This window comes from Gossypium hirsutum, chromosome A02 (genome assembly GCF_007990345.1).
Source record: "Gossypium hirsutum isolate 1008001.06 chromosome A02, Gossypium_hirsutum_v2.1, whole genome shotgun sequence".
NCBI classification, from domain to species: Eukaryota; Viridiplantae; Streptophyta; class Magnoliopsida; order Malvales; family Malvaceae; genus Gossypium; species Gossypium hirsutum.
In genome coordinates, this window is record NC_053425.1 from 92,219,204 (window position 1) to 92,291,292 (window position 72,089).

The 72,089-nt window shown below is 34.4% G+C and overlaps 1 protein-coding gene and 1 long non-coding RNA gene across 2 annotated transcripts; one reads left to right on the plus strand and one right to left on the minus strand.

The window, feature by feature from the left end:
- The first annotated feature begins 35,060 nt into the window (after nt 1-35,060).
- On the plus strand, nt 35,061-35,560 carry LOC121210902 (uncharacterized). The gene is made up of 2 exons (XR_005906179.1): nt 35,061-35,122; nt 35,341-35,560. It is a non-coding gene; the product is annotated as an uncharacterized lncRNA (long non-coding RNA).
- A 1,488-nt stretch (nt 35,561-37,048) lies between these two features.
- On the minus strand, nt 37,049-39,745 carry LOC107951864 (bidirectional sugar transporter SWEET1). Its single transcript, XM_016887025.2, has 6 exons — nt 39,436-39,745; nt 39,296-39,332; nt 38,667-38,762; nt 37,805-38,084; nt 37,596-37,715; nt 37,049-37,481 (listed from the first exon to the last, which is right to left on the minus strand). Exons 1-6 carry the CDS (start codon nt 39,467-39,469, stop codon nt 37,296-37,298), a joined length of 753 nt encoding a protein of 250 aa, XP_016742514.1. The 5' UTR covers nt 39,470-39,745; the 3' UTR covers nt 37,049-37,295.
- Between the last annotated feature and the right edge of the window lie 32,344 nt (nt 39,746-72,089).

Here is a 72,089-nt window from a genome sequence, read left to right on the forward strand (position 1 = left end):
AGCAAAAACACCATGGACGAATATCAAGTTCATCCATGGCTATTATAAACCCTATATTTGGTTGTAAAATGGATGAAAGATGATGATATTTGGCTTTTGTTTTATTAATATTAACCTTTATTAACTATTTACTTAATTAACCTTTAAAAACATTAGTAATTACACAAATTGCCACTCCATTATCATCCAATATCTCACAAATGGGCTATTTAACACATAAGGACCTTCACTTTTAAGTTCTATAGCTATTTGACACCTTTAGCTTATAAAACACACCTTTTACGCTTTACGCAATTTAGTCCTTTTCCTGAATTAACCACCTAACAATAAAATTTCTTTAGAAAAATTTCACACAAAATATTCAAATAATAATAAAATAAATTTTTCAATATCAAATTGTGGTCCCGAAACCACTATTCTGATTAACCCTAAAAACTAGTTGTTACAGCATATATAACATCCCTAACCCGTATCTGTCACCGAACTAGGGTTAAAGGCGTTGCCAGACAAATCAGAACATTTTACGAACAATTCATATACATCATTATCAATCATAGTCAAACAATACCATAGAGCCCCATATTTACGCCATCAAGATCTTAAGCATGCATTAGAAAGGGTCGGAACCAAACCGAGCTCATACAAAATTTTTCAAATCTTAAACATTTTACAAAGCTGTACAGGTCACACACCTATGTGAGCAGGCCATGTACCTCACACGGGATTAGACACGCCTGTGTGTCTAAGCTGTGTCAAAACAGGGAATACATACTGACTTGTCCACACAGTGACAAGACATGCCCGTGTGTCTTGCTCGTGTTCGAAACTGACTTGACCACACCGCCTAACATATGCCCTTGAGCAACACGGCTAAGACACACGGTCGTGTCCCTGCCCATGTGGGTAAAAATAGGCCATTTGCAAAGCCAAATTGCCAGCATTAAGGGTCATCCCTACAAGCATCAAATAGGCATCTAAGCCATCATATTTTCAACCAATTTCAAATCCAAAATCATACATCATTCATATCATATATTCATCAACGATTTCATTCATAATTCACAAATCAAAACCTAACATTCATAGAGCCAAAGACATATAAAAACATATAATTTGTAACATCAATTTACCTCATTCATTCTCATGCCAAATTCTTACCAAATCCATAATCAAACATATACCAAAAACTTACCAATTTGACCATTTCTTTTGGCCAACCAAAAACACCTCATAATAGCAACATTACATCACATATCATATACCAAATTCAAACCATAAGTTTAACCATAATCTAGCCATATCACATGGCATGATATACACATTACAAAACATATTCTAAAACTTCTAGCCTACATATGCCACACTCCAATAATTACACTTTCAAAAGGTACCAAATATAATTCGATAGTGTGGTGATGATCCTCGACCATTCCCGATCTTCCGGTAGCTTCGATATCTATAAAACATTTGAAAGACACACAAAGTAAGCTTTCAAAATCTTAGTAAGCCATATACAAATAAACTTAACAATATAAACATATAAGAATCATAATATACCTATACTACTTAGCCAAATGTTATCATAAACCACATAGCTCAAATACATTTCACATATTTCCCAATCATTTGCACATATAGCTTATTTTCTCATACTTTTATCACATATAATCATTTGATCACAAAGATTCATATATTTACCTTTCAACATCAAATATGACATACAATTTCAAACGTACCTGAATCGGATACATATTTCATATAATCATTCGTTTCTCAGAGTGCCTGTTGAACCGTTTAGAGTGATAAGGATACGCAGATAGCTCGAAAAGCACATACAATGCCAACATCCCAAACATGGTCTTACATGTAATCAAATATCGATGTCACTGTCCCGGACAGAGTCTTACATTAAATCAAATACGATGCCAATGTCCCAGACATGGTCTTACACGTAAATCATAAGTTGGTGCCAACGTCCCGATGTAGTCTTACACGAGAACACATATCGGATCCTATGTCATGACATATGTATCCTAGCTATTCCTAAGGTTCGTAAGGGGCTTTTCAGACGTCAGAAATTTGTCAATACTTTCTTGAATGTCTCATATTTCTCAACTCATATAGCCATTCATCATAGTTCAATAGCATATAATCAATAGTAATTCAATTCAAAACACATCTATTTATATATATAGACTTACCTCGTATGAATTCGAATAGACGAAATCGGCTACTCGATGACCTTTGACTTTCCCCGATCTAATTTCAATTTCTTTGGTTCTTGATCTAAATAAATTCATATTTAACTTATTCAAACTCACATTCATTCAAATCAATCCGAAAACACATATTTAGGGCATTTTACAAATTAGCCCTCACATTTTCACATTTTAACACTATTTCACAAAATTTCTCTTCATACATGCCTAGCCGAATATTCATAGTGTTCTTATATGGCCCCACATTTCATTTATTTCACATTTTAGTCCCTCAAAAATCTCATTTTTACAATTTAGCCTAAATTACTCAAATTCATCAAAAATTCAAATACTAAACATGTTAACCCAACATCAAACTTCCATATACTATCATCAAACTTCATAAAACTCATAGTTTCATCAATGGCTCAAGTAAAAATCATCAAAAATTTCATAAATTCAAATATGGGCTTCATAGAACTCTAAGTAACGATCACAAAAACGTAAAAATTATCAAAAACTGAACAAAATACATACGTAAATCACCAAATCTCTTAGCCAAACCCTAAGCTTGAGTTTTCTTTCTTTTTCCTTTGATTTATTCAGCCAAATGATGAATAAATGAGGCCAATATCATGTTTTGTTTAATTAATAAACATTAATACACAATTTACTATTATAACCGTATAATATACATTTAAAATTCCACCAACTAATGTCCATTAATGTCATTCAATACATTCCATGGTCAAATAACCACATAAAGACCTCACAATTAAAGAGACATAGAATTAGACACTTTAACAAATAGAATGAAAATTTTGCATTTTACGCGATTAGGTCCTTTTATCAAATTAAACACACAAACGATTAAATTTTCATATGAAACTTTCACACATGTCAATTCACATATTATAAGCATGGAAAATAATATTAAAATATTTTTTACTCGAATTTGTGGTCCTGAAACTACTATTTCGACTAGGGTCTAAACTGGACTGGTACAACTCTCTCCCGTTAGGGATTTTCATCCCCGAAAATCTTACCGTTGAACAGATTCGAATATTGTCGTCTTATAACATCTTCAAGCTCCCACGTAGCCTCTTCATCCTTGTGTCTATGCCATATTACTTTTACTAATGTAATTTTCTTATTTCTCAATTCTTTAATCTCACGAGCTAAGATATGGATCATTTCTTCTTCGTAAGTCATATCAGATTGAATCTCAATCTCAGACAGAGAAATCACATGTGATGGATCAGATCTATACCGTCAAAGCATCGATACGTGGAATACATTATGAATCTTTTCTAGCTCAAGTGGCAACAACAATCTATAAGCAATTGGCCTGATACACTCAATAATCTCATATGGCCCGATAAACCTCGGACTCAATTTGCCTTTTCTGCCAAATTGAAATACTTTCTTCCACGGGGATACTTTCAGAAACACTTTGTCACCGATCTCAAGTTCAATATCTTTTTGTTTCAAATCTGCATAAGATTTCTGACGACCGGAAGTTGTTTTCAAATTTTCTCGGATCACTTTTACTTTCTGTTCAATCTCTTTTATAAAATCGAACCCGTGTATCTTATTCTCACTGAGCTCAGTCCAATACAAAGGCATACGGCATTTGCGACCATATAAGGCTTGGTACAGTGCCATTTTAATGCTCGATTGAAAACTGTTATTATAAGTGAATTCAATCAAAGGAAAATATTGTTCCCACGTATCTTCAAACTCAAGAATGCAACATCTCAACATATCTTCAATAATATGAATAATCCGCTTGAATTGACCATTCGTTTGTGGGTGAAAAGCAGTACTAAAGTGCAATTTCATACCCAAAACATCTTGCAATTTCTTCTAAAATCGTGATGTGAATCTCGGATATCTATCTAATACAATAGACAATGGCACACCGTACAATCTCACAATATCGAAAATGTATAACTCAGCTAATTTATCAAGTGAGTAATCAGAACATACTGGAATAAAATAAGCTAATTTCTTCAATCTATCAACCACAACCCATTTAGCATCTTTCTTTCGCGGAGATAGAGGCAAAGCTGAAACAAAATCCATTGTTACTTTATCCTATTTCCACTCAGGAATCATAATCGACTGAAGTAACCCAGACAGAACCTGATGTTCAGCTTTAACTTGCTAACAGATCAAACATTTCACAACAAATTTAAAGATGTCACACTTCATACCAGGCCACCAATAAAGTTGTTCCAGATCGTTATACATTTTTGTACTACCCGGATGCACTGATAAACAACTATTGTGAGCTTCATTCAAAATTATCTGAATCAATTCTAAATTTCTCGAAACATAAATCCGATCTCAAAATCTTAGGTAATCATCTTTATTAACTCTGAATTCTGAATTAGAATCTAAGTCACACCGGGCTCGGTTTGCTAAAATCTTATTATCAACCTTCTGAGCTTCATAAATCTGTTGTAAGAACAAAGGTCTCACTTTCAATTAAGCTAAAATCGAACCATCATCAGATAAACTAAATGAGCATTCATCGTACGTAAAGCAACCAATGATTTTGGCTCAAAGCATCAGCAACAACATTGGCCTTTCCCGAATGGTAATCAATAATAAGCTCATAGTCTTTTAGCATTCTAGCCATCTTCTCTGACACAGATTCAAATCTCTTTGAGTCATTAGATATTTCAAGCTTTTATGATCAGAATAAACGTGACATTTCTCACTGAACAGATAGTGGTGCTAAACTTTCAAAGCAAACACAATAGCTGCTAACTCCAGATCGTGCGTCTTATAGTTCTTTTAGTGCGACTTTAACTATCTTGAAGCATAAGCAATGACTTTGCCTTCCTGCATCAAAACACATCCTAGATCGTTCAACGAAGCATCACTGCAGATCACAAATTCTTTACCCGATTCAGGTTGTACTAACACTAGAGCTGTAGTCAATAAGGCTTTCAACTGATCAAAGCTTTTCTGACACTTTTCAGACCATTCAAATTTCACATCTTTCTGAAGCAGTTTCGTTAATGAAGTTGCAATCATCGAAAAGCCTTTTACAAACCGTCAGTAATAACCAGCAAGTCCTAGAAAACTGCAAACTTCAAAAACATTTCTCGGAGGCTTCTAATCTAAAACAGCTAAAATTTTGCTTGGGTCAACTCGGATACCTGATGCTGACACTATATGGCCCAGACAACCGACTTCTCGTAACTAGAATTCACATTTGCTAAACTTCACATACAGTTGCTTATTTGCAAAGTCTGTAGCACTATTCTTAAATGCTCGGCATGCTCGGATTCATCACGCAAAAAAATCAATGTCATCAATGAATACGACAACAAATTGATCTAAATATGGTCTAAAAATTATGTCTATCAAATCCATAAAGATAGCAGGTGCATTCGTTAATCCGAAAGGCATAACTAAGAACTCATAGTGTCCGTACCTTATTTAGAAAGCAGTTTTTAGAATGTCTGAATCTTTTACTCTCAACTGACAATAGCCCGATCTCAAATCTACCTTCAAAAACACTGTACCTCATTTTGACTGATCAAACAAAACATCAATTTGAGGAAGAGGGTATTTATTCTTAATAGTCACTTTGTTCAACTGACGATAATCAATGCACATTTTCATCGTACCGTCTTTCTTTTTCACAAACAGAATAGGTGCACCCCAAGGCGAGAAACTTGGTCTTGCAAATCCTTTATTGGTAAACTCTTGCAACTGAGACTTTAATTCTTTTAGTTCGGTCAGAGCCGTTCTATATAGAGCTATCGAAATTGGAGTAGCTCCCAGTACTAACTCAATACCAAATTTAACTTCTCGAATAGAAGGTAATCCTAGAAGTTCTTCAGGAAACACATCAAGGAATTCACAGACAACAGGCACCAGGAAACACATCAGGGAATTCACAGACAACAGGCACTGATTCAACCTTTTTTTCTGTTACTTTCGAATCAATCACATAAGCAAAGTAAGCTTCACTACATTTTCTCACAATACTTAGAGCTTTCATTGAAGATATCACAGCCGACAACCCATTTAAGTCATTAGATTCAATTCGGACTATCTCATCATTCTTGTATCTCAAATCAATAGTTTTCCGTTTGCAATTCACAATAGCATCATGCAAAGTTAACCAATCCATACCTAGAATTATATCAAACTCATCAAAAGGTAATAACATCAGATCGGCCGACAAACAAATGTCTCTAAACATTAACGGACAATTCTTGCAAACTTTGTCAACCAAAACACTTTTACCTAGGGGGTTCGATACTCTAATCACAAATTCAATAGACTCTACAAGCAAAGTCTTACTGTTCACAAATTTCATGCATATATAAGAATGCGTCGATCCTGGATCTATCAAAGCAATCACAGAAGTACCGTAAAGAGTAAAAGTACCCGTAATCACATCTGGAGACGAAGCTTCTTCATGAGCTCGAATGGCGTAGGCTCTGGTAGGTTCGCAAGCCTCCAATCAAACAGTATTGTTTTTGGCTCCCCTCTAACTGCCACTCACATTTCCAGTATTTTTGGGTGGTCTACCTCGAGTTGAGGTGTTACTCGGTCTCGAATTTTGTGCTATCTCTTGTTCAACAGACTCAAAACAATCTCGGATAAAGTGTCTAAAGATCCATATTTGAAACAAGCCTGATTATACAATCTACAATTGTCAGGATGTCTTTTACCACAGTGTTTACTCTCGGGTCGATCAAATCTAGCATTTCCAAAACTAGCAACAGAAGTAGCTGGAGCTCTAAAGCTCGATTGCGATCTAGCATGATCTCTACTTGGATGTCCCACATTAGTCTTTAAACAGCTATAATCATCTAGGAATTTCTTTGATTCAAACTGAAATGGTTTACTTGCAGATCTCTTTCTCACATCGCTAGCTTTAGAATCGGCTTTTCTTTTCTCTTTCCCGAGTTCTTCAGCTTTACATGCCTGCTCAACAAGCACAACAAACTCTTTTATCTTTAAAATCCCGAATAGCAAACGAATGTCTTCATTCAAACCATCTTAGAATCTTTTACACATTATTGCTTCGGCCGAGACATATTCTCATGCATACTAGCTCAATCTTACAAATTCTCGCTTGTATTCTGTAACAGACATACGGCCTTGTTTCAATTTAAAAAACTCTTTACGTTTCTGGTCGATAAATCTCTGACTGATGTATTTCTTCAAGAATTCAGCTTGGAAGAAATCCCAGGTGACTCACTCTCTCGAAACCACCGATATTAATGTTTTTCACCAATGATAAGTTGTATCTCTCAGAAGTGAAATGGCACACTTTAGGCATTCATCCAGAGTCAATGACAATTCATCGAATACACTTATCGTATTCTCTAGCCAAAGCTCAGCTTTCTCAGCATCATCATTCGTCATAGCACAGAACTCTTCAACCCCATATTTTCTAATCTTATCAGCCGGTGGCTTGCTTAACTGAATCGGATTCGCTTGTGGCATAGCAGGGACTTGCAGAGGATTAGGTGGGGTTGGAGGTTGTTGAACAGTCATATTAGTTGAAAGGATTGTCTAGCCTTTCCATCATGGCTACTTGTAGCCAGTCTTGAATCAGATGGCATTGTCGCTTGCGCGAGAACAGGCGCATTACTCTCAACATCGTCAGCTACGGCTCGTTTGGGATCCATTTACTATACAAAAACACATTTTTATTGTCAAGATTCATCACACTATAATAGTTCATAAATATGGCATCTATAGCTAGACTCACATACGCTATGTTAGTCCTAGAGTCGACTAAATCGTAGCTCTGATACCAACTAAATGTAACACCCCCAACCCATATCAGTTGTCGAACTAGGGTTAAAGGTGTTACCGGACAAATCAAAACATTTTACGAATAATTCATATGCATCATTATCAATCATAGTCAAACAATACCATAGAGTCCCTTATTTAGGTCATCGAGACCTTAAGTGTAACACCCTTCGCCCGTATCCCTCGTCGGAACAGGGTTCGATGTGCTACCAGATTTAAACTCAACCATTTATATAAAACCAGGCCGTAAAAATTTTTGATCAATTTTAAACTTTTCATACACACGTATATTATCCTTTAATCGGGCTTACAAGGCCCCAAACCATTCATGAGGCATTATTAAATATTTACCAATATCTTAGTCTTGTATCATTTACTTACTCAACAATGAATCACAATTCAAATTCTAAATATACATGCTATAAACCACATCACAGAACATAATAACATACAAGCATATGAATAATCAAACTACCTTAATAACAAGCCAAAGTCTTTGGCTTAATCATAATATTACATACTCAACTTTACAACGCTATACATGCCATAGACTCGAAACACTAAGATTTACTTATGCAGATAACGAAGACTCGACAATGTGATAATATCTCTGACGGCCTTCAACCCGAGCTAACCTGGCAATCCTAAGGAATATGGGAAAGAAAAGGGGAGTAAGCTTTACGCTTAGTAAGTTCATAAGAAAATAATAAGCAACTCATTAACAAGTTTTATCAATGTTTACAACGTAATCACAAATTCACTACAAGTTGTCTTCCTGAGAAACAGTTACTAAATTATTTATAACTGGAGCTACTAAACTCCAAATCAATTTCCGTTAATTTTCCCTGAAAATAGACTCATATATATTCTATCCATAAAATTTTCAGAATTTTTGGTTTGGCCAAACAATACCAGATTTTTCTTAAAGTTTCCCCTGCTTCACTGTTTGACTAATCTGACCACTCTTCACTACAAATCAAATTTATCATTGTACAGAATTCAAAATATGTTTTTGTTGATTTCATTTGAAACTAGACTCATTAAGGAGTCTAAGAATATAAATTTTATCTTATAACCATTTTTTTACAAATTATAATGATTTTCTAAAAATAGAACAGGGGACCTCAAAGTCATTTGACTCTGTCTCACGCCAATTCAAATATCTCATTATCAGCAATTCTTTTTCTTACAGGTTTCTTTTATACGAAACTAGACTCATTAAGCTTTAATTACATAATCTATTCAGCTTCTAACTCAACTCCCACAATTTATGGTGATTTTCCAAAAATCACGTTACTGCTGCTGTCCCAAGCAGATTTATTACAAATTTACTCTTTCACACATTCTTTGCATTCATATTATTTAAACATGTATATCACCAATCAATTTCATCACATATCTATAATTTCACTGAAGCATAATCTCAATCCAATACATCATGCTCAATGATTTGCACACAACCGTTCAAATTAGAAATTATAAGATGGTTCCGCACATAGCCCACCCTTATCGATAATTTACTATGGTTTTACCCTTACTCACATATATGACATAGGCATTTAAATACTTCAGTGTCAACTTTAATTCAACCGAATTTAACCATTGTACCATTTCATAACCACAGTTACTTTCATCATTCATATCTAAATGGTATTTCACATAATTCATATAACCTTTCACCATGACCGAATACACACATACACATATGACATCTTCACCTATGCTTCTCATTTCACATTCATGATTCAATTCCAATCGATCTAACATGTATAAGTATATATCACATACCCTGCTAGGCTTGAAGCCCGATATCATTTCACTGGCATTATAGCCTGCTAGGCCCAAAGCCCGATATTATCTCACCGGCATTATAGCCTGCTAGGCCTAAAGCCCGATAATATTATTCACCAGCTTAAACCTTGCTAGGCCGAGGCCCGAATATCACATTTCGATAAACAATTCACCTGTTCTTTCGTACTTTCATAACTTATACTTCAATTACGTATAACTGAAACACATATCTATGAACAAAGATTTTCATCCTTTCAACCACATAGGGTTTAATTTCCACATTGGAACACATATCTTAGTACATCATTTAATAGTATCAAAGTCGACTAGATATGCTAGTCACATACGGCTCATAACTTTAATTTAATATTCATTCAACACAAAGAACATATGTATATATATACAATCAAACATCTTCTTAATTATGATTATTCAACTCTTAAGCATATAACATGATCAAACACAAACACTTAAGAACTTACCTTGGATTTTATCGAATAACTACGGATTGACTAATCGACTAGTTTCGCTTTCCCTTTATCCAAAATTGGCTCCTTATGCTCTTGAGCTTGATTAACTAATTCAACTTATCACATCTCTATTATTTAAAACCACATTCGGCAATTTATAAAATACTATAATTATCATATCTCATTCATCCAAAATCACATTTGGCATTAAAAGAAAAAAACATTGATAAGTCTCAAAACACAAACAACACTTATCAAAGTCATTTAATTTACACACTTCACATGGCACTACTACATTCATTAACCTTACTTTCATACAACCACTCTTAAACCATAATATAACATCAAGTGCACATGCTGTTCATATAGCCGAATATCACTTAACTAATTAATTAAAAAAATCTTTTAATACTTAATTCCACAAGTCCATTCGGCATTAGCTCATCCAACTCATATTTTTCATTGACAACCTCTATAACTACAATTTATTCACATCCTTATTCATGCTACATTCGGCCATTATAAATAAATAAAAATATCTAAATAATTACACAATGATCACTTTAGTCGATTATAAATTCTCAATTAAATCACATATATCATTTACATGCTCAAACTCATCCTTTACCTCATTTCTCTCATTAATTCATATTCATCAATCTTTCTAACTGCTTAAACGATTATAGCACAAGGACATTTTCAATTCAATCAAAGATGATCCCACATTTACAATTTACAAATGGTAATTTCATTCTATTTATCTCAATTTACTAACAAACCCAACCTTGCATGGATTTAAGCACATTCGGCCATTATTTAACAACAATTCATTCACATCATAATTCATGTTCATATTCGGTCATCTATACCCATACTAACCATATAACTATTAAATTCCAAATTTAAACACAAGTATAACATTTTAACACAATGGTCGAACACTTCATGAAGTTACCAAGACTCATCATTTGCTATTTCACACACACTCACATCCAATCCTTTTTATTAAACACTCAAAATCAACCATCTTCATGCCTCATCACAAAAACATCAAAACACCAACCAAGAAATACAACATCCATAGCCGAATATCATCTCCATCAAATAGCAAAATTTGAACCATGGGCTAGGTAGAATTCAAACTAACAACTTAAAATATACATGAATTTCAAAGAATAATATCAAACATACCTCAATCTAGTTACAAGCATGGTCGAACTTCTTAGAAACTTTTCCTTTTCTCTTTTACTTGTTTTTCGGCTAAGGAAGAACAAAGATGAACAAACTTTGTTCTTTTTCACCCTTTTTTGTTTTATTAATTCTTATTTCATATTATAAAACATTTAATAATTATATTTCTTATATATATAAAATGCATATATTACAAATCATCATTATCATGGCCGGCCACTAACTTTAAATTGGACAATTTGACATGCAAGTCCTCCCTTTTAATAAGCCATGCATTATTCGGTCACCTCATTTCTTCCTAACACATTCTTCAAGTTTATCACATAAGTCCTTTTTCATAATTTCACATTCAAATGACAAAATTTAGACATGATACTTTCACACATGATACTTCACATATAATAAACATAGAAAAGAGCATTTAAATAATTTTGTGACTCAGTTTTGTGGTCCCGAAACCACTTCCCAACTAGGGACAAATTAAAGCTGTCACATTAAGCATGCATTAGAAAGGGGTCGAGACCAAACCAAGCTCATACAATTTTTTTCAAAACTTAAACATTTTACAAAGTTGTACAGGTCACATGCCTGTGTGAACAGGCCGTGCACCTCACACGGCATTAGACACGCCCATGTGTTTAAGCCGTGTCAAAAAAGTGCATACATACTAACTTGTCCACATGGCCACAAGGCACGCCCGTGTGCCAGGCCGTGTGAAAATTAGGGAGGCTACTGACTTGGGTCACATGACTAGTCACACGCCCGTGTGTCTTGCCCGTGTTCGAAGCTGACTTCGCCACACAGCCTAGCACACGCCCGTGTGTACGACTATGTGGTCTGCCCAGGCTCATTTTGAAATGGCTCTCGAGCAACACGGCTAAGACACACGCTTGTGTCCCTGCCCGTGTGGGTAAAAATAGACTATTTGCAAAGCCAAATTGCCACCCATTAAGGGTCCTCCCTACAAGCATCAAATAGGCATCTAAAGCATCATATTTTCAACCAATTTCAAACCCAAAATCTTACATCATTCATATCATATATTCATCTTTCATTCATAATTCACTAATCAAAACATAACATTCATAAGCCAAAGACATGCAAAAACATATAATTTGTAACATCAATTTACCTCATTCATTCTCATGCCAAATTCTTACCAAATCCACAAACAAACATATACCAAAAACTTACCAAATTGACTATTTCTTTTGGCCAACCAAAAACACCTCATAATAGCAACATAACATCACATATCATATACCAAATTCAAACCATAAGTTTAACCATAATCTAGCCATATCACATGGCATGATATACACATTACAAAACATATTCTAATACTTCTAGCCTACACATGACATACTCCAATAATTAACTTTCAAAAGGAACCAAAATATAGTTCGATAGTGTGGTGATGATCCTCGACGATTCCTGATCTTTCGGTAGCTTCGATATCTATAAAATAATTGAAAGACACACAAAGTAAGTTTTCAAAAGCTTAGTAAGCCATAAACAAATAAACTTAACAATATAAACATATAAGCATCATAATATACATATACTACTTAGCCAAATGTTATCATAAACCACATAGCTCAAATACATTTCACATATTCCCCAATCATTTGCACATATAGCTTATTTTCTTATACTTTTGTCACATATAATCATTTGATCACAAGGATTCATATACTTACCTTTCAACATCAAATATGACATACAATTTCAAATGTACCTGAATCAGATACATATTTCATATAATCATTCATTTCTCGGAGTGCCTGTTGAACCGTTCGGAATCATAAGGATAAGCGGATAGCTTGGAAAGCTCATACAATGTCAATATCCCAGACGTGGTCTTACATGTAATCAAATATTGATGCCACTGTCCCAGACAGGGTCTTACACGAAATCAAATACGATGTCGATGTCCTAGACATGGTCTTACACGTAAATCATAAGTCGATGCCAACGTCCCAGACGTGGTCTTACACAAGAACACATATCGGATCCTATGTCATCACATATGTATCCTAACTATTCCTAAGGTTCGTACGGGGCTTTTCAGACGTCAGAACTTTGTCGATACTTTCTCAGATGTCTCATATTTCTCAACTCATATAATCATTCATCATAGTTCAATAGCATATAATCAATAGTAATTCAATTCAAAACACATCTATTTGTATATAGACTTATCTCGTACGGATTCGAATAGACGAAATCGGCTACTCGATGACTTTCGACTTTCCCGATCTAGTTCTATTTTCTTTGGTTCTTGATCTAAATAAATTCAAATTTAACTTATTCAAACTCACATTCATTCAAATCAATCCAAAAACACATATTTAGGGCATTTTACAAATGAGCCCTCACATTTTCACCTTTTAACTCTTTAGTCCCTATTTCACAAAATCACAAAATACACAAAATTTCTCTGCACACATGCTTAGCCGAATATTCATAGTGTTCTTATATGGCCCCACATTTTATTTATTTCACATTTTAGTCTCTCAAAAATCTCATTTTTACAATTTAGCCCAAATTACTCAAATTAATCAAAAATTCAAATACAAAATATGTTAACCCAACATCAAACTTCATAAAACTCATAGTTTCATCAATGGCTCAACTCAAAATCATCAACAATTTCAGAAATTCAAATATGGGCTCGATAGAACTCTAAGCAACGATCACAAAAATGTAGAAATTATCATAAACTGACCAAAATACGTACCTAAATCGCCAAATCTCTTAGCCAAACCCTAAGCTTGAGTTTTATTTTTTTTCCTTTGATTTATTCGGCTAAATGATGAATAAATGAAGCAAATATTATGTTTTTTTAATTAATAAACATTAATGCACAATCTACTATTACAAGCTTATAATATACATTTAAAATTCCACCAACTAATGTCTATTAATGTCATTCAATACATTCCATGGTCAAATAACCACATAAGGACCTCACAATTAAAGAGACATAGCAATTAGGCACTTTAACAAATAGAATGCAAATTTTGCATTTTACACAATTAGGTCTTTTTATCAAATTAAGAACACAAACGATTAAATTTTCATACGGAACTTTCACACATGTCAATTCACATATTATAAGCACAGAAAATAATATTAAAATATTTTTTGACTCAGATTTTTTGTCCTGAAACCACTATTTCAACTAGGGTCTAAACCGGACTGTTACAACATAACTGTGATTGAATCAATGGGTAGGTCAACCAATGGAAAAAATCAGAAAAGCAAGGTGTCAACCACTCCAAAAAATCCATGAAGTACCCAATGAAGCACAGTGAGTCTAAATTTAGTATCTTTACTCCTTTTTCCCTGAAATTATAAAGTCTTTACCATGCACAGTTGCTCAGAATCTCACTAAGTTCATTCTAGATTTACGACTATGTTGCCTTGTTTGAAGGAATCAAGGGTTATTGGGACCTTGGGAAGGAACAAGCCAGACTCTACTAGACTTACGCGTTGGGCGTTGAAGCTCTTTCATGTGTATAGAGGGGCACCCTTAGAGGTTACGCCTCTTGGGTTGAATAAGTGTATATACACGGGCCTAAGAAGGCAAATTATAGTAAAAATCTTAGTACTTGTATATTGGGGAATACATTTGAAGTTAAATATGGATCAAGTTGTTTACTAAGGAATTAGTGTAAAGTTGTTTGGAAATTCATGTGTTTAAATTTAATATTTTCTGTAAATAAATCCAGTTAGAAAGGTTGATAGGTAATACGGTTTGATTGTGACATTTGGTACTCAGACTTGATGATTGGATCGAGAATGGGTGTTACATTAAAAAAGCTGGATTCATATCAAAATGAGTTTGAATGATGATTAGTTTAGCAATACTGAGTTTCAGCCAATTTGCATCAAAAGTGGTTTGTCCAACTAGTATGGTCATTCTGTAATTGACTGAAGTCTATCTCGAAAACAAAAACGAAATATAAACTAGAATAAAAACAATCGTATCTATAATTTTTAGTTTTCCTATTTATCTTATTAATAGCAGAAAATAAAATTTATATTTAATGCCGAAACATCCCTAGCAATAGCTCCAACAACTTGACCACCGCCAAACGTGTGAATGTTTGGACAGGAAATATTGCAGCAAAAGATATGAAAACAAGATAGCGATGTTCGCAAGTATACAAGTCAAATTGTAATATAGTAAATGCTATAATGGAACATAGAGAAATATTCTGAGGATCGTGCCCAAAGGAGAACTAATTAAATCCTAAATCTACTCCTACAATAATAAGTCTAAATTGTAATAATTAAAATCTATATTACAACAACCAATAACAGAGACAAAGATCATAAACTAAATTAAACTAGATTAAATAACATAGAATAAATAAACTAAATTAGATTAACTCGTTACAGTGGTTGTAGTTAACATTAGAATATGGGTTTAAATGGAATTAACTATTTAATAACTAGTATTACCTCTCAACCTCTATAATCAACTAACTAATAGGTACTCACTTATCTCCCGACCTCACTTTTCCTACCGGGATAAATCACGATTTACTCGACAAACTTATCTCCCAGCCTCGTTTAACCTAGGTTACTTCCTAAGATCGTCAATTTTAGGGTTTAAGCATACATGATTTAAAACTAGTTAATATCTTCGGGAAACCCATATTCTTCTATTAACTATTCTCACGTCCACTCATTAATCTTCCTAAAGACTTAGCCTCTTATGGATCTAGATGTCAGTACTCTTAGATTTAACTTAAACATGTAAAAGAACACAAGTAAATTAAATAAGAGAAAGATAAGAAATTGCTCAATAAATTGAATCGGATGTGATTGAAGTGGCATAATATCATAAAACGGATCTTGATGTTTGCTAACAAACAATAAAAGAAAATATTGAATACTTTAATTGAACAGACTTAGGTTCAAATCGAACCTAGTTGAAAAGAACAAAAGTATTTCAAAACGAAAAGGAGAATAAACTTAAAACTAAAATTTACTAATTATAGCTCCTAAAAGCTTCCCCCACATGTTGGGAACAGCCTTACTATTTATACTAATGTTTAAAAACCCTAAATAGGTCAATAGGAAGCCCTAATTTTGGAAATAATTGATTGTGCAAACTATTTTAGCCTTTACAATACTTGTGTCCACGTTCAGCCTTGTCTCACGACACAACCAAGGTGTGTCATAACACGACATTGATTTCCCAAGCTAGGAGTTCTGACTTCTCATGTTGCATCTTGGGAATCTTGTGCTACACTTGGGTGTCATTTCTAAGGCTGTCGGGCTACCAAACAAACATCTTGAACATTCAATTAAATCGATTAAAACTACCTAAAGCCAAAATTAGCCTAATAGGTCAACTAACATTAAGTATTGCATAAAAATTATTATTTTGCAAATAATTAAACCTAAACTATGAAAGTTGAAAATGTGATAATTAATTATAAAATGACTAGAAAACAAGCCTCCTAATTGTCGAATTGTACTAAAATTCCCACCACGTTAGGTGGTCAGTCAATCGTACCCAAAGGATTGCTATATTGGAGAAAATTATTAGTAAATTAATTACTTGAAAATAATTACTAATCTAATCAATTTACAAATTAGTGGTGCTAGTTAAGAAATAAGATAGCAATAAAACTAATTAAATTAAACTAACCTAAACTAGCCTAATGGAATTTCCTATTCCTAGTGTCAACGATATTCTACTAGGGTCGTCAATCGTAGTATACTAAATTCTTTGGAAGACTTGAAAAAATATTCAATTTTTAGATAAATAATTACTTAATTAATTAATTAGTTAAGCAACTAAATCAAGCGAAATATAGATAAAACATAAATTTCTTCTACTACTCATACAAACAATCAATTAATCAAATTAACAATAAAGATATGAATAAATAGAATAGGGAATAGAATGATCATGAATTTAATCGATGTAACAGTGCAGTTCAAGAACAATCTCCACTTGCAATTGTCTCAACTTCAGAATAGAAATCTTTCAATTAAGAAAACATAAAAGAAAAATAAAAGAAAATTGAAATCAATGGCATGAAAAATTGCCTGTAACCCTATTTATTGTGGTTGAAAAGTGAATTAGATAGGAAAAATTAAATGACTAAGATGCCCCTCTAATTAGTATAGCAATTAGGGCTTTAAGCCCAAAAAACCCTAAACTGCCTATGTAAAACCTAGCTGCCACATTCAGGAAATCGTTGCGATGTTGCGATGTGGAGTTCTTACTCGTCATGACGTCACATACTATTTGTGGCATTTTTTCATTTCGAAGTTTGGTGTTGCGACTTCCGTAGCTCGATGTCGCGACATTCACTCTAATGCCATTCCTAGGACTATTTTCAGCTCGATCTTTGATGTCACGATTTCTATGCTTTGTTGTCACGACTTTGCCGCATTTTAAGTTTGGGATTGCATCTTTAGCTCCTAAATCACCCTACATAAACACATAACCTTATTTAAGTATCAAATTATTATAAAAAAAACTATTAAAAAGTATAAAATACTACTTCAACTAAGAAATCATAAATAAACACTAAAATGACTTGATTTATCTATTAAATAGGCTCAAATTACATGAAAATGGATGTAAATACTAGTGTAAGTCATGTCAAATCATCTTACAGCTCTCCAATTGTTTATAAAATGTGTTGGTCACGCTTGCCCGCATATAGCAACGAGCTATCTCATCATACCCCTCCCAGCATTTTCTAGCCTCAGCTTGAGTAGTCAAAGGGCATTTATTATCAATGACTATATTAAATTTCTCACAGCTTAAGACAACCATCAAGTTCCTTTTTCATCCATTATAGTTGTTTTCATTTAGTTTGTTCTTAGTGAGTATATTTAATAAGGGAGTATATTAAATATTAATTTTATTTAACATATTGATATGTGTATCAATGTTTTAATTCTATTGGTATCTTTTAGGATGTATAAAAATATGTTATAAAATAAATATAAAAAATTTTAAATTATTAATCGTATGTGTAATTTTTTTTAAAACGTATGAATATCTATCAAAGTATTTAAAAAGTTTGGCTATAAAATAATTTATACACTTTTTTAATTGTATATATTCATACATTAAAAAATTACATCTACGGTTAGTAAAATTAAAATTATTTATATTTATTTGTTTTATAAAATATTTTTTTTTATACATCTTAAAATATACCAATTGAATTAAAAGATTGATACACATATCAATTCCTAAAAGGTACCAATAGAATTTAAACATTGATACACATATCGATTTTTTAGAGGAAATTAATTTTTAATATTTTTTAAAGTTTATATAATTTAGAAAAATTGTTTTTGAATGAATCTAGATAACAATGTGTCTAGATTCATTATGAACTTAACTATTAAGTGGCTATTATTTATTTATTATTTTTTAACATTATTTAATATTTTTAAAATTTTTAATAATATTTTAAAAAATTATAAACTTTTAAAAATATATTTTTTTAATTTTTTAAAAAAATTAAGCTTTGAAACAAATGAACCTAGATAACCATATGTCCATGTTCATTTCAGTAAAAACTAAATATTCTTTTTTTTTTTTTTTGCTAATGTGGTAGCTGGTATGGCATGGAGCGCCATGTTAGTGCCGCTAACAGTCATGTCAATGTTGTAACGATCAATGTTAGTAAAAGGGCCTATTTAGCCAGTTTTGTTAGTTTAGGGGTTCAATTGGGTGCGAAAAGGTCGCAAGGGCTTATTTGATTTTCGCAAAAAAGTTCGAGAGCCTTTTAAACCATTAAGCCTAATAATTATATATTTGATTCCATAAATTAATTGATTAATAATTATGTATGAAATTAAATAAGAATGGTTGTGATTTGTATGTGATTTGGAATATTTGTTTAAGTCGTATTATATTAATTTGTGATGAGTTAGTGAGAATAAAATTTTGAATTTTAAAGCTATGAAATAAGTTCAAATGGTGTATATATATACTAATATAAAATACGAAATTAAATTTAAAGGTTGAAATTGAGTCCAAGAATAATAAATTAAGTGTTTGAATGTTATAAAAAATTTTAAATCTTTTTATGTAACATCTTTGCTTAAATCTATTATCAGATTGAGTAAGAAATATTATAAATTTAACTTTTTTTTCTTTTTTTTTTAAGTGACTAAATTAATAAAAAGAATTGGAATAATTAAACTAAAAACAACTTCCTAATTAAGGTGACTAACAAAATAGTTTAGTAATTTTTTTACCATTATCATGTTGATGGAGAAAAGATTTGACAGAATGAATCGGTATAATCTAAGTGCGAAAAACTGACAGTTGCTCTAGACAAATAAGAGTGCATTATTTTAATTAGTTGGCTTCTTACCGCATTTGATAAGCCAAAGACAAGAAAAATGAATAACGCCACCAAAAATTTTCAATTTTAATACTGAAAAGGCATCCATTATACGGGAGAAGAATTTTATTATCTTGATCCTTACCATGGTTTGATACTTTTATTATATTCAAATTGGAAACATATTCAATTGCTTAAGATTAATTTTTTGTGTCATATTCTAATATTTAGGAAGAATAAATTGATAAAGAGAAAGTTAAGTGGTTAGAGTTAAAAAGGAAATTTGGATTAGAATTTCCAAATTTATAAAATTTGAGTAAAAGATAGTTAAGAAAGATGAGCATAGTTTTAAGGAAAGAAGATATCTAGATATCTTTCAATCTTATTTTATTTATAAAATGTTTTAGTATTTGATATATTTCGGAAACAATTTTGAAAAATTGATAAATATTTTTTTAATTAATTATTTTTTTAATATTTTATTATACTCTTAAAAGATATTAGTATACTCCGTGACTCAACTAAAAACTTTACCGACAATATATCAAATAATTTCTCTTACACAATATTACCTTTATGAAGTTAAAATAAACATTTTAATATTTATAATGTTACTACAAACTTTAATTAATTAATTGATAAATTTTATTATTATATTTAAATGTTTAACAAATAAATATTAAAAAACTATATTTTGTAATTTTAACTAAAGCATTACAATTTTAATATATATATACAAAACAGGTTTTTAGCGGCGTTTGAATAGAAAACGCCACTAAAAATCGAATAGATTGAGTATTAGCGGCGTTTTTAAGTAAGCGCCGCTAAAGATCTGAGCATTAGCGGCGTTTTTAAGAAAGCACCGCTAAAGATCGAGCATTAGCGGTGCTTTTTAAAAACGCCACAAAAAAGATTAAGCAGAACTATGCCGTTTTACTTCAGTGGCATTAGCGGCACTTTGTGGAAAATGCCGCAATAGCTTGTGTAACGCCCCGCACCCGAGACCATTGCCGGAGTCGAACACGAGGTATTAACGAACTTAATTCATTTATTTACACAGTTCATTTTAAAATTTCCAGACAAGCTGGCTAACTGCGTCACTGTCACCATAAAAATCATATCTCGAGCTCCAAAACTCGAAAACTGATTCCGTAAATTTTCCCTGAAACTAGACTCATATATCCATCTACATATTTTTTTATAGAAGTTTTGGTCAGGCCAATTAGTACAGTTTATTAGTTAAAGTCTCCCCTGTTTCAGGGTTCGACTACTCTGACCTTCATGCATTACGACTTAGATATCTCCCTGTACAGGGCTTCAATACATATGCCGTTTATTTCTAATGAAACTAGACTCAAAAAGGAATCTTTACATATAAAGCATGACTTCTAATTATTTCTGGTTAATTTATGGTAAATTTCCAAAGTCAGAACAGGGGATCCAGTAACCGTTCTGGCCCTGTTTCACGAAAACTTAAACATCTCATAAAATACGGCTCATATGGTCGTTTCGCTTATTCCATATGAAAATAGACTCATCAAGGTTCGATTACATAATTTATTAATTATTTAATTACATTTCTACTATTTTTAGTGAATTTTCAAACTCACATCACTGCTGCTGTCAGCATCTATTTTAAGGTAAATTTCACCTATTTCATAGTTTCCATGATTCAACTAGCCATTTGACATACATAGCACCAAATATGATCGTGATTAACCATTCCAATGGCTAATCATTGCCAAGCATTTCCACACCTCTCAATAACCATATATATACAAAATGATTTTAATACTATGCTCAAAATATTTAAGCCATTTTCGCATGGCTATCCGAATATATACACATTACCAAAGGTACTTGATTAACAACAAAGGTTAGTCCTATACATGCCATTATCAACGTTTAACTAAAAGAGTACCAAAAGGGCTTAGATAGTGTGGACGACTTCGACTTCGACAATCCCGAGTCCGATAGCTGACGAACAAAAATCTATAAAACAGAGAATTAAAGAAACGGAATAAGCATTTAATGCTTAGTAAGTTTTGAGTAACGAAATTATTTACGACTAAAGTATAGCATTCATATGACTAAATGAATAATTTCATATATGCACATTCTCAAAATCATAATTTCTTCACGCTTCAACCAATATATTCATACACAGGGTATCAAACCTAACTAGAGGCCGGAAGCTCGTTAATCAATTGAGCGAGTACTATTTGAAAGGAATCAACCTTTCCGATGCATATACGAAACATACCTTATCGTTTGTATTTTATGAGCGTATTAATTGAAATTATTACAGCAAGATCGCTCGCTTCCAAACCCAAGTATCTTCGGGATTTAGCCGGATATAGCAACTCGCACAAATGCCTTCGGGTCTTAGCCCGGATATAGTCACTAGCATGAATGCCTTCGGGACTTAGCCCGGATATAGTCACTAGCACAAATGCCTTCGGCACTTAGCCCGGGTATAGCAACTACTCGCACAAATGCCTTCGGGACTTAGCCCGGATATAGTAACTTGCACAAATGCCTTCGGGACTTAGCCCGGATATAGTAACTTGCACAAATGCCTTCGGGACTTAGCCCGGATATCATCCGAATAATCAAGCACATATACCAATAAATCATGACACATCCATATTTCATTATCATAACTAGAATTCAAACACAAGACGCTTATCAACCATTACCATTTTCAGCTCAATAGCCACATACAAAGAGCAGGATTTTGATTTGCTTTATAACATGATCTCTATACACATTCGGCTACCCGTCATAGGTATAAACTAATCACCTCAATATACAATTCAAGTAGAATCATTATATCACCGTTTATTTGTTATGCTTATATGTCATGACTTAATCAAATCATAAACTAAGTTTCATTACTCGAAAACTTACCTCGGATGTTGTCAAACGATTTCAACGGCTATTCGATCACTTTTTCCTTTCCCTTATCCAACTTTGATCCTCTAAGCTCTTGAGCTAAATCAAACAATTTACTTCCCAATCAAACACAATCACACGGCATCCATATACATTTTAGAACCATTCTTAACATATTTACTACTCATTTACAAACAAAATACTCATCACATTTATAAAACTACAAGCCGAATATGCCTATGTGTGACCATCCCAATTTAATCGATTTCTTGTTTTATGCACTACCACATATTCACACATATATATATTATGCCATTTACTCATAAACCCCATTATGCCGAATATTCATTAACCAATAGTCACACACACTACTTATGTACAAAAATTTATCCACCCTAGCCTATAGTTCATTCGGCCATTCATCACTCAACCAAACAAAATTTCATAGCAAACTCCTATGACCAAGCACACACATATACTTACATCCCAATACTCATAACATTCAAAATCACATTTTTAAGTAAATTATCTTAAACAATGCCGAATCCTTAAGTGATTAAACATCAAATTTTTACTCAATTCCCAAACATATAAACAACATCTATTCATGACATCAAGCATCTTCATTTCGGCTATTACACATATATACACTAGCAATCAAATACTAACATTTGCACTTCACCTTAATAGCTAGCTTAGCAAACCTTAATTTAACATATTATTGTTCATAACACAATTAAAGCATCCTCTCCATTCCATCAATTCAAAACACATACATTGCCCAATAATATCCAAAATCATATTCGGCCTTAGTACTCAACTTGTTAGCCGATTTTTCTCCATCTAGCAACTAATGCACATATGTGCTCATTTATTAGACTCTACTTCACCTAACTACCAATTTTTTTCTTTTCATCCAAATAACATGAACAACAACCATTTCTTGAACATTTTCTCTTAACCGATTACTCATGTTACCAACAAGATTCAAAATTTGGACATGGGCTAAGCAAGGAGCTTAATGACTAACTCAAAAAAAAATGCTAGAAATCCAAGAATCATCCTTGAACTTACCTTGATTTAGCTAACCACCATAGCTGAATTTTTCCAAGCTTGTTCTCTCCTAGTCACGGCAATGAGGAGCAAAGATGAAAACTTTGGTTTCTCCTCCCATTTACCACATGTTTTATTTTCTTAATTCCTTATTTTATTTTGTAAACTAATAATGCTAATAGAAAATACATATTATCATCAATGACCCATACCATGGCCGGCCACTACTTATTATAAATGGAAATTTGACATGCAAACCCATCATTTTTATAACATGCATTAATAGGTCCTTATAGATTAACCTATCACCTTTTAAAAGTGTCACACATAAGTCCTATTAATTAAATTCACATGCAATCGACTAAATCGAAGCTTAAAACTTTCAAACATTCATATTCACATATTTTAAACAATAAATATAATATTCAAATACTTCGGTGACTCGATTTAGCAGTTCCGAAATCACTTTCCGACTAGGGTCAATTTAGGGCTGTCACAGCTTGAGTTTTAATGGCGTTTTTTTAAAAACGCCACTATAGATCTAAACTATTTTAAGGTTTATGGATTATGGTTTAAGGGTTGGGATTTAAGGTTGATGGTCTATGTTTTATTTTTCTCCATCTAACAACTAATGCACATATGTGCTCATTTGTTAGACTCTACTTCACCTAACTACCAATTTTTTTCTTTTCATCCAAATAACATGAACAACAACCATTTCTTGAACATTTTCTCTTAACCGATTACTCATGTTACCAACAAGATTCAAAATTTGGACATGGGCTAAGCAAGGAGCTTAATGACTAACTCAAAAAAAAAATGCTAGAAATCCAAGAATCATCCTTGAACTTACCTTGATTTAGCTAACCACCATAGCTGAATTTTTCCAAGCTTGTTCTCTCCTAGTCACGGCAATGAGGAGCAAAGATGAAAACTTTGGTTTCTCCTCCCATTTACCACATGTTTTATTATTCTTAATTCCTTATTTTATTTTGTAAACTAATAATGCTAATAGAAAATACATATTATCATCAATGACCCATACCATGGCCGGCCACTACTTATTATAAATGGAAATTTGACATGCAAACCCATCATTTTTATAACATGCATTAATAGGTCCTTATAGATTAACCTATCACCTTTTAAAAGTGTCACACATAAGTCCTATTAATTAAATTCACATGCAATCGACTAAATCGAAGCTTAAAACTTTCACACATTCATATTCACATATTTTAGACAATAAATATAATATTCAAATACTTCAGTGACTTGGTTTAGCGGTCCCGAAACTACTTTCAAACTAGGTTCAATTTAGGGCTGTCACAACTCTCCCCCACTTAAGAAATTTTCGTCCCCGAAAATCTTACCGGTAAATAGGTTTGGGTATCGTTCTTTCATAGAGTTCTCGGTTTCCCAAGTAGCTTCTTCGATCCCGTGTTTGAGCCATAACACCTTTACTAATGGAACCCTCTTGTTTCGCAACTCTTTCACTTCACGAGCTAGGATGCGAATCGGTTCTTCTTCATAACTCATATCGGCTTGAATTTCAACCTCGGAGGGATTTATTATGTGCGAAGGATCAGATCTGTAACGTCGAAGCATTGAGACTTGAAAAACGTTGTGAATCTTCTCGAGGTCAGGGGGTAAAATCAATCTATATGCCACTGGGCCAACTCGTTCGGATATTTTATATGGCCCTATGAACCTCGGACTCAGTTTGCCTTTACGGCCAAATCTGAGTATCTTTTTCCAAGGTGAAACTTTAAGAAACACTTTGTCTCCCACCTGATACTCAATATCTCTTCGTTTTAAATCCGCGTACGACTTCTGACGATCTGATGCTGCCTTCAGACTTTCACGAATTATTTTTACTTTCTGCTCAGCATCTTTAATCAAATCAACTCCGAAAATTTTACTTTCACCGAGCTCGGTCCAAAACAATGGTGTACGGCATTTACGACCGTACAAAGCCTCGTAAGGCGCCATCTTAGTACTTGATTGAAAACTATTGTTGTAAGCGAATTCAATCAAAGGTAAATACCGCTCCCATGAACCACTAAACTCAAGGATGCAACATCTCAACATATCCTCAAGTATCTGAATTATCCGCTCGGATTGACCATCAGTTTGTGGATGAAAAGCGGTGCTAAAATGCAACTTGGTACCCAAAGCTTCTTGCAATTTCTTCCAAAATCGCGAGGTGAACCTCAGATCTCTATCCGACACAATAGAAATAGGTACCCCGTGTAATCTTACAATCTGAGAAACATACAATTCAGCTAGTTTATCCAATGAAAAATCCGTACGTACGGGGATAAAGTGAGCCGACTTAGTCAGTCTATCAATAACAACCCAAATCGCATCTTTCTTACTTGCCGACAATGGCAACCCAGATACAAAATCCATCATGACTCGATCCCATTTCCATTCAGGTATCATGATCGGTTGAAGTAAACCCGTAGGCACTTGATGTTCCGCTTTCACTTGTTGACATATTAAACACCTCGAAACAAAATCGAAAATGTCTCGTTTCATACCATGCCACCAAAACTGACGTCTCAGATCGTTGTACATTTTCGTACTCCCCGGGTGAATTGACATTCAGCTACAATGAGCTTCGTTCAGAATCATCGAAATAAGTTCTGAATTTCTTGGAACAGACAAACGACTTCTGAACCTCAAACAATCGCCATCATCAATTTGGAACTCTAATTCCATATTCGAAACGCATTCAGCCCGTTTTGCAACCAATTCATCATCGACTTTCTGAGCTTCACGAATTTGGTGAATCAACAATGGTTTGGCCTTTAATTCTGCTACTAACACATTGTCGGATAGAACAGACAGGTGTACATTCATCGCTCGTCAAGCAAACAGTGATTTATGACTTAAAGCATCCACAACCACATTAGCCTTTCCCGGGTGATAGTCAATGACAAGCTCATAATCTTTTAACAACTCGAGCCAACGTCTTTGTCGCAGATTCAAGTCTCTTTGAGTCATCAAATATTTGAGACTTTTGTGATCCGAATATACATGACACTTCTCACCAAATAAGTAATGTCGCCATATTTTCAAAGCGAATACGATGGCAGCTAGTTCGAGATCATGGGTTGGATAATTTTTCTCATGTGGCTTCAATTGTCTCGACGCATAAGCTACAACTCGACCTTCTTGCATCAATACACAACCCAACCCAAGTAAGGATGCGTCACTGTAAATGACAAACTCTTTGCCTGATTCAGGCTGCACTAGCATTGGAGCTTCAGTCAAGTAAGTTTTTAGTTGATCGAAACTTTTCTGACATTTTTCTGACCATTTGAACTTAACATCTTTCTGAAGTAGCTTCGTCATTGGTGTGGCTATCATCGAGAAACCCTTTACAAACCGTCTGTAGTAACCGGCAAGTCCCAAAAAGCTCCGAACCTCAGTAATATTTCTCGGGGGCTTCCAGTTAAGTATGGCTAAAATTTTGCTCGGATCAACTCGAATACCCGATGCAGATACCACATGTCCCAAAAAGCTAACTTCTCTCAACCAGAACTCACATTTACTGAACTTAGCATATAACTGCTTATCCCGTAAAACCTGCAACACTAACCCTAGGTGTTCAGCATGATCGGTTGAATTTCTCGAATAGACCAAAATATCATCAATAAACACAACTACAAACCGATCCAAAAACGGTCTGAAGATCCGATTCATCAAATCCATAAATACCGCTGGGGCATTAGTGAGCCCAAACGGCATCACTAAGAACTCGTAGTGACCGTATCTCGTTCTGAAAGCAGTTTTGGGTATATCCGAATCTCAAATTCGCAACTGATAATAACCCGATCTCAAATCTATCTTTGAAAACACTGAGGCTCCCTTTAGTTGATCAAACAAATCATCAATACGCGGTAACGGATATTTATTCTTTATTGTCACTTTATTCAGCTGACGATAGTCGATGCACAACCTCATGGTTCCGTCCTTCTTTTTCACAAACAATACTGGTGCACCCCAAGGTGAAAAACTAGGTCGAGCAAAACCTCTATCCGTCAACTCTTGCAACTGAGTTTTCAGTTCTTTTAATTCCGTTGGTGCCATACGATACGGAGCTATCGAAATCGGTGTAGTCCCAGGTACAAGTTCGATGCCAAACTCTACCTCCCGAACAGGTGGTAACCCCGGTAATTCTTCGGGAAAAACATCCGGATATTCACAAACCACTGGTACCGATTCAAGTTTCTTTCCTGATTTTTCATTATCAAGCACGTATGCAAGATACGCTTCACACCCCTTTCTCACATATTTTTGAGCTAACGTCGAGAATATTATTGTTGGCAATCCATTCAAAACAGTAGACTCAACTCGGATTATCTCATTATTTGCACACCTCAAATCAATAGTCTTGCTTTTGCAATTCACAACCGCATCATGCACGGTCAACCAATCCAAACCGAGAATAACATCAAATTCATCAAACGGTAAAAGCATCAAGTCCGCCGGAAAACGGGAACCTCGAATTACTAGGGGACATTTCTTACACACCTTATCAACAAGCACACAATGACCCAAGGGATTCGACACTCTAATAACGAACTCAGTAGACTCAACAGGTAATGTCTTACTGGATGCTAAAGTCTCACATATATAAGAATGAGTAGAACCAGGGTCAATCAATGCAATCACATTAGTATCAAAGAGAGTGAATGTACCGGTAATAACATCAGGCGAAGAAGCATCCTCGCGTGCACGTATAGCATAAGCTCTGGCAGGAGCACGAGCCTCAGATCTGGTGGTAACATCTCTAGATCCTCTCTGACCGCCACTAGCATTCCCTGCATTTTTAGATAGTCTACCTCGAGCAGTAGTAGCACCCGGTTTCCCACTCTGATTTACATTCTGTTCAGAAAATCTCGGGCAATCTTTAATAAAGTGGTCAACTGATCCGCACTTGTAACAGGAGCGGCCATGGAATCTACAACTCCCCGAATGCCATTTACCACAATACTGGCACTCTGTTCTGCCTCGACGATCATTTCCAACACTGGCGACCGAAGTAACTCGTGTACTCACAGGGGGTCGATCACGGTCTCGTCTAGAAAAGCCCGACGTGTCTCTAGATCGGCCTAAATCATCTCTAAATTTCTTCGATGACTGTTGAAAGGGCTTTCCCGAAGATCTCTTACGAAACTCCTTTGCTCCCATATCAGCTTTTCTTTTCTCCTTACTGAGCTCTTCGGCTTTGCAAGCTCGCTCGACAAGTACCACAAATTCTCTGATTTCTAAAATGCCAACATACAGCTTTATATCATCGTTCAGTCCATCTTCGAAACGTTTACACATCACAGCTTCTGAAGAAATGCATTCTCGCGCGTACCGGCTAAGCATTACAAACTTTCGTTCATAATCAGTAACCGACATGGAACCTTGTTTAAGTTCAAGAAATTCTTTTCGTTTTTGATCAATGAATCTCTGGCTGATATACTTTTTTCGAAACTCGGTTTGGAAAAACTCCCAAGTTACTTGCTCTCTGGGCACAACAGAAATCAACGTATTCCACCAATAGTAGGCAGAATCACGTAGCAAGGAGATCGTACACTTTAGGCATTCATCGGGTGTGCAAGATAGTTCATCAAGTACCCGAATAGTGTTGTCCAACCAAAATTCAGCTTGCTCGGCATCGCCGCTGTCTGTAGCTTTAAATTCAGTAGCATTTAAAGTAGCCCCGTGTTTTCGGATTCTATCAACTGAGGGCTTATTTAACCTTATCTGGTCAGTTACCGGAGGTATCACAGGTGCAGGGGTTGTATTAGTCGAAAATGGGGGTTGTGGAACAGCCGTATTAGTTCGAATGTATAGGTTGAACCAATCATTCATTACGCTATAAAAAGCCTGTCTAGCTTCGTCATTCTGATTACTAGCAATAAGTTGAGAGTCCACCGGCGCTGTCCCTTGTGCGGGAGCAGGCGCTACACTCTCAAGATCATCAGCTACCACTCGGTTGGGATCGGGATCCATTACTATAAACAAACACATTTTTAACTGTCAGAAATCACCACACTATCAAATAGACACACAATGGCATGTATAGCTAGACCCGAACGTATTACTGTAGTCCTAGAATCGACTAAACCGTAGCTCTGATACCAATAAAATTGTAAAGCCCCGCACCCGAGACCGTTTTCGGAGTCGAACACGAGGTGTTAACGAACTTAATTCATTTATTTACACAGTTCATTTTAAAATTTCCAGACAAGCTGGCTAACTGCGTCACTGTCACCTTAAAAATCATATCTCGAGTTCCAAAACTCGAACACTGATTCCATAAATTTTCCCTAAAACTAGACTCATATATCCATCTACAGATTTTTTTATAGAAGTTTTGGTTGGGCCAATTAGTACAGTTTATTAGTTAAGTCTCCCCTGTTTTAGGGTTCGACTACTCTGACCTTCATGCATTACGACTTAGATATCTCCCTGTACAGGGCTTCAATACATATGCCGTTTGTTTCTAATGAAACTAGACTCAAAAAGGAATCTGTACATATAAAGCATGACTTCTAATTATTTCTGGTTAATTTATGGTAAATTTCCAAATTCAGAACAGGGGATCCAGTAACCGTTCTGGCCCTGTTTCACGAAAACTTAAACATCTCATAAAATACGGCTCATATGGTCGTTTTGCTTCTTCCATATGAAAATAGACTCATCAAGGTTCGATTACATAATTTATTAATTATTTAATTACATTTCTACTATTTTTAGTGAATTTTCAAACTCACATCACTGCTGCTGTCAGCATCTATTTTAAGGTAAATTTCACCTATTTCATAGTTTCCATGATTCAACTAGCCATTTGACATACATAGCACCAAATATGATCGTGATTAACCATTCCAATGGCTAATCATTGCCAAGCATTTCCACACCTCTCAATAACCATATATATACAAAATGATTTTAATACTATGCTCAAAATATTTAAGCCATTTTCGCATGGCTATCCGAATATATACACATTACCAAAGGTACTTGATTAACAACAAAGGTTAGTCCTATACATGCCATTATCAACGTTTAACTAAAAGAGTACCAAAAGGGCTTAGATAGTGTGGACGACTTCGACTTCGACAATCCCGAGTTCGATAGCTGACGAACAAAAATCTATAAAACAGAGAATTAAAGAAACGGAATAAGCATTTAATGCTTAGTAAGTTTTGAGTAACGAAATTATTTACGACTAAAGTATAGCATTCATATGGCTAAATGAATAATTTCATATATGCACATTCTCAAAATCATAATTTCTTCACGCTTCAACCAATATATTCATACACAGGGTATCAAACCTAACTAGAGGCCGGAAGCTCGTTAATCAATTGAGCGAGTACTATTTGAAAGGAATCAACCTTTCCGATGCATATACGAAACATACCTTATCGTTTGTATTTTATGAGCGTATTAATTGAAATTATTACAGCAAGATCGCTCGCTTCCAAACCCAAGTATCTTCGGGATTTAGCCGGATATAGCAACTCGCACAAATGCCTTCGGGTCTTAGCCCGGATATAGTCACTAGCATGAATGCCTTCGGGACTTAGCCCGGATATAGTCACTAGCACAAATGCCTTCGGCACTTAGCCCGGGTATAGCAACTACTCGCACAAATGCCTTCGGGACTTAGCCGGAATATAGTAACTTGCACAAATGCCTTCGGGACTTAGCCCGGATATCATCCGAATAATCAAGCACATATACCAATAAATCATGACACATCCATATTTCATTATCATAACTAGAATTCAAACACAAGACGCTTATCAACCATTACCATTTTCGGCTCAATAGCTACATACAAAGAGCATGATTTTGATTTGCTTTATAACATGATCTCTATACACATTCGGCTACCCGTCATAGGTATAAACTAATCACCTCAATATACAATTCAAGTAGAATCATTATATCACCGTTTATTTGTTATGCTTATATGTCATGACTTAATCAAATCATAAACTAAGTTTCATTACTCGAAAACTTACCTCGGATGTTGTCAAACGATTTCAACGGCTATTCGATCACTTTTTCCTTTCCCTTATCCAACTTTGATCCTCTAAGCTCTTGAGCTAAATCAAACAATTTACTTCCCAATCAAACACAATCACACGGTATCCATATACATTTTAGAACCATTCTTAACATATTTACTACTCATTTACAAACAAAATACTCATATCACATTTATAAAACTACAAGCCGAATATACCTATGTGTGACCATCCCAATTTAATCGATTTCTTGTTTTATGCACTACCACATATTCACACATATATATATTATGCCATTTACTCATAAACCCCATTATGCCGAATATTCATTAACCAATAGTCACACACACTACTTATGTACAAAAATTTATCCACCCTAGCCTATAGATCATTCGGCCATTCATCACTCAACCAAACAAAATTTCATAGCAAACTCCTATGACCAAGCACACACATATACTTACATCCCAATACTCATAACATTCAAAATCACATTTTTAAGTAAATTATCTTAAACAATGCCGAATCCTTAAGTGATTAAACATCAAATTTTTACTCAATTCCCAAACATATAAACAACATCTATTCATGACATCAACCATCTTTATTTCGGCTATTACACATATATACACTAGCAATCAAATACTAACATTTGCACTTCACCTTAATAGCTAGCTTAGCAAACCTTAATTTAACATATAATTGTTCATAACACAATTAAAGCATCCTCTCCATTCCATCAATTCAAAACACATACATTGCCCAATAATATCCAAAATCATATTCGGCCTTAGTACTCAACTTGCTAGCCAATTTTTCTCCATCTAGCAACTAATGCACATATGTGCTCATTTGTTAGACTCTACTTCACCTAACTACCAATTTTTTCTTTTCATCCAAATAACATGAACAACAACCATTTCTTGAACATTTTCTCTTAACCGATTACTCATGTTACCAACAAGATTCAAAATTTGGACATGGGCTAAGCAAGGAGCTTAATGACTAACTCAAAAAAAATGCTAGAAATCCAAGAATCATCCTTGAACTTACCTTGATTTAGCTAACCACCATAGCTGAATTTTTCCAAGCTTGTTCTCTCCTAGTCACGGCAATGAGGAGCAAAGATGAAAACTTTGGTTTCTCCTCCCATTTACCACATGTTTTATTATTCTTAATTCCTTATTTTATTTTGTAAACTAATAATGCTAATAGAAAATACATATTATCATCAATGACCCATACCATGGCCGGCCACTACTTATTATAAATGGAAATTTGACATGCAAACCCATCATTTTTATAACATGCATTAATAGGTCCTTATAGATTAACCTATCACCTTTTAGAAGTGTCACACATAAGTCCTATTAATTAAATTCACATGCAATCGACTAAATCGAAGCTTAAAACTTTCACACATTCATATTCACATATTTTAGACAATAAATATCAAATTCATATACTTCGGTGACTCGGTTTAGCGGTCCCGAAACCACTTTCCGACTAGGGTCAATTTAGGGCTGTCACAGCTTGAGTTTTAGCGGCGCTTTTTTAAAAACGCCACTATAGATCTAAACTATTTTAAGGTTTATGGATTATGGTTTAAGGGTTGGGATTTAAGGTTGATGGTCTATGTTTTATGATTTAGGGGTTTGGAGACTATAGTTAATGGGTTTAGGGTTTAAATTAATTAGTGTTTTTTAATTTATATATTAAATAATCTCTTATATAATTATAAAAGAGATAATTTTAATTTTAATATTTTAAAATTTTAAAATTATAACAAATTATTTATTGAAAAATAAATAAAAAAAGTAACAGATTAATATGGATAGATAATTATCTATTTTGGATAAGACCAAATTATAACAAATTAAATAAAGTCTTATTTTTATTTTGAATTCGATTTTATTTTGATCATATCTAAAACCGACTTTATAAACAATATAAATTAACTACACTATTCACTTAGCCATGGGAAAGTTAATTTCATTTTAGTTACTTGATCATGAAAAGTTACACTTTGATAACTAAACTATTTAATTAGAAGTTTTCATTTAATTAAGTTACGAAGTTGTTAAAATCAATGTTATGACTTTCTTTAAACACTAACCCCTAACCTCTTAAATCAATAACCCTTTAACCCCCAGACCCTAAATCTCTAATCATAAACTCTTAAAACTATAAACACTAATTAATTACTTTTTAAACACCAGACCCTAAATCTCAAATCATAAACCCTTAATACTAAAAATGATAAACCTTAATCCCAACACCCTAAACCCTAAATCTCAAATCATAAACCCTTAAAACTCTAACACGTAAACCCCAACACCCAAACCCCAAGCCCTAAAACTAACTTTTAAACCCATAAAATGTAGATCATAAATCCCAAACCTTAAACTATAACCCATAAATCATAAACCCTAAAATCTAAAAATAAATTTCATATGGATATTAAGTATATATATAATGATTTAATGTAAGAGCAAAAAACAAAACACAAAAAAAAAAAGAAATCTTTAAGTGAAATGGAAAAATTATTGCAAAATGTTGTCGTTTTCAAGCTTTCTTTTATATGTTAATTTAAAAATTATAAAAATCTTTAAAAAAATTAAAAAATTAAAAAATTAAAAAATTAAAAATTAAAAATTAAAAAATTGAAGTTTTGGGCATGATTGGAGTTATTAGATGATTACTTTAAGAGAGATTTCCCGTTTTACTAGCATTACTTAATTAGAATCTATTTCGACTTCATAGTTTATGGAGTCTTTAGCCATAGCAAACTTAGATTAGAGAATTAAATCTTAGCTGCTTTTAAGGTTCTAAGACAAATGTTTCACTAAAAATTGAAGACATCCAGCTAACTACACTTGCTACATATATGAACTAGTATAGTAAAAAGCTGCAGTGATAGTGTGGGAATATTTGCAGGTGAGAAGCTGCCCATTGTGATATTGAGAGCTGAGCTTGACCATTTGGCTTCCCGAGCAGTTTTAAAACAGTTAAATGACATCTTAAGTGCAAGGTAAGAAGCCCCTATGCCTTGTATTATACTGTCTGCTTGTTATCTAGAATAAATTAGATTTCTTTGATTTGTATTGTTAATATAGATACTACCTCATCGTTATTTTTTGGTCCAGTCATGTGGAAGTTTTTTAATGTTATTTGTTCATTCAAGTTTCTCAAAATATTTGGTGTGGTTTTTCTCATTCTGTATTGGTCCTTTTATAGTCCTTTTTAGTTGGTTTAGAAATATATTTGGTTTGATTACAGATTTAAAGCTTATCACTCTTATCAATCACTTACCAACTCCTTGATCACCATGTTTGCCAAAGGTAAAGTCATTGATTATATACATAAATTCTGATTACATGATTAATTACATGATCAATGACTTTTGTCAAAACAAATTCTGATTCTTGCTTTATGGTGGCATTATTAAAAATTCATCTTTCCATATCATAATTTAAAGAGATCAGATAATGTGCTTTGACATATGTGGCTTTGAGGGTCGTATAAGTGATTTCCTTACTGGCCTAACTTTGGCTTACAGGTGCATATTTGGCTTTCTATTCTAGTGTTTTGGATTCTCTGGCGGTTGAATTAAAAGCATCAAAGGACTTCTCTAAGTTATATGCAGGCATTGCAATACTTTGGCTTCATCAATGAATATTGTTTTAGAAATAGTAATACTTTGTGAGTGTGTCTGTGTGTGTTTTCTTATGTATTAAATTACATATTGAATCAATGTTTATGTATTAAATTTAAATTCATTAATTTTTATATTTAGTTTTAAAGTTAAGAATTTTAATAGAAAATTTTTATATTTTGATAATGAATTTTAATTTTTTTATATTTTTCACGACCTTTATGATATTTTATTTTTTTAAAATTTTATAACCTTTAGCGGCGTTTGTGGTAAAAGCGCCGCTAAAGGCCATGACCTTTAGCGGCGTTTTTTAAAATAAACGCCGCAAACTTTTGTGACGCCGTCTATAGAGGCGTGCTAAAGGCCTAAAAAAACGCCGCTAAAAGTCAGTTTTGCTGTAGTGATATATATAACTACATTTAATTTATATCACGTATAAATTAAATTAAAATTTTAAGTAATACATATTAAAAATATATTTTTTATTATAATAAATTAATTAGGTAGTTTTTTAATACGTAAATTTAATTTGAAAAAATAATAAATATTAATATTATTTTAACATTGTTGTATTAAAATTTAATATGTACAAAACCTTATTTAAAATAAACATTCATAATCACTCGAAAATAAATTAAACATTATTATATATGTTTTATAATCAATAAATGAACAACATTAGTAAATCTAAAGTTCATTTTTAAAAATTACTATAAAATTTTATTAATTTTAAATTAATATTATACTTTTATAAAATATTTTAACTAATAAACTTTTGTTTTTTCTTTAAAGTTGTTTAAAAGTCTATGACTGTTTTACTTTGAATATATTGTAAATTCAAGTTTATTTAAAATATTAATTTTTTATTCTTAACTTATATAAAGTTTCTAAAAGTTAAATATTTATATTATATTATTTTTATTTTCTCAATCACAATCTTCTTTAAAATGTTACAAATTTTGTAATAAATATTTGAAAACTAAATATAATAATTTTACGATAAATTACACTCAAGGTCACTAAACTATTAGTAAATTTATATTTTAATCACTCAACATTAAAATGTTACAAAATGGTCACTAAACTATTTAGAATTTTTTATTTAAGTCACTGTACAATTTAAAAGTATTTATTTAAGACATTGGGCTATTAAGTTTTCTTTTAAAAAAAGATTCGCCTAGCGAGCTTCAAGAAACGATTTGATGACTAGTACAGTGGGGATCAATATCCATCAACGAGTAGAAAAATACATTAGCTTTAAGTCAATCTAACAGTTAGTGTCGGATATCAGCAAAAAAATTGTTTAAACTTTGACTCGTAAATTTATGACGTTTAAAGTTATTTCATGAAAAAAAAAACCCAAACTGTAGAAGAAAATGGGAAGAAAAACTTTTGATTGTTGAAGGCAGCGTGAATAGAGAATGCCATAAAATATTGATTTTAATACCTAATGACTTAAATGAAAACTTTCGAATAATTTAATAATCATTTTGTAACTTTTTGAAGTTGAGTGAACAAAATATGAACTAACTAATAGTTTAGTTAACTAATAGTTTAGTGGCATTTAGTATAATTTACCCTAAATGTTATTTGAGATATGCAATTATGTCCGTGCGATAAAAAAACTTGATATATATTTGTTGGCAGATTCAAACAAGGATTTTGTCAAAATTTTGACAGTCCAGTGGGCCACAACCAGCCGACGAAATACATCGTAAGAGACTCCTCTTTTACCAATTTTCTTGTGTGTTCTTATGCAACTCATTCATCTAAGCTAAAGCTTTTTTCATTACAAAGGGGTAAATGAAAATTTAAAGTACATTTTAACATTGTAGGTGAGAGCACCAGAAAGTGACGGATTAAACATGTTCAAGATGAGGAAGTTTGGCATTTGTTGGCTTCTCTTGGTGGGATTTCTCTGCTCCCATCTCAACGGTTCCATTGGCGGTTGGCTTCTTTGCCTGTCCAGAGCCCTTGTTGTTGCGATAGATGCTGTAAAGGATGAGCTGCATGAACCCTAGCCCACACCCAAATCCATTGGGGATCTGCACAAAACCATATCAGCTATTTCACAACAGACACTCACACTGGAGGCATTGCCTTTTTGAATGGTAAAAACAAAGAATTTCTACACAAAATAAGATGATGAAAGAACTTACAGCAACAAAAGCATCACGACCAAGAAGGCCATAGACAAACCATGAAGTACCACACAGGAACACAAACAGTGACAAGAAAAATGGCATGAACTCCACACTCTTAGTTTTGATCACCAGCCTCTATATTACATTAAAAGCAACAAATTTAGAACCCAAAAAAAGGGTTGTGTTTTTTTTTTAAAAAAAAGTGAGGAAAAAGTTGAGCTCACCATGATTGAAAGAGGTGAAGCATACATGATAATGGAGAAAATGGTAGCAGCAAGGCCACAAAAGAGTTTTCTGCCATTACCATGGAGGGCAAAGAGGGAGATGAGGGCAACAGCAGAGAAAACGGTGAGTACACAAGCGAAGAGCCCAAGGATTCTAGCTTTCTCCGTTTTTGGTGCGTAGAAGATGAAGACCAGCACATAAATGGTCTCGATGCCTGCACCGGTGCCATTGATTGTTGAAACCAGAAGGTTGTTTTTTGATACAAAGGGAAGCCCATACCTAAGGAATTGCCAAAAATAAATTACAGAATATGTTAAAAATCAAGGTTTTGCTATAAAAGCTACTAAGAAAAGAAAACTTCTCTTGGTAATGAGATAAAAATTAAAAAAACAAGTTGAACAAGGTTTGGTTGTCCATGCATTTGTTGTTTTAGACATTGTTTTTGTCTCCTTGAGAATTACAAGTGCGAAACAATTTGACATGATCTAGAAATAGGAGGATCAAAGAAATATTTAAAAAGGGAAACCCCAAAGGTTAATATCCGATAAATTCTTGAAAAGTTAAACATTTGATAAAATCAGGGCAGAGTATAATATGAATAAGCTAAAGAAATTTTGGACCATTATGTCTGGAACCGGACCATCCCATTGAGCTCATGTCAAGCCGCGAAAAGTAAAGACAAACAATTTTTTAAGAGACTGAATGGATTTTAAAAACAAACATTTTAATTTGTGCCAACATATATATATATATATTTTATATAATTGAACTTAAAATCAGTGTATATCTTGAGCAGTTAATTAAAAGGGTAAAAAGGTAATTAGGGTAGTTGAAACTTGTAAATGAAAGAGAAAGGCTCACCAAGCAGAGAGGAGACAGTTGAGCAAGGTCATGACATAGGGTATTCCCGAGAATTGCTCTGTAGACTTACTTCTAATGATCCTCGTAAATGTTATCCTTCAAAATGTTAAAACATAACACAAATTTTCATAATTAATCTTTGAATGGTAGCTGACAATCTTTTTTTTTTCTTTCATAGTTTTTGTTCCTAATTACCCTTTTTGGACAAAAATATTAATAAAGAGGTGAAACCAATACATCATTCCCAAAATGTATAGAGAAGGAAAAAAAAATTGTAGCCATTTTTGCTGAAAAGGAAAAGAGAAGAAATTTAAGAGAATTACATTAAGAAAAACCAAAGCTTTCTTTCTTTCTTTGGGAAAGAAACAAGAAGATTTTTAGTGTTTCAACCGTATTTATGAAAACCAAAAACTGGGAAATTTTTGTCTTTGTTTATTACATAAGATACAGAGAGAGAAAAAAAGAAAGGAAAACTTGTTCTTTCATTGATGAAGAAGAGCTTGTTTGAATGGAGTTTTTATATTTAAAGTTGCAAGAATAAAAAACACAGAAAAGATTAATCTTTTTCCTTATGCTTTGTTCTTTTTCGTTTTCAGAGAAGGTGAGAGCAGTGGCTTTATTTTACATACGTTGGAGCCAAGAAGAGGAACAAAGCAGTGGCATTCCCTATAGAAAAAGAAAAAACATTAACATAAACCAGAGAATACATTTTCATAAGAAAGTTTGATGGAAGGAAGTTTTTTAAAAAGAAAAAAGAAAGAAAACCCACCAAAAACACCAAAAATGAAATGCAAAACTTCCATTGTGTTATCAAACTGGATCCTAAACCAAATGAAGTCTGGGGTGGGTTGGGGGGGGCGGGGAACAAATGAAGTAGTAGAGGTGTATTTTACAAATGACAAGGAGAAGAGCGGAGCAAACAAGAAGCAAGGGTGTTTATATAGAAAAAGAAAAAAATAGGAAGGGATTAAAAAGAAATGTGTTGAAAAATGAGTGCAAAACAGTGAAATATGTGTTTTGTTCTTATCCACTGGATCTTGAGTAAGGAGAAGCGTCCATTTCTTGCTTCCTTCTTATACTTGTGAATTTGAGGTAAAAACTGATATACAAAACTTGGGGGGTTGTTTTGAAAGTGATATTGGACGGATTATCTCAAGGCGTAGAACGTTAAATATTTAATCCCCCAATCCCATTGCCCTTTCTGGATTTTGGTGTTTTTTTATATATACATTAATTCATTTCCTAAATATTGGGATTGCTTTGTTTTTTAACTAACATTCCTTCATTTTCTTCTTAGGGTTGGTTAAATTGTTTTTTTTTTTCAAAATAAATCACGCATTTCGAACATTTTCTTTGCAAGTAAGAGTAAGCTCAAGTGTTCAATTTATGTGTTACCAGAGGGAAATCATCTCACGAGGATCGGTATAAATTTTACGAAGAAAATGAAATGGTATTTGGAGGCGGTATTTAATAGGCCTCCGCAGTAAAATTCAGGATCCACATTTTATTTTTTTCATCAACTCCAATCCCTTATATATTTATATCTTAATTCAATTTTATAAATTCAACTTCAAGTTAACAGATGCTTGTTAGTTGTGATAAATAATTCGATATATTTTAAATGAAGTTTTATAGACAGCGAAAATAATACTATTCAATCTAGTTTAATTCTAGATTTAGTTGGATGTCTAACTAGTAAATATGAAAATGCCTAAAAAATTTTAGTTTCACAAAAAATAAAGAAATTTATTATGCAAGAGAATTATAAGTTGAGTACTATTTGTAAAATTGAAATTTAGTTATTATATTTTTATTTTTATAAATTTTGTTTTTTATCTTTTATCTTTTAAATTTTAAATTTTAAATTTTAACTGTTGACACTGTTAAAATTATTTTATTAATTTTAAGTTCATTACAATATATATATCTGTTACATATGACTATTATGCAAGTAATCTTTTAATTTCAAAATACTACTCAAACATATTTTAATATATTTAATTTAATAATATTAACTATTAGATTTAAATTTTAAAGCATAAAAATAAAGAATTAATTTTTTAAAATAAAAAAATAGAAATTAAATTTCAAAACTATAAAAAAACACAAAAATCTATGACATAATTTAATTAAAAAGACAAATATAAAAGAGAGGAAAGACGAGACAGAAGTTGCGTGAAAACAACCATGGCTGAAAGCAAGACACAGGGGATTAATTAGTGGTGTTAAGAAATTAAGTAATCTCCTTAGCATCAAATGCAACAGTGAGTCATTAGTGGATCGGGTGCAAGCAACAGTCAGTCATGACATCTACTTAGGAGTTAAGGACCCACTTTCGCATGCATCATTAATGTTAGATGAAATGGATAACAATATTTTATCACATCCAATCTAAATTTGGAGCTACATGCATTTCACCCATCAGCCTTTCTCTCTATATTAAGGAAGAAGCTCTTAGGGTTTGCTTCTAACAGTGAAAAGAAAATTGAAAGAGTTTATTGCTATAGTCATTTTTAAATTATGCCTTCGTTATGAATTATTTTTCATTTTAATTAAATATTAAATTATTAAGATTACATGAATCAATTTTTTTATTAAAATCGTTAAATGACAAGTCAAATTTTATATAGCTAAATTTAAAATATTTTTTTTAAAAAAATAACATTGAAACATAACTTTTTAAAGTAAAAATTAAAAAAGAGAGAGTGAATGATAAAGCATATGTAAAAGCTTTTAAAATATCAAAACAAGATTTTGGCATCTATTTTAATAATATTCACTTTTCTTTAACATTTTCATTTTTATATCATATAGTTAATGTATCATTTAACAATTAAATTAATAATTTTAGCAACGGAACTACTTAATTGGTATAATATTGATAGTTTGAGAATGTAATTAAAATGTTATGAAATTTAAAAACTAGTTTAGAATAAAGTTCATAGTTTAAAAATGCCTGATGTAATTAATTCAATTAAAAAATAAGCAACATAATGAGAAAAATAGATTGATAAATTCATTGGTGTGTTAAAATGTAAAGAAAATTATTTTATTTCCTTTTATTTTCAGTTAGAATTGAAAAATAAAAATGAAATTTAAAAATGAAAATGTTAAAAATGCATAATCTTATAAATTGCATATTTAACTTCCATCATTTTCTTCCCTCAATTTCATTTCATTTTGCAATGATTTATTTTTGCGTTTTTAGGATTAAAAATGGTTACTCAATTTATGTCAGGACTGGTCAATTCATCTTTTATTTTGATTTTTTTAATCACACCGAATTATTTCGAACTCCCAATTTAAAAGTTCTCTTTTCAAGTATTCATTAGTCTCTCAAGATTTTATTATCGGAAGATGTGCGTCTCTAAATTTGAATTCTATAACCTTCTACCCTTGTAGATAACAACTCTAGCTACGCAAATAACTTGAAAATAACGGATTAATTTAAAAGTCCACAATTGCGCACTTGTAAATTAATTAGTTACTGTTGTGCCACTCAAAGAAGACAACTTATAATAATTTATTTGATTCTTTAATTTAATTTAATTTAATTAGTTATATGTACTGTTTTTTAAAATTATTTTTAGGTAATTTTTTTCTTTAAATTAGAGAAATATGTCGTTTTTAGAGAGTGTTGGACACATTTTTTCAACGGTCATTTTTCCAATGATTTTTCAAACGTTGGTAATAGTAAATTTTTTTAAAAGACCAACGGTAACTTTTTTTTTCTTATAAATATGAGGTCACTTCTCATTCTTCCCACTCAAATTCAACTATCTCTATTCTCTTTTAAATTCTCTCAATTTTATCAAGTTTTCTTCAAGATTTTCCTATACACTTGTTTAAAAATACATTAGTTTAATTTAACTATTTCGTATATTCATTTCGGTTAAAGTTTTAGGAATGACAAGCTCTCTTATTCGTTTTGACGACAAACACATTTTCGTCGGTCAAGCGATAATGGTAAGGAGAAATTTTTAATTTTGTTATTTTCAATTAAGTTAAATTTAAATTTTTTTAATTTTTAAAATATTTTAAAGTATTCTATTTTGTCGATATAAATAGGCAGATGATTGTGTTTTGGAAATGTTCATACATAATTTGTCAGGGAACCCAAACACCGAAATTTGTGCTTACTTGCAAGACGTGGGATTCTTGCATGTATCTTGTAGCGCCCCTAGCTCGTATCTGTCGCCGGATTAGGGTTATAGAGCATTACTGAACAAATGAAACACTTAAATATACCTTTCATACATAATCATAATCATAACATGAAATAACCATTCACATACATATAGTTCCTAACTCGAGCCCTTAAGGCCCTATAAATACATTAGAAACAATTCGGGACTAAATTGGAGACATTTGGAAAGTTTAGAAAAAAGTTGTAAAATTTTAACTATAGGGGTCACACGGCTGTGTGCCTCACATGGCTGAGACACACACCCGTGTCTCAGGCCATGTAACAATTGAAATAAAGAGATACGGTCGTGTTCAAGCCTGTGTCCTCACCTGTGTAACTTTTCGAGTTGGGTCACACGGCCAAGCCACACGTCCGTGTGCCAGGCCGTGTAGCTCTCAAAATAACCACACACGACCGTGTTTCCTAGTCGTATGTGACACACGGCTGAGTCACACACCCGTGTCTCAGGCCGTGTGGACATGAATTTGCCCAAAAAAACCATTTCCATCGCCGAAATCAAGTATGTACCTAGAATCATTTTGTACATATCATCAGGACCTCAAAACATGACCAAAAATCTGTATAAAATGACCAATTCGTTATTCTAAGACCATTCTATAATAGCCCGATTTAGGGCCTAGTCGGAATAGTGGTATTGAGACCATAAATCCAGAGTTAAATAAATTATTTTATTATTATTATTATTATATTATAGTTTTTTTAGGAATGCATGAAAAATTTGGTAAGTTAATTTTGACGTTTGTGAGCTTAATTACGAAAAAGGACTAAATCGCATAAAGTGAAAAAGTCCTAATTTGATAGCTAAAGATGCTAAATAGCTAGAGAACTAAAATTGGGGGTCTTTAAAGGGTAATTAGACCCTTAGACAATAGCTTGACCGGCCATGGGAGACAAATTGGAGAGAAAGTCAAAATTAAGTGAAGCTTAGGTCACCAATTTTGACTAGTTTTATTTTTAATAAAACAAAAAGGAAAAGCTATCATCTTTTCTCTCTTCTTAGCTGGAAATATCAACCATTGTAGGGGTTTGAAAGGTTCAAAAATTTCAGCAATTTTGGTCCTTCTCAAGTAAGTGATTTTGATAGTTTCTCTTAATGGTTTTTACATTTTTGAGACCCTAGAAGCATGAGCTTTCAAATGAGGGGTCTATTTTGAAAAAATGGTTAAGGGTTTGGATTTTTTCCATGAAAGGATTCGTGGTGTTTGTTGAGTTTTTATGGAAGAATATGAGTCTTAGTAGTGTAATAGACAACTTTTGTGAAAGGTGTTAGCATGAAAACACCTAAAGGAACTATTTTGCACAAGTTGTAAAATAGTTGATAAATGTGTGAAATATAATGAATTTGGAGTTGCTATAAGAGTAAAAAGAGTTCAGTTAGGCTTGAGATGCAAAGAAATTCGATAAAAATCAATTTTCGAGCATAAGGGTGAAATAGTCATTTTTGCCAAAGTCTAGGGGCAAAATGGTCATTTTATCGAAGATGTGCATTTTTATTTGCTTAATTGAATTTAGTGACTAAATGAGTGTATTTTTCTAATATAGATCAAGAATTGTCAAATTCGAACCTAGACCGGGGGAAAACCAAGCAAATCAAATAAACTGACTAGTCGTATACGTTTTGTAATCCGAAGTAAGTTGTATGTAAATAATACAACTACATTGCTACTATATGTGTTTAAATTTTTATTGAATAGATATCACATGAATTGCTTGATTGTGGAATTGAGAATGTGTAATGATCATTGAGATAGTAGAATTCCTGTTGGAACCTTAAGAAGTAAATTGGATCTTCTTGCCATGACATTTGGGTCATTGGTGTGAGCCAGTGTAAGACCATGTCTAGGACATGGCATCGGTACTGAAACAAGTGCTAGTGTAAGACATGTCTGGGACATGCATCGGCCTCGAGACGTAAACTAGTGTAAGACATGTCTGGGACATGCATCGGCTACAAGATGTGTCAGTGTAAGACCATGTCTTGGACATGGCATTGGCACAAATATCCGAGAGCTAGTGTAAGACCATGTCTGGGACATGGCATCAGCCTCGATGATGATAGCCAATGTAAGACCATGTCCGAGACATGGTATCGGCAACTTACCCCATGTTTGAGGCTATGGAATATTCGATAGTGTTTCGAATGGTTCAACGGCGAGAGTCATAATTTTAGGTTAATGAAGAAAAGTATAACCTTGTGGTGAGTGGTACAGGTACCTATTTGGTACGTATGAGATATGAGCTCATTACATAATATGTGACTTGTATGGATGGTAATGAGTAAGTTGTGCTTATGCCCACTTTTGTATTATGAACATGTTGATTATTGATGAATTGTAGCTGTATAATTATTTATCTGCAACTTACTAGGCTTTTATACTTACTCCCTTTTCTTTCCATTTTTCTTATAGTGTTGTCTAACTAGCCAAAGGATCACCAGGAGTCAGAGATATCGATCACACTATCGACCGAAGCATTCGGTATAGTTGGATTTATATTTTTAAATATGGAATGTATAAGGGTTAGACTTTATTATTTTGTGACTTTGAGAATTGGCCAAATGTGTTGGCTTGGGTTGGAAACCCTTTATTTTGTATTAAGCCTTGATTGATGGCTAATATTCATTTTGAGTTTCATAAAAGATGCATTTTCAATTGAATGAATGTCTATTGTGACTGGTCTGGTTGTATGAATTGTGTTTGTTTTAGTATTGGTTGGTATTTGCATGGAACTAGGTATGTAAGGGTGGTAATTAGGCTTGGTAAATAGCCTTATATTGTCCACACGGGTAGGCACATAGGCATGTGTCTAGGCAGTGTGTGACACACGGTCTGCCCCATGGGCGTGTAGTCTGGCCATGTGTCCCCTGCACGTAAAACTTTCAAGTCAGTATGCATGGTAATAAACATACTGGCAGAGACACGGCCGTGTGTCTCAGCCGTGTAGAGGATACGGCCTAGTACACGGGCGTATGCCATGGCCATGTGTCATTTTGGGAATGTTGACGTCAGAAATAGAATACCCAGGTTTTTACACACGGGCTAACACACGGGCGTGTCCAAGTCGTGTGAGGGACACGGGCCATCGACACAGGCGTGTGTCTGGTCGTATGAAAACCCTTATAGGTGTGAATTAGAAATTAATTTCACACAGGTAAAGGACATGGGTGTGTCCCTAGGTGTGTAGGCCGTGTGAGTCACACCGGCCATCAGCACGACCATGTTGAGTTGGTCACACGAGCGTGTTGCCCTTCCACACGGGCGTGTGCCCTGTTTTAAGGACAAAATTTTCATAGTTGGTTTAAGGACCCAGTATAGTCCCGATTAGTTTCCAATGGTCTATTTAGGGCTCGTAGGCCCATAATAAGAAGATTAAAGTAGAAATTGAAAAATATTTAAATTGGACCGAGTTTGGGTGACTCGAGATTTTTTGTGTACATGAAATCACGTTAGGTAATGCCTTGTACTCTACCCTGGCGTGGGTTACGGGTACCGGGTGTTACAAATTCAACTAATATGCCATATAAGGCACCTCAAATACATATAACAACACTTATATAAACATGCATATTTTAGCACATATCAATCATCAAGTACTAGTTCCAAATCTTACCAAACATGCCTCAACTTGATCATTACTATTCCATCACAAAACATGGCATTAGAGCCATTCAAAACATACAACTTATGATAGTTCAATGACACCAACTATCAAATATCAAATGGTACCTACCAAGATAACCTGCACAACTCATACATTCCAAAACAATCATCAAACATACATCATAATACCATTACAAATCACTCTATACATACCACTATAAACCTTAGCCAAAAATGGTCAAAAACTATCGAATTAACTGTTGGATAATGTGATAGATATCTGATGAGTTTCCAACCAAATCGAACCTTCCAATGATCTACAAGAAAAGAAAACAACTAATGTAAGCAATAATGCTTAGTAAGTTGGTAATGCTTAGTAAGTAGGTAAAAAGACAATTTAACTGCTGACATATTAGAATAAACAAATAAAAATAATTTTATTATACTTTAAGCTAACTTTTGTTTTCTATTTACTACACCTCTCATGAATAATTGGTGTAGCCTTGCATATACATGTATAAATAATTTTCCTTATAAGCATTTCATATAAACACTTTACTTAAATGTTTTTTTTAATTACCATAACACTTCCACATTTAACATACAATCATTCTATAATTCATCATTCATTTCAAACGTTTCTATAAACATATCATCCCATAATCACTTACTTCTACTAAACAAGGTGAAAGCTAAATGAATAAATTAATCATACCTGTTATACATTTATGAAGCACTTGTAGGATTAGTATTGAAAATGGTTCTATGCTTCCTGCACTATAATAATTCAATCCAAACTCATATATATATGTATATAAACACATATCTTTAACCGAATGATCATCAATATAATGATACTCATATATGATCAAGTAATTCATTGAATATTTAACATTTAGCATTTACTAATATATTCACTATACATTAGCCTTTAACATTAAAATAATTTTGTAAATTCCATTCACATTTAGCCTGATGAACTAGTAACTTGACTCGGATACTCGGGTAACTACATCACACCAGAGGCATCATAGATGTAACACCCCTTACCCGTATCCGAGGCCGAGCTAAGGTACGAGGCGTTACCAGACAAACATACAAACATTAAACTAAAATACGAGCCATAAAATTTTATTCATATTTCAAAGCGTTCATTCTTTTAGACATAGTCCCTTATTTGTGTCTACGGAGCCCAAAACATACTTTAGAAATGGTTTGGGACTAAACCGAGAACTTACGAAAATCTTGAAAATTTCATGCTTTAAGGCTCCACACGCCCGTGTCCCAAAGTCGTGTTCCATACACGACTGAGACACATGGTCGTGTCTCTGCCTGTGTGGAATATACCTAGGCTATTTTCCAAGCTTTTGTCAACCTTGATCTCTTACACACTTATACAAAATCAAAAGCATATAACATTGTATTCATTTAATGATTATACATCCTCAATTAAACCACAAACATAGCATTTGTATGTCATCATACATGTGTCTCTCATACTCATTTTACCTTGTTTACTATAGTACCACTTATACATTTATACCAAGATTATCATCTTACCAAATATCTTCAGCTTAATCATCAAGCATTTATATTTAAAGCTAGATCATATCTTTATAAAATACCATGATTCAGATGCGCAAAATAACATGTTTTCCTGAAACATTTCAATTCAATTTCATACCCAACAAGCATTACATTGAGACTAGTCATATATATATACATGTCATGATACATAACATTCTCTTTTTGTTTTCTTATAAACACATATCGTTTATTTCATTATATCAATATTTCATATACCATAGTTTCAATGCATTCCACATATATTTATTTTCCTCCTCCTCCTCTCCATTCCACATCCTAAATTTATATAGCATTCTTGTAAGTACGATTTTACAATTTACTAATAAATGTTCACATCAAACTGTCCACACGAGTCATAGTCACTTAATTATTTATAATTCGAGCTACAGAGCTCCAAATTAAGATCTGTAAATTTCCCCTGAAACTAGACTCACATATCGTTCTACCATAAAATTTTCATAATTTTTGGTTCAGCCAATTAGTACAGTTTATTCATTAAAATTTCCCCTGTTTCACTTTCTGACAGTTCTAACCTCTCTTCACTAAAAAATAATTATCTCATAGTACAAAACTCGGATAATGTTCTTGTTGATTTATATTGAAAATAGACTCATTATGAATTTTAAAAATATAATTTTGAGCCTCTAATTGTTTTTCTCCAAATTTTTGTGATTTTCCAAAGTCAGAACAGGGGATCACGTAATCATTCTGAATCAGTCTCACAAAAACATAAATATCTCAAAATATAGAACTCCTTTGCTTTCTATGTTTCTTTTATATGAAAATAGACTCATTAATATTTAATTTTATATCTCATTCAGTCTCTAATTCAATTTATACTATTTTTGGTGATTTTTCAAAATCATGTCACTGCTACTGTCCAAAACAGTTTTATTGCTAATTCACTCTTTCACACTTTCTTTGTATTAACCTCATTTTAACATACATATCACAAATCATTTTCACCACATTTCATACATCACAAGTATAGGCCCATGATCACAAGGTCACCATAAAATCATCCTCATGTATAACTTACTTGTTTATAACCTTACCACATCCTGGTCACTTAATGAACACATCATTCACATAACCAAGTTCCTGCACATATTCATCACAAAACTCACAAAGCAATACATAGAGAGTCTCCCGTTGAACACTTCGGATCAATCCTCGATACTTGGTGGTTTCAGCACATAGCTCTACCCATCATATAGTTCAGCTCTCTTGTACACATGGTGAACACTTAGTACCACCCATGTGACCTAGCCAGTTTATCTCGTAGCTCTCTTGTCTACACGGTGTCCTTCACTTGGAACCACGCATGCGACCTAGCTACATATATCCCGTAGCTCTCTTGTCTACATGGTGTACACATAGTATCACCCATGTGACCTAGCTACACCATAATGTCTTGTAGCTCTCTTGTACACATGATATGCACTCAGCACTATACATGTGACCTAGCTATATACCATCTATATCATCCAATCTTTCCGAAGGTTCAACCGGGATTTCTCTCTCTTTTCCAACAATTTCACCAATCAAGTAATTATCCACAAACATATTTCCAATATTTTTATAAAATATCATAATACAAGTAATAGTGATGTATTACTTACATATAAACTTACATCTCATTTAATATCAACGCAATAACATTAAATTACACATTGTCTTATTAAAATCATATGAACTTACAATTTCCCATAATATCCATAATCATAGAAATCACATTTATGTATGATAATTCAATGCACTTCATGTACCATAGACATATTTTTAAATCAATTCATAAACTTGGCACCATAATCATTTAATTTAACATAATTCAATTAATTCACTAAATTTAACTTTCAAATATAAATTACAGCATTATTGTTGTATTATTATCATACCAACTTACATACTTTCAACACCTCGGAGATCATAGTAAATATATCAATTTTACATTGAAACATAAATAAATTAATCCTTATTATACATATGAACTTACCTTGATATTAAAACGGCCATTTTACCAACTTTCCCAATTTTCGATTTTTCTCTCATTCTAGGTTCAAATCTCATTTTTCGGGATCTAAAACATCATATTTTACTTATTTAATTAATGTACTATTCAAAACAGTCCTTAACTCAAACTTTGGAAAAATTACAATTTTCCCCTAAACTTTTGCATATTTACACTTTTGCCCCTAGGCTCGGGAATTAAACTTCATCCCTTATTCTTATGTTTTATGACATGATGATCACTTTTCCCTTCTATGGAAACATCAAATTCTCACTCTAACATATACTTATGACTATTAGGTATTTTTACCAATTAAGCCCTTTTTCTCGTTTTCACTTAAAACCGAGTAGCACAAGTTGTCTAACATAATTTAAAACCTCATATTGTATCATAAAACACCAGAATACACAAATTTTACCTATGGGTATTTTTCCAAATATGAACCCTAGGTTGAATTATTGCTAGCATAAGCTAAATCAAGTTACCGGGACTCCAAAAACGTAAAGAACTTGAAAAACGGGGTTAGAACGGACTTACAATTGAGCTTGGGAAGCTTGAAAATCCTATCATGGAATCTCCCTTGGTATACACGTCCATGGTGAAGAAGATGAGAAAAATTGGCTTTTAATTTTGTATTTTAATTCATTTTACCCCTAAATGACCAAAATACCCTTACTACTAAACTTTCCAAAAATTCCATCCATGTCCAATTTTTGTCCATAACTTAGAAATTGGTAAAATTGCTATTTAATACCTCCTAATTAATATTTCAAATCAATTTCATACTAGAAACTTCTAGAATGCAAGTTTTGCAACTTATTCAATTTAGTCCCTAACTTCGAATTAAGCACTTTATGCATAGAATTTCTTCACGAAATTTTCACACAATCATGAAATCATATCATAGACCTCAAAATAATCATAAAATAATTATTTATATCTCAGATTTTGTGGTCCCGAAACCTTTGTTCCAACTAGACCCAATTTTGGGCTATTACAATAGATGCATAAAAGGGGCACCGAAGTGCAGACAGGGGCACAAACATGCAAAAAGGGGCACCGAAGTACAAATAGGGGCATTGAAGTGCAAATCCCGTACAAGCGCGCATTCTAATCCTATTGGCATGCCAATCGTATCCTAATTGTTTACTACATCCAAACAGACACTTTAACAAAATTATAACTTTCATGAATCAGAGGCACTTCCATATTTCTCAATACACATGCTATAACAATTCATAATCATTCCAATATTTCATAATTATTCAATAGTTTTCAAATAAATACTGTAATAGCCCATTTTCAACGAAATCAGAACAGTAGTTTCGGGACCACAAATCTAAGCCAGAAAGAAAATTAATTTTAATATTATTAAATGATCTGTATTATGATAGGAATGTCATATAAAAATTCTGATAAGAAAATTTTACCGATTATGTGTTTAACTAAGGAAAGGACCAAATTGCATAAAATGAAAAAGTTGAGTTCTAGTAGCTATAAGTACCAAATAGCTATGGAATTTAGAACTTGAGGTCCTTATATGGTAATTAGACCATTAAAGAAAAGTTAGTAGATATTTTTGATGAATCATCAATGGAAAATTAGAAAAAGTAAGGACTAAATTGGAATGTGGAAAAAATTAAAAGATAATAATTAAATTAAATAGAAAATATCATCTTATTTTCATCAACTTCCCTAAAATTTCTATGGAAACCCTAAGAAAGAGAAAACAAGCTTTCTTGGTTTCATTGGGTAAGTATTCTTGTCTCGTTTTTAGTAATTTTTATATTTTTGAGATCAGAATAGCTTAATCTATCTATTTTGGGGATTAATTTGAAAAGTTATCAAAGTATTGAAGTTTTCCATGGATGAATATGCTAAAAATTTGAAATTTATGGTAGAAAATGAAAGGTTGTTGATAGATAAACAACTTTTACAAAGTGGATTTTGATGAAAATATGATTTAGGGACTAAATTTTAAAGATGTAAAAGTTATGAAAAAATTATGAATTTTGTGAAATACATGTGCGGTAAAATTTATATGAAAATTTCAGTTAGGCTTGGAATAAGAATTAAATTGCATGAATTTCATTTTTCGAGCCTAGGAACAAAATCGTCATTTATGAAAAGTATAGGGGCAAAATAATAATTTTGCCTAGGATGTGATTGAATTAAATTGAGTATAAAATGGATTAAAATGATGTTAAATTCATTTATATAGATCCTGAAAGACCTAATATTGAGTTGGATCGAGAAAAATAAAAAGTTTTAGATTAGTAGATTTCGTATATGAAAAAGTATCGAGGTAAGTTCGTGTAACTAAATTGTGTACATTTATATGTTTGAATTAAATGTTGTATATGTGAATTGTATAATTATCATGTATGTGAAATTGATTGAATATCCGATAATGCCTGATAAATGTCAAATCCTGTTTGAATAAATGAAAGTCGATGGATACAAGATTTCCCGTATTGGTTTTAGTCTAGCTTATGTTGCGGACACACCACAGCTCTTATGAGCGTCCTGTTATATGAGCTCTTGAGCTTCCTATGGAAGGTTCTTGCGAGCTTCTTGATAGTGCTTGCTTGAACTTCCCGATATTGGCTATCTGGAGCTTCTCGATATGGTTTTTTGTGAACTTCCCGATATGGTTCTTTGTGAACTTCCTGATATGTTTCTTTGTGAACTTCTCGATAAAGTTCTTTGTGAACTTCACGATTATGGCTCTTATGAGCTTCCCGTTATATAGCTCGGATAAGCTTCTCGATAGGCTCTTTATGAGCTTCCCGAAATTGCTCTGTGTTAGCTTCCCATTACAAGGCTCGAGAGTGTGCTTCTCGATGATGTGCCCTAATTGGGTACCCTTGGAAATGAATTGACGGATTATAGTAGTGTACACTAAAGTGTACTATATGAGCGTGTCCATCGATATTTCAAATAACTTCAACGGGTAAATTTCTGACATAGCTAAACTGAACTTGAAATGATTTATCATTAAAGTGTACATGTAATATGGAATAATGATATGGAAAACATATGTATATGAAAGACATTAAATGATGAGCTCATCCATGTTCTTGGTATTATGTGAATTACTTGACTAACATGATTGGTGAAGTTGTGTTTTAGGCTATAAGTCAAATTGCTTGGATGCATTATTGTATGCTTATCTTAAATGTAAATATATGGTAAGTTAAATTCCTGTTATATGAACTTATTATGCATTAAATGCTTCCTAGGTTTTCTTTTCTCTGTTTTATAGTGCTCGGAAGCTCGTAAAGGTTGGAGATCGGTCGAAGTATCATCACACTATCCTTTAGCTTGTTTTGGTATAAATAGAAAACTTATTTTGACATAATGGCATGTATAAGCTAATTTTACCAATGATGATAAGTAAATGGATGTTTATAATCTAGCCATTGGAATGGCTACTAATGGTACATTTTGGTATGATAATATAAAGTTATATCATGTTTAGTACATACATGTATAAGGTATGGTTAGATTGAATTAGGGTAAAATATATATATTCTTACAAAAAGGTAAGTTTGACTATATGAATGTATGTAATGTTATACTATACATATTAATGATGTTTGCTTAGTTTCATGCTTGAAATTGGTTGGTATATATGTACAAGTATTGTTGTAGGTTATTGGAAAATTTGGGTGAGAAATAAGGCTAGGAAATGACATTATTTTGTCCACACGAGTAGACACACGGGTGCGTGTCTTGACTGTGTGTGACAAACGGCTTGGCACATGGGCATGTGGTTTGGCCGTGTGTCCCCTGTATCCTAAAATTGAGAAACATAATGCTTAGAATTGGGCACACGGGTGAAGATATAAGTTTGTGTCTCAGCCGTGTGAGATACACGGCCTAGAACATGGGTGTATGTCTTGGCCCTGTGAAACCCGCACCTAATTTGTAAAACTTAAATTGACCATAGGGCCTAGCACACGGGCGTGTGGGAGGCTGTATGGCACAAGTCAGAGAGTTACACGGGCAAGGACATGGGTTGGAGCATGACCGTGTACCTCACATCGAATACCCACATGGCCTGAGACATGGGTATGTCATCTGGCCGTGTGAGCCACACGGCCTACTCACATGAGCGTCTGACCCCTGGGTATGAGAAAAGTTTTTAAATTTTGCCAAAAGTTCTCTAAGACCCCGGTTTAGTCCCGACTTGTTTCTAAAGCTTAAATTGGGCCTTGAGGGTCCAAGACGATATGATTATTTTTGGATATGAACAGTAAATGACATGAAATGTTTGTAATTATTCTGTAAATTTCGATAATGTTCTGTAACAGTGTTCTAGCGACAGATACGAGTTAAGGGTGTTACAAATCCTTTCTCACCTTATATTCAGATATAATACTCCGATTTCCAATTCACATATTAAACATCATATATATAAACATTCATAAATCAACAGTAATACTATGCATATATATATGTACAATTCTATACCTACAAACTTACCTCAACAATTACAGTTATAAAATGAGGCCGACGACTAATTCGAAACATTAGCTTTTCCTCTATTTAGATCCGTTTGATTCGTTTCTAAATCTAAATAATAATGTTTCATTTAATTAAACCATTCAATAACTTAAAATAATTAATTTAACTTCTAACTCATTATTGGGAATTTTACAAAATTACCCTTAATATTTTAACATTTATGTAATTTAGTCTCTAAACCCGAAACTTTCAATTTCACTATTTTTAACCATAAATCATGCTAGCCAATTTTCATAGGGTTCATAATCAGCCCATTTTTATTATCATTTCACAAATTTTACCTTAAATTTTACTATTTTCACAATTTAATCCCTAATCATTAAATTCATTAAAAATTAGTTAACAAAATATTTATAAATAACAACTAATACCTCAAATTCATCATTTAACATCTAAAATCACAAAGATTTATCAATGGCAACATTCAAAATCTTTAACAATTTTAAAAACGGATATACGAGTTAGCTAAACCTAATTGCAATGATATTAAAAACATAAAAATTACAAGAAACGAGATAAAAATGCACTTGCATGCATAGATAAAAGCTCAATCAAATGTTCTTAAGCTTCAACCATGGAGATTTCGGTTGAAAAGCATGAAAATGAAAAAAGATGACATTGGCTTTCTTTTGTTTTTATTTTATTATTACTTTAACATATAAAATCTTTTAATTAAAACATTTTAAAACAGTACATCATAATAATTAAGGTACATTTTCACTTTAAAAACTTCACTTCATACTTTTATAACTATTCAATACAAATAAACTTATAGAAATTAACTTTTTCATTATTTACAGTTTAGTCCTTTTTAATTAATTAACCATTGAAACACCAAAATTTCTTAACAAAACTTTAATACGACCTAAATAACACTCCATAAATATTTAATAAAATACTTACGGCTCGATTTATTGAAATGAGGTCCTGATACCTCATTTTCTAAAACCACTTGAATTTAAGGTCATACCACTTAAACCTAATTGTTCTCTTAAGTAACATAAATTACCAATTCAACATTTATTTTAATACCATATTTGACTCGTAAATATTAAATAATAATATTTACGATCTTGCTTGTTGGATTTGTGGTCCTGAAACTATTATTTTCAACACCACTGAAAAACGGGCTATTACATATCTCGTATAGTTGGGGGCTGCAAACTTGGTCCTACACTCATTAGTGTATTGGTAGAAAGATAGAGACCCAAGACACACACTTTCTATCTTCCATGCGATGAGTGTATAATCACACTCCAGGATAGCTTTACAACTTGGTTTACCTATGGATGGGCCAACTGTTACAATGTTAGTAGTTGTTCCCGATAAAGAGGACCTTTGCGAGGCATTTTTAAGGAAGGTGTCGAACAAGTTTCCAAGTGGTCGGATAGGTATGAGATGGTTGGAGAATAATTTCAAAGAACTTCCTAACTACGCGCCTGACTTCATCAAAGAACAATATGCTTGAACATTCATCCTAAGGCTAATCCAGGGTATTTTAATGCCTGGTAAATCTCGAAATTTGGTACGCATAAGGTGGCTACTACACCTAGTCGACTTCAAAGAATATGGATGATTGAGTTGGGGATCAGTTGTATTGGCCATGTTGTACTAGGAGTTGTGTCAGGCGATGAAACTAGATAAGTTGTCAAAAGGTGGTTGTTTGCTCCTGTTGCAGTCATGGGCATGGTGGCAACTACCAGTCCTATGTTCTCGAGTGAACGAGTCTTATATGTTCCCATTGCTGACAAGGTAAAAACCATTTAATAATATAGTTAATATAGAAAATATTGTTTATTTATTATTTGTTTGAATTAACATATCGCTAGAATAGGTGGAAACATTGGCCGAGTTATGTGGGACTACCGCAGTAGCTCAAAGATATCTGGCTTCTATTAGATCAATGCTTGGAAGCTGATGGTATTTTTTGATTTTTTCAAGCATAAAATGATTATGCAATAATTTGAAATTTAAAATTCTGTACAAAATTGAATTTATAAATGTGCATTACAATTTGAATGGAAGCCATGCACTAATCAGGATATCACAGAATGCATCTTGCCCAAACTTTTGGTCATTCGAAGTATGTGGGATGGAAATGTGCCATTAATATTGTACGTGGCGGTAGAGATGCACGAATTGGATCAAGTGATGGGACAGTTTGAGTGGAGGCACAAATTCTGCTAGCACCGCGAGACATGGAAGTACTGCACAAGTTTCATCAACGGGGGAAGTCCAACGAAAATTGGTGAGATTACCACAAGGAGTACATCGACATTTGGGATTGTAGGATTGAGTTCTTACCACAACGACCTTTTTAGAGTACATGCATTGGTTTAGAGTTGTCGGCAATCCATATCTACTTTTGGTGAAGGAAATGAGTAGGCAACTTCGTTAAAAAAGGCCATGATGACTACCTCAATAGCATAGGTCTGAAGAAGGTGTCGTGTAACCTCCCAAATTTGGCACAGACGTTATGACCAAATTCAAAAAGCTATATTGGCCATCAGAATAACCGAAGTAAACTTTCAAATTTTCAAACTTACCTTTTAAAACCACTTATTAATTGTAACACCCCTAGCCCATATCCGTCGCCGGAACAAGGTTATAGAGCATTACCGAAATTTTCAGAACATTTTTAGATAATTTCAACATTTACTATTTATTAATCGAGATTACTCGTAACATCCCTTAAATGGACCCTCGAGGCCCAATATGAGCTTTAGAATTGAATCGGGACTTAAATAGGAACTCTAAAAAGTTTTCGTGAAATTTCAAAAATTTTCCAAGTTATAGGGCTTACACGCCCGTGTGGTCCAAGGGACACGCCCGTGTAACCCTAGGATACGCCCGTGCTGCAGGTCGTGTTCAACCCCGTGTAACTCTTTGACTTGTGCACACAACCATGCCACACGCCTGTGTGCTAGGCCGTGTGGTTAATTAATTTGCTTCGAAATTAGGTGCAGGTTTCACACGGCTAAGACACATCCCATGTTCTAGGCCATGTAGCACACACGGCTGAGACACATGCTCGTGCTCAATTCTGAGGATTATATTTCTTAATTTTTTTAAGGTCCAGGGACACACGACCTAACCACACACCTATCTACCAGGCCATGTGTCACACATGGTCTAGACACACGCACGTGTGTCTGCCTGTGTGGACAAAATGAAGCTATTTATAGCTTCATTTCTCACCCAAAATCACACCAATGACCTGCACTTAAACTCACATCCAAATACCAACCATTTCAATCATTCAAATTAAGCTAACTCTGTCATTTAACATGGAAGATCATTACATGCATACATGTTTATAATCTTACCTTGCATATTCCATATGTTAGGCATAATTTGAACAACCATTAACATGTATGTAGCTACCATAGAATAACCTTAATACGTATATACATATACCAAAACATAATCATCACTAGACATTCCAATGGCTTGATTACAATAATCATTTACATTTACATGCCAATATGACCAATTTGACCTATACATGCTATTATAGCCATAATTGATTTACCATTTGTACCGATATAGGCTGATGGATAGTGTGAGTGATCTCCGCCAAGCTTCCAATCCAACGAGCTTCCGATTTACTATAAAATAGGGAAATAAAACTAAGTAAGCATAAAATGCTTAGTAAGTTCGCATAAAATGGTACTTAACTTACCATTTATTCTATTTTGAGGTAACTATACAAGGCATATTCAATCAATTTGACTTTAAGCCCTACACATATCCTCATTGCTCTTGTTAGTCATATATTCCATAATAACATCAAAACATATTTGGGCTCAACAACAATCAAGTTTCCAGGCACATATGCTTTCCACAACATGTATTCATTTAACATGTATAAATCATCTCTTTATATTACAAGTATAATTTCATAATAGTTAATCTCGAGTTTTGATTATTTCACATCAGAACTTTACTCATATCATTCGAAATATCAAGCTCATGAATAGTACACTCAAGGTGTACAAATCTATAATCAAGGATGAACATACTCATCAAATAAATTCCATGTGCAAATATCATCATCTCATGTTTCCATATATCAATTATCATGTATTATCATTTCATGTATTTTCAACAGATATGTGTAATAACTCGTTTCTTATTCATATCTTCTCATGTCTGGATTGTTACCCATTGAATTTATTCGAAATATTGATGGATACACAGGTAGTACACTTGAGGTGGACAAATCAAGTTCTATCAATTCATGTCCAATGGTACCCATAAGGTACTATCTCAGAGAGCACACTCTCGAGCCACACATGTCTACAACAAGATTACCAGTTCAGGCTAAATCCTGTCTCCAATATATATTTACTCAATAGAGCTTATTCAGGATTACTAGTCTAGGCTAAATCCTTTTTATGATATATGCTCTAAAGAGTTTGATCTGGATTACTCGTCCGGGCTGAATCCAATCCATAACACATGCTCGAGAGGACTTTTATCAGGATTATTAGTCCGCACAAATACAGGACCTCATTCATTTCGAGAAATCGCATATCCATCGATTTTTCATTTATTCAAATGGGATTTAACATTTTTCAGGTATTATCAGGCTTGCAATTATTTCATACATCTATAACCTTTATATAATTCAAATAAACACATTTCATATTCATTTCCAGCATATAAGTAACATTTTTATCATTTATCATTTAATGAGCATTATTATTGATCGGTCTTTGTTAGATATATTTTCAATGTCAAATATATACAATATTTACACAATTCACAAACACAACATTTATTTCAAGCATATAAATATACACAATTTAGTTACACAAACTTACCTCGACAAATGTTCGTGTACATAAAATCTACTAATCTGACATTTTCCTCATTCCTCGTTCTAGTTTCGAATTTGGCCTATCTGGATTTATACGAGTAAATTTAACATCAGTTTATCACATTTCATATTCAAGTGGACTCCATTTACATCCTAGGCAAAATTACCATTTTGCCCTAACTTTTCCATATATTCCAATTTCGTCCTTAGACTCGGAAAATGAAATTTATGCAATTTGCTCCCTATTTCAAGCCTAACCAAAATTTTAATATAAAATTTACAGTACATATATCCTAGAAAATTCAGAATTTTTCTTCAATTTTCACAACTTTACATTTTAGTCCCTAAATAATGTTTTCATCAAAAAATCACTTTGTAAAAGTTGTTTATCTATCAACAACCTTTCATTTTCTACCATAAATTTCAAATTTTCAGCATATTCATCTATGACCTAATTTCCATACCTTGATAACTTTTCAAATTGATCCTCTAAATAGATAGATTAAGCTATCCTAGTTTCAAAAATATCAAAATTATTAAAAACGGGACAATAAAACTTACCCAATTTGTCAAAGAAAGCTTGCTTTCTCTTTCCAAGGGTTTCCATGGAATATTTGAGGAAGAAGATGATATAAAATGATTTTTATTTCTATTTAATAATTTATCATCTTTTAATTATTTTGATTTCCAATTTAGTCCTTAGCATTTTTCTAATTTTCCATGGATGAATCATCCAAAAATATCTACTAACTTTTCATTAATGGTCTAATTACCATATAAGGACCTCAAGTTTTGAATTCCATAGCTATTAAATCCTACTTTTACATTTTATACGATTTGGTCCTTCCCGTAATTAAGCACATAATCGGTAAAATTTTCTTATTAGAATTTTCACATGACATTTCTAATATAATACGGATCATATAATAAAATTAAAATAAATTCTATTTTCGACTGAGATTTGTGGTTCCGAAACCACTGTTCCGATTTCACTGAAATTTGGGCTGTTACACTAATTCATTCAAAATTTGTGAAAATTGAACATCTATCTTTATTTTCAATCATATTTCGAAAACCATTTTTTCCATAAAAACTGTTTACAATAAACTTTCATATTTTGAACATATTTTAGAGTCATTGACTTATCAATTCAAAACAAGTGAAATCAAATGTTTATCTTACTTTTTTAAAATCTTGGTAGTTAAAAACTATTTTGAATTTTATAAAAAAACTCTTTTTTTGATATTTGCAGCAGAAAATATATTCTTAACAAATTATATTTAAAAACCAACTTTCACGCAAAATCGTTTAAAATACACATCTGAACAGTTTTTTAAACTTTATTGTCATGCAATAAAGTCATGTAAATCAAAATAAAAATCCCCAAAGTAATGCCCTAGGCCACAGTCCATAATCAAACTTATTATAGTCCCAAAATACCAAAATAGACTTTAAGTAATTTAATTTAAAAATAACTCCAAGAAACTCTTCCAAATTTCGTCATCGAATCCTAACCTTGCAAAATTTTGATGTAACACTTCTAACTCGTATCCGTCCTCAGAATAGCATTTCGAAACATTACCAGAACTTTCAAACCATTTTACAAATAATTCTCATAAATTACTATTCATTAATTGAGATCATCCACAACGTCTCTTAATTGGACCTTCGAGGCCCAATACGAGCATTGGAATCGAGTCGGGACTTAATTAATTGGGAACTCTAAGAATTTTACGCGAATTTTCAAAAAAATTTCAAGGTGTAGGGCTCACACGCCCGTGTGGTCCAAGGGACACGCCCATGTGACCTTGGGACACGCTTGTGCTACAGGCCTTATTAGACCCCGTGTAACTCTCTGACTTGTGCACACGGCCATGCCACACGCCCGTGTACTAGGTCGTGTGGTTAACTAATTCAATTCGAAATTAGGTGTAGGTTTCACATTACCAAGACACACGCCTGTGTTCTAGGTCGAGTAGCACACACGGCTGAGACACACACCCGTGTCTCTGCCCGTGTGTTCAATTCTGAGCATTCTATTTCTCAAAATTAAGGTGCAGGGGACACATGGCCTAACCACATGCCCGTGTTACCAGGCCGTGTGTCACACACGATTTAGACCTGCACTTGAAAGACATATCCTATACCAACCAATCCAAGCATTCAAATTAAACAATTCCATCATTCATCATGGCATACCATTACATGCATATGTGTTTATAAACTTACCTTGGATTAACTTAGGCATTAGCATTATTTGTTCACACATACTTAACATACCACATATGAATTTATCATAATAACCCACTTAAACATACCAAAATAAGCCATTACTAGCCATTCTAATGGCTTGGTTACAAAACATCATTTTCATGCCACTAATGGCCAAGTTGTCCTATACATGCCATTATACCAAAATAATTTTGCTAAATATACCCAAAATAACTAGTTGATAGTGTGACGATGTTCCAATGATCTTCCAACCTTTACGAGCTTCCGAGCACTACAAAATAGGGAAAATAAAATAGAGTAAGCATTACATGCTTAGCAAGTTTGTATAACGAAAACTAAACTTACCAATCCCGTTTATTAAATCTAAGCATACAATATCATGTTTTCCATCCATTTGGCTAAATTGCCTAAACACATACATTCAATCAAGCATGTTAGTCACAAGGTTTACATATACATCAAGTAAGGATAGATGAGTTCATCATGAAATACTCTTTCAAGACATTATCATTTCATCTCATAATTCTCAAGCCATGTCAAGAGTTTTATGTCCGTTGAATCATTGAAATTCCGATAGATGCTCAAGTAGTACACTCGAGGTGCACGATTCAATAATTCGTCAATTTCTTATTCAGGGGTACCCATTAGGGCACTTAATCAAGAAACACACTCTCATGCCACATATCGTATAGCAGGATTACCAATCCAGGCTAAATCCTTTATATAATGTATGCTAAAAAGAGTTCAATTAGGATTACCCGTCTCGGCTAAACCCTAATCATAACATATACTCGAGATGTATTATATCTGGATTACCCGTCCGGGCTAAATCCTTTCTATAACAAGGTCAATGGGTTTACTCGTCTGAGCTAAATCCCGTCCGCAACAAATGCAGGACCTTATTGTAACACCCCAAAACTCAGCCTAGACGCTATGGCTGAATCTGGCGGCGTCACATGTGAATGCTTTTTAGATGAACCTTAACGAGTTGAAAATTGTCCAGTTTGTTATCTTTACTTAAGTTGTGAAATCTCTATTCCAAATATTAAGCGAAAACATTTCATTGACGCAGAAGCTAAAACATCATTATTTCATGAATCGATAATTTAACAATTTAAAATCCCCAAAATAAACCCAAAATAAATATTTAAATAAAACAGACAAAAAAAAGTGTTACTCAAAATCCATAAGCGTCTACTAGTGGTCATCTACTGCTGGGGATTACCTGAACAGATAAATAAATAAAAGGGGTGAGTTTCGCAACTCAGTGTGTACATCCCCACAGTATAGCATGCATACAAACAAATAACATAATACAATCAGAATTTGGGCCTGGGCCCTCACAGAATCATTATCAGATACAATCTTAGGGCTTCCGCCCATATCAGATGTAACATGCATAACAGACTAGAATAACAGAGTAAACTCACCAGCCCTGCACACCAACTCTGACCAACCTAACACACCATGTGGGGAAAAAATTGACCCACCCATCCCTGCATACTGTACATGGGGATATAATTGACACATCCAACCCTACACACCATAAAGTACCGCATCGTAACACATATCATAAGTATGCAGCTTAGCTGCCAGATAACGGGCTTATGAAACCCTTCAGATACTCCCTTCACTTCCTCAAACTCACCCCAATGCAATGCATCATACAAGCATGGCATGCTATAATGCAGACAAATAGATCATACCTTTATTTACAGAGCAGATCAGGTAATCATGCTAAGTATATCATGCGAACACATACATCACAGAATTAAGAGTCTAGATAAGGCTTACCGACCCTACTAAAGGTCACAGTTGACTTGGGCGACCTGTGAAAACTTACAGAGCATTTTAGATTTAAGGGCTCACACGCCCGTGTGCCTTGCCAGTATGGGTCCACACGCTCGTGTGGATCACACGGCCCAATTGGCCTTGGCCGTGTGGGTTACACGGTCTAGCCAAGATTCCCACATGCCCGTGTGGCCAACATGGCCCATTTGCCTGAGCTCGTGCCTTGCACACGACCTACAAGCTATCATTCACCCGTGTTCGTCGTGCTCATATGGCAAGCGCACGGTCTGGCTCGTCGAACACAAGGGCTGTGTATCGCCACACGGCCTCTACATGGGCAGTCCACACGCCCATGTGGCATCGACAATAGCGTTTTTGGCTTTCGCTGAAAGTCATTTCCTGCATAATTAGAGTACACACCTGGTTCGTTTCCACTGCTAATCCAACCATGCACACTCCAAAGCCTAAAATCGATCATAGTGAACCCAAAATTAATCTCTTAAGTCAGATTATTAAGAATAGGCAAAGCCCAAAACGTGGGATCTACTTACCTTCAACGAATAACGGTGATTCATCATTGTTAAGAGCTCGATTAATGATCCACAGATCTTAGAATATTCCCTAAACAGCAACCAAAATCCCTTTTAAACAATCTCCAAGGAAATCACTTAACTTAATTAAAAACCAAATTCACTGAACTGATGAAATCACTAGCAATCGAAGGAGAAGAAAAATAGAGAAGAAGGGAAAAAAGAAGAAGAAAATTTTGGCAGCTCGGGTTTGGAAGAGGGAGAACGGTAGAGAAAATATTTTGCCAAAAAGAAGGAAATACAAAAACCCCTAATTTTTTTCCTAAAACCTTCAACTCAGAATTTTAATAAAACCCAACACTTAGCTGAAACTTGTAGCAAAATAATCCCATCGCTAATGCAGGGAATCAAACTCTAGACCCCCAACACACCAGCACATATCTTAACCACTAGACCAATAGGCCCATTCTGTTAGGTTTTTACTATCAATTCCTTATAAGCCCACTGACCTAAAGTCAGACTTTCCTCACATAAAAACCAAAATTTAGCCCAAGTTAAAACTTGAACTTGGGACCTCCCAAACACACCACAAATCACATAACCTCCTAAACCACATATTTTTAGGCCACAAAGAATCAAAACAAAAGTTTCAATATTTCCATGCTCAACAATCACAAATACCAAAATTATAGAAATTTGGGGCGTTACAACTCTACCCCCTAAGAGAAAATTCGTCCTCGAATTTTACCTGATCAGAAAAGGTGAGGATACTGTTGACGCATTGATTCCTCTGGCTTCCCAGTGGCCTCCTCAGTGCTATGATTCCGCCACAGAACCTTAACTAACAGAATAGATTTCCTACGTAGAACCTTAACGTCACGATCCAAAATCTGAACTGGCTCCTTCTCGAATGTCAGATTCGGTCTAACCTCAATCTCCTCCACAGGCACAATGTGTGTGTGATCAGAGCGATAACGTCTCAGCATAGAGACGTGAAACACGTCATGTATACTATCTAACTCTGGAGATAGCTCTAACTAATATGCGATTGGCCCTACTCGCTTCAGAATCCGGTAAGGCCCAATAAACCGAGGGCTCAGCTTACCCTTGCGACAGAACCTCAGAACCTTTTTCCATGGCGAGACCTTAAGGAAAACCATGTCCCTCACAAAATACTCGATGTCCTTCCTCTTTAGATCAGCATATGACTTCTATCTATCAGAAGCCACTTTCAGACGTTCTTGAATCAAATAGAATTTATCCTCAGTTTCTGATACCAAATTCGGACCCAGAACACGTTGCTCACCCAACTCAATCTAGCACAAATGAGTGCGACACTTACGAACATAAAGTGCCTTATACGGTGCCATCTGTATACTAGATTGATAATTGTTGTTGTAAAGGAACTCTGCCAAGGGCAAGTACTCCTCCCAACTACCTCGAAAATCCATAACACACCATCTTAACATATCCTCCAGTACCTGAATCACCCTCTCCGACTGACTATCTGTTTGAGGATAAAATGTAGTACTGAAGTCAAGACGAGAACCCAAAGCCTCATGAAGTTTCTTCCAAAACCAAGACGTAAAACGAGGATCCCTATCAAAAATGATCGAGACTGGTACCTTATGTAGCCTCATTATCTCAAAAATGTACAGCTTGGCCAACTTCTATGGAGAGAAGTCTTTCCTAACAGGGATGAAATGTGCAGTGGTCAATCGATCCACGATGACCCAAATAGAATCCTTCCTAGTGGGTAACGAAGTCTATCGTTACTCACTCCCATTTCCACATCGGTATCCTAACCTACTGACAAGTCATATAGCGAGCAACAAAGTCGATAACCTCATATTTTAACCCTGACCACAAATACAACTCTCAGAGATCTCGATACATCTTATTTCCACCAGGATGCATAGCGTAAGGACTACTATGCACTTCCCTCAGAATCGACAGTCGCAAATCCTCATCATTAGGTACACAGATCCTACCTTGGAAACACAGTACCCCATCAATATTAATCCCAAAGTCAGTAGTAGTCCCAATCTCAACTTGATGAAATCGCAATTGAAGAGACTCATCTCTAACTACTTATCCTTAATCTGAACTAGCCACGTCGGCACTCAGCCAGGAGACTCCCATCGTCAAAAAGGCTCAATCTAGCGAACATTGCTCTCAGATCGGTCATAGCTCTACGGCTTAACGCATCGGCCACCACATTGGCCTTACCAGGGTGATACTCAATACTGCAGTCGTAGTCCTTGAGCAGTTCAACCCACCGACCCTGCCTAAGATTTAACTCCTTCTGAGTGAGGAGATACTTGAGGCTCTTGTGATCAGTGTAGATGGTACACTTCTCACCGTACAAATAGTGCCTCCAAATCTTCAATGTAAAGACAACTGCTGCCAACTTCAAATCATGCATCGAATAATTAGTCTCGTGAGTCTTAAGCTGTTGAAACGTATAGGCAACTACCTTACCGTCTTGCATCAAGACGTAATCCAAACCCACATGTGACGTATCACTGTAAACCACGAAGTCCCTACCAGACTTAGGCTGTATCAGTACTGAAGCCTGAATCAAAACTGTCTTGAGCTTCACGAAGCGCTCTTGCTGCGCATCAGTCCAAACGAAAGGAACTCCTTTACGCAACAACTTAGTCAATGGCGCTACGATCATCGAGAACCCCTCTATGAAATATCGGTAATATCCTGCGAGTCCCAAAAAACTACAGATTTTTGACACACTCTTCGACTGTTTCCAATCTATCATAGCCTCAATGTTACAAGGATCTACTCGAATCCTCTCAGTAGAAACGACATGCCCTAAAAAGGTTACCTCCCTAAGGCAGAACTCACACTTCGCAAACTTCGCAAACAATTGTTTCTCACGAAGGATCTGTAGAACCACTCTTAAATGCTCATTGTGCTCGTCCTCAAACTTAGAATACACCAAAATGTCATCGATGAACACCACCACAAACTGATCCAAGTAGGGCTAAAACACAAGGTTCATAAAGTCCATGAATGCCGCTGGTGCATTAGTCAACCCAAAAGGCATGACTAGAGGCTCGTAATGCCCATAACGAGTCCTAAATGCTGTCTTATGCACATCGGCCTCCTTAACCCTCAATTGATGATAACCTGACTGCAGATCGATTTTAGAAAAAACTGAAGCCCCTCTGAACTGATCGAATAAGTCGTCTACCCTAGGAAGTGGGTACTTATTCTTAATCGTCAACTTGTTCAATTGATGATAGTCAATAGACATCCTTATTGTATCGTCCTTCTTCTTTACGAACAGAACAAGTGCTCCCTACAGAGGCACACTGGGACGAATAAACCCACGATCCAACAGCTCTTGAATTTGAGCCTTCAGTTCTGCCAGCTCCTTAGTGCCATTCGGTAAGGGGCAATTGACACCGGAGCTATACCAGGAATCAACTCAATCACAAATTCTACCTCACGGCTTGGAGGCAATCCTGGTAATTCCTCTGGAAAAACATATGAAAAGTCCTTCACAACACGGATGTCCTTAATCGATAAGTTCACAGAATTAGAAACACTGATGTAGGCCAAAAACGCCTCACATTCTTTCCTCACTAGCTTCTCTGCTACCAATGCAGATATCACATTACTCAGATAATTCTATCGTTCTCCAATCACGGCTATCTCATTATCCTCTTCGGTCCTCATAACAACCCTCTTTTCAGCACAATCCAGTCTTACACGATGCTTTACCAATCAGTCCATACCTAGAATTAAATCAAACACGATGCTTTACCAACCTATCCATACCTAGAATTAAATCAAACTCCCCAAACGAAAGTTCCATCAAATCAGCCAGAAATATCATTTCTTGGACTTCCAACGGAATGTCTCTGAACAATTTACTAACCCTAACAGACTGCCCCAATGGACTCACCACTGAAATCTCACTAGAAACGCTCACATACGGTATTCACAAAGTCTTAGACACAGAACATGCAACGTAGGAATGTGTAGAGCCTATGTCTATCAGTGAAAACATAAGGTACATTAAGGATTAAAAATGTACCCGTGATGACGTCCGGAGCATCTCTATCCTCACGATGACATGCAGCATAGACAAGTCCAGGCTGCCTCGCCTCAGTTGGCCCAGCACCTCTGCCCGGTGCTCTCTGTCCTCGGCCCATACTGTTACCACCCTAGCCTGACCTCGGCCCCTAGGTGGCTGCTGAACTACCCTCGACGGCTGTGTAGTCTCAGTAGCCGGAGCTTGCAACTAATTAGTCCTCAATGGACATTTCTTAACATAATGCTCAAAAGACCCACATCTAAGACAAGCTCCAGTAGACCTCAAACACTTACCCAAATGGCGTCTATTACAAAGCTGACAAATTGCCACCCCAGTAGGTGCAACAGTAGGCCCAACTCCCACGGGCCCATCAGATCTGGCCTTTTTCCTAGGCCTCACCCCAGCATTTGAAGACTCTACCTCTCTCTTAGCCTTCCTTCTGTCATGATTCTGGCGCTCAGCGCGCTTGACCTCCTCTGCAATCTTGGCCTTCTCAACCAACACGGCAAACTCACGCTCCCTCTGCGGAGCTATCAGGACCCTCAAGTTATCCCTCAGTCCGTCTTCAAAATGGACACAGCGCTAATACTCAGTCACCACCATGCCTCGCGCATAACGGCTTAGCCTCAGAAAGTCGGCCTCATACTCGGCCACCGAACGGTCTCCTTAAGTAAGATTCAGGAATTTACGCCTCCTAGTGTTGATATAACTGGTCCCCATATACTTGCTCTGGAAAGCCGTCTTAAACAAGTCCCACGTCAGACTATCAGGCTAAGTGCCATCCCTGATCGTCAGCCACCACTGATATGCTTCATCGCGAAGCGACGAAACAACCCTCTTGAGCTTCTACTCGGCAGTAAAATCCAGATAATCCATAATACGATCCATGGCCTCTATCCATTACTTAGCAACATTAGGAGAAACTCTAGCGATGCCCCTGAATACCTCAGCCTTATTGGACCGGAGTCATTCCGTAACCGACCCATGACCTCCAGATCCAGTATTAGCCCCAGTGACCTCTCCAGAATTCGCAACATAGCCTAGGACAATGCGTCATCCCCAGCTGCACGGTCTTGCGACTCAGCACCAATCTCAGTAACAGGTGACACCGACGTCTCGCTAGTGTCCAGATTAGGGATCATATCAGATGCGAAGGACTCAGCTCGAATCCCTCTACAGCCTCTACCTTGGCCTCTAGTACCCCGTCTACGAGTACCACATGCGCTTATCGTAACTATTGAGTTAATCAATATTTAGAAGTTTTATGCACATCAGTTTAGAGTTTCGATAATTATTAGCAGATATTTTATGCAAAACAATATCAGAGTTTTAGAGTCAGTTATCGCGAGTAATAAGCTCACTACAGTTTCAGTTTACACTACCTAAGTGTTTCAGTAAAGTACTACCTATAATAGTCTCACAATACTTACATAGTCTTTTAGAAAAATACAGACAATATTTTATTTTAAGAATGTTTCAGATAGTATATATCAGAGTTTAAAAGAACTTATAGGATCGGCCTGGAGACTCGGTGAACCACTTATTTATCAAAAACATTTCAAATTACTTTACCACTTATTTTTTAAAAACCATTCATTTTTACCGCCCAAAATCACAGTCGAGTTTTTTGCAAACCTGGCTCTGATACCACTAAATGTAACACCTCCAAACCCGGCCTAGACTCTATGGCCAAATCTGGCAGCGTCACATGTGAGTGCTTTTTAGATAAACTTTAGCGAGTTGAAAATTGTCCAGTTTGTTATCTTTACTTAAGCCGTGAAATCTGTATTCCAAATATTAAGTGAAAACAATTCATTGACGCGGAAGATAAAACATCATTAATTCATGAATCGATAATTTAACAATTTAAAATCCCCAAAATAAACCCAAAATAAATATTTAAATAAAACAAACAAAATAAAGTGTTACTCAAAAATCCATAAATGTCTACTAGTGGTTATCATTGAGCCTTCCGTCACATTGATCCATCTACTGCTTGGGATTACTTGAACAGATAAATAAATAAAAGGGGTGAGTTTCGCAACTCAGTGTGTACATCCCCACAGTATAGCATGCATATAAATAAATAACAGAATTTGGGCTTGGGCCCTCACAGAATCATTATCAGATACAATCTTAAGGCTTCCGGCCCATCTCAGATGTAACATGCTTAACAGACCAGAATAACAGAGTAAACCCATCAGCCCTGCACACCAACTCTGACCAACCTAACACACCATGTGGGGATACAATTGACCCACCCATCCCTGCATACCGTACATGGGGATATAATCGACACATCCAACCCTACACACCATAAAGTACCGCATCGTAACACATATCATAAGTATGCAGCTTAGCTGCCAGATAACGGGCTTATGAAACCCTTCAGATACTCCCTTCACTTCCTCAAACTCACCCCAATGCAATGCATCATACAAGCATGGCATGCTATAATGCAGACAAATAGATCATACCTTTATTTACAGAGCAGATCAGGTAATCATGCTAAGTATATCATGCGAACACATACATCACAGAATTAAGAGTCTAGATAAGAATTACCGACCCTACTAAAGGTCACAGTCGACTTGGGCGACCCGTGCAACCTTACAGAACATTTTAGATTTAAAGGCTCACACGCCCGTGTGCCTTGCCCATGTGGGCCCACAAGCTCGTGTGGATCACACGGCACGAATTGGCCTTGCCCGTGTGGGTCACACAGCCTGGCCAAGATTCCCACATGCTCGTGTGGTTTACTGATGTGGGCCCACATGCCCGTGTGGCCCACATGGCCCATTTGCCTAAGCTCGTGTCCGTTGCGATCGTGTGGCACGCGCATGGTCTGGCTCGTCGAACACATGGCTGTGTATCGCCACACGGCCTCCACACGGGCAGTTTACATGCCCGTGTGACATCGACAGTAACTTTTTCAGCTTTCATCGAAACTCGTTTCCTGCGTAATCGGAGTACACACCTGGTTCGTTTCCGCTGCTAATCCAACCATGTGTACTCCAAAGCCTAAAATCGATCATAGCGAACCCAAAATCAGTCTCTTAAGTCAGATTATTAAGAATATGCAAATCCCGAAATAAGGGTTCTACTTACCTTCAATCAATAACGGTGATTCCTCGCTGTTAAGAGCTCGATTAATGATCAACAGACCCTAGAATATTCCCTAAACAACAACCAAAATCCCTCTTAAACAATCTCCAAGGAAATCACTTAACTTACTTAAAAACCAAACTCGCCGAACTGACGGAATCACTAGCAATCGATGGAGAAGAAAAACAGAGAAGAAGGGAAAAAGAAGAAGAGAATTTCGGCAGCTCAGGTTTGGAAGTGGGAGAACGACAAAGAAAATATTTTGCCAAAAAGAAAGATATAAGAAAACCTCTAATTTGTTTTCCTAAAACCCTCAACTCCGAATTTTAATAAAACCCAACACTTAGCTGAAACTTGCAGCAAAATAATCCCATCGCTATTGCAGGGAATCGAACTCCAAACCCTTAACACACCAACACACATCTTAACCACTAGACCAACAAGCCTATTCTATTAGGTTTTTACCATCAATTCTTTATAAGCCCACTGGCCTAAAGTCAGGCTTTCCTCACATGAAAACCAAAATTTAGCCCAAGTTAAAACTTGAACTTGGGACCTCCCAAACACACCTCAAAGCACATAACCTCCTAAACCATATATATTTATGCCAAAAAGAATCAAAACAAAAGTTTTGATATTTCCATGCTCAACAATCAAAAATGCCGAAATTACAGAAATTTGGGGTGTTACATTATTCATTTCGGGAAAGCGCATATATTCATTGGAATTTAATAATCAATCGAGACTTAACCCTTTTTCACCATATCAAGCTTGTATTAAATTTCTCATTATAGCATTCAAGTAATGTACATCAATATAAGTCACATTCCATACAACACAACATTCAATTAAACATATTTACATGCCCGATTAGGTTACACAAACTTACCCGACATTTGTTCGTATATAAAATCTGCTAATCCGAACCGTTTCTTTTCCTCAGTCTAACCTC

What these genes read in the sequence shown, in the direction of transcription:
- LOC107951864 (XM_016887025.2), bottom strand. Translation starts at nt 39,469, where the DNA reads ATGGAAGTTTTGCATTTCATTTTTGGTGTTTTTG. An exon ending in AACTGTCTCCTCTCTGCTTG is followed by an intron (nt 38,085 to 38,666) that starts GTGAGCCTTTCT and finishes GCAATTCCTTAG; the next exon opens with GTATGGGCTTCCCTTTGTAT. An exon ending in GTCGTGATGCTTTTGTTGCT is followed by an intron (nt 37,482 to 37,595) that starts GTAAGTTCTTTC and finishes GGTTTTGTGCAG; the next exon opens with ATCCCCAATGGATTTGGGTG.